The sequence below is a fragment of the Triticum urartu genome, chromosome 1 (assembly GCF_003073215.2).
Source record: "Triticum urartu cultivar G1812 chromosome 1, Tu2.1, whole genome shotgun sequence".
Classification (NCBI taxonomy): Eukaryota; Viridiplantae; Streptophyta; class Magnoliopsida; order Poales; family Poaceae; genus Triticum; species Triticum urartu.
In genome coordinates this window covers 568893643-568965731 of record NC_053022.1, presented here as the reverse complement: position 1 = coordinate 568965731, position 72089 = coordinate 568893643, and the positions used below count along the sequence as shown (strand labels likewise).

The following is a 72089-nucleotide window of genomic DNA, read 5'->3' as shown; positions in this document are numbered from 1 at the left end:
TGGCAGTTTGTTCCAAAAGTCAAAGTAAATTCACTATTTAAGAAAATGACTATTTCAGTTCAGGCATGACCGTTGTAGATTTTGCAACACAAGTATCTCCATATGCATTGACACCAATGTCAAATAGTTGAGACATTAAATCAAAGGCATACCCGAAGACAAAACAATTGTATATATTTCTTTATAATCTAACATGCTCAAACTTATTTTCATACAATTTTTATGTGAACCTAGATTCAATCGATTGGTGCATTATACTCATGTTTGATATTTTAATAAAATAAAGCTTAACCCAGTTTCTACCATGTAATTGGAAAAGCACAAGAATCTAGAAATAAGAAGAGACAGATAATAAAGAATAGTTAACTCCAGGGCTTACGGTGGTCCGTTAACGGGCAAACAACGCCGAAGCGATTTTCAAATTAAATTTCAAGAACCAGAGGAGGACAGTGCGGGCCGGCCGGCCAACGTGAATGGCGCACGTCGACGGATATTGCTAGAGGCAAGCTGAGACTAGTCATAACGGGGAGTAACTTAGAGTAGTAACATGCATATGTTACTAGTCTATATTATCATCTCCATAGTGGGTAGTAACATATGTGTTGTGTTATACATCACTTCATTTATTAGGTTGTAGACTCATCTTTTATTGATATGTGTGATGTTACAGTAACTAGCTATGTTATCGCATGCCTCTCTTTCTTCATTAATTACATGCCACATCATCCATTTTGTCTAGATAAGTGTGATGTTACTATCTATATTACTCCCACTGTCGGTAGTCTGAGTAGGGCACCTCGCGTAGTCAGGGCAACGAGCGGCGATTAGTTTGACTCCCATCTCGAGGGTTTCGATTCTTTCCAGACATCATTTTGTCTTTCTCGGATGTAGCCATGCAGGCCTAGTACGTGACATGGAACCCCTGGTGGGCTCACAGGATGGGCTTTATTTCTTATATATGGGCTGAGTGGTGCGCTGCATTATTTTGCAGGCCTAGTACAAGTGGTTTTCAAAATTGAGTGCGGGCATTTGCCATTTGCCCCCACAGTCCTTCACGTGGATTCTCCCCTGTCCCCGACTGTGCGCTGCCGTCAATAGCAGCACACGATGGGGGCGAGGGGGGAACGCGTACCATTTGGATGTCCCTTGGCATCGGCGGGGGCGAGGCGTGCCCGTCAGCGGCCTCTATGTCGTGGGCTACATCTTGCCGGGGCCAGAACCACCAACAGTACATGATCCATCCGACCACCAAGACTCCGCCGGCCACGAACACTGCTGCCTTTTGCAGTGTGGAGGCATGCCAGTTCGCAATCGCTGAAACCAGGTTCCCCGTCTTTGCAAGGAGATAAGAAAATAGAGAACCGTATCAAATGGAGAACGGGAGGGTAACTGCTGTAAAATGGAGAATACGTTGTCGGTGAGTTACCTTGTGTGTAATCGGTGGGTCATTGAATGAATGTATCTCCCATTGACGTGTCGACCCATGGATGGCATGCTGAACCGCCCTTTTCCGATATGTTCACCTTCAGACTAATGTCGTCTTTCCCCAAAGAGAGGATGGGCTTTCTCGGATGTAGCCTTGCAGGCCTAGCACGTGACCAGGAACCCCTAGTGGGCTGATAGGATGGGCTTATTTCTTATATATGGGCTTTGGAGGAAGGAGTGGGGGCAAAGGCCATGGGCTGAGTGGGAGTGCTGCATTATATTGCAGGCCTAGTACAAGTGGGCTTCAAAATCGAGTGGGGGCATTTGCCCCGACGGTCCTTCACGTGGATTCGCCCATGCATATATACATCTAAAATACCAAATACATTTCATTAGATATATCATGAGACCGAGGGAGTCCTAGTTGAACACCTACAGCGGACATATATTAATCGTTTTTTTTATATATAGTTTTTTTTATATAAATTTGGTGTTGTAGATATTATTTTTTTATAATTTTGATCAAAATTTACAAAGTTTGACTTTTTTAAAAAAGGAAAAAAATATACACACGAATCTCAACATAAGATCAATGACATAAGACTTAGATATGCAATATTTATGGCACATCTAGATGTGATTTAGCAAAACAGTTTAAAAAATATACTATATGCACTACATTATGAAATTGGAGGAGTACTAGTTGAACACCTTTTTTTTTGCGAGGGAGTACTAGTTGAACACCTTCCTACAGTGGATAGAACCAGGACGGTACCAATGTCTCACGAAAAGAAAGGAAATAGGCCATGCATGCATGCTCGTCGAAATTTAGCAACGCTGCGATATGGGAAAGCAAAAGCAGCATGGAAAATGCCCTGTTTTCTTGGTACAACGCCGCAAAGGCAAGAGAGAGTAAAAAACAAGTAGAACTGGATGTGGAAGGGAAATTGCCATGGACCTGGTTACTGAATCTATGAGGTATCCGGTGCATATACGTTGTACCACGACGAGATTCACGCAACAGAGGCGCGAGAGCAGAGCACAATCTCTCGGCTTCGGGGAGACAAGATCTCTTGTCACTGCTTTCGTTCCCGGGTGTATGTGACCGGTGACATGTGTAAAATTCTTAACATAACTTTCCCTGCAGCACAGGCCTCCGGGCGGCATTATGTGTTCGTTCATGCACCTCTGGATCCACGGAGCTGCAAGTGAAAACAAAGGGAGGACCTGTGACGAGGCTTGTGTGTCCAAGGGCGCGTGGGCGTCTCCTCTTAGAGCATCTCTAGCCGTTGGCCTTTCAGGGGACGCCTAAAATCGTCGCCTGAGGGTGAGCCGGCGTAAAAAAAGATTCTGGAGGCGAGTTGGTTTTCAGTCGCCGGCCTCAGGGCCGCCCTCAGATGTGTATAATTTATTCAAAAAAAAGTTCGGCGAAGTTTGATTAAACACGGCTAAAATTTCGGCAAATTTTGGCATATATTGACATGTTCGGCGGTACATAACAAATATATTGACATGAACGCCGAGTAGTCGCCGTCGTCCCCGCCATCCTTTGGCATATATTGACATGTTCATGTTTGTTCCTTTGGCATATACCTCGGGAAGCGCGGGTGCACTATATTTTGAAATGAAGGGAGTATGGGCGGTGTTCTATAGAATTATAGGTCGATGCACAAGGGGCTCGTGAAAGTGGCGTGCTAGAGTGTGATGATCAAAGTAATTACATCGAGATTGAGCACGTTCGTTGTTAATATTTGAACAACGTGACCACCATCTATGATAATGACGAAAAGGAGAAGTGACAACACAGATAGACCGCAAGAGACGTGTTTCTCCCATCGCAATGCATGTGCACATTTGCTAGTCATGTCCAGTGTAAACAACCAACACCATGTAGTTGCATCAGGCCAGCCAATGCAGGCCACCAAACCTTAGACAAAATTTGCTCTCCTAATGCAGGCTACCAAACAACATCCACATCATGATTTCTGGCTTGCATCTGCTTAGTCAGATCCAACTGACTCATAGATGCAAGGAGGTAAAAAATGATGCAGGTAATCAAACGCGTCCTTGTTGAATCTGCGATAATTGTGTAGTGTGCAATGCATGTACCACCACGAGGTTCATGCAACGGAGCTGCGAGAACTGAGCACACAATCTCCATTGGATTTCCTTCGCGGGGGTGCGCCTGTGTCGTGTGTCCGTGAGCGTACATAGGTGCATATAGAATTTCCTAATAGTTGGCCGAAACCCCCCCAAAAAAAGTGTAACAGACAAGTAAACTAGATGTGGAAGGGCATTGAGTTGCCATGGCTCGAGTTAATGGATCAACGAAGTATGCAGAGTACCGCCACGAGATTGACGCAACAGAAGCACAAGAGCAGAGCACGATCTCTCGGCTTCGGAGAGATTAGATCTCCCGTCACCACCTTCGTTCCAGGGCGTGCGTACGTGCGTGTCCTTGACCGATGACAGAATAATTCTACACCTACGTACGCTTACGGGCTTGTTACGTAAACCTTCCGCTAATCCCTCCGCCCCTCCTGATTTTAAGTGTGGGCCCCGCCCTTCTGATTTCCATCTAGGAACAAATCATCAGATGCCACGATGATTTCGTAAGGAGTTTACATAAAAAATTACGTAAGTGTAGCGAAGCTCCCGATGACACGTGTAAAATTCTTGACAAAACTTTCCCGGCAAAGGCCTACGGGCTTTATATGTGCTCGTTCATGCACCTCTGTGTCCCCAAAACTTGAAGTATAAAAACAAAAAAAAATGATAGAACTGAACATACTCCCACACGTGTATCCAAGCGCGTGCGTGGGCGTCTGCTCTTTGTTTCGGTAACAAGTCACCTGTTGCAGCCGCTTGTCCTCCGGCCGCTGCCAGGAATCAACGGAGCACCGGTGAGGACTGACGTCAAATGGCTCGAAACCATTGGCATTTTGGTTGACTGCCAGAGACTTTTTTTGCACGAGAAACTTCAAATTTATTCATCTCCAATCATGAAAGTATAAAAAATACTATATAACTCGATGCGAAGGCTGGTCATAGTGAAGAGGAACTTATATTAGTGTTTCGCATATGGGAAGTGAATTTGTAGCACCCGGATACTCCACACCCCTATACGAACACAAATCCAAAAAAAAATACTAAGAAATTTGATTTTTTTTTTCCTTGGGAATTTTGGGATATCAAACCTAGCTTCCCGATCTACTACCGCGTGAAATTTCGTGAAAAATACAAAGAAACGTATTTGTGGCAAAAAAAGTAAAAAAATCCTATGTATAGAAAAAATTGTTTGGATGGTTTTTGTTCGGACAATATTTTCTTCTTCATGGATACGTTTTCTGGTATTTTTTCACGAACTTCACACGGGAGTAGATTGGGAACCTAGGTTTGATATACCTGAATTTCAGATTTTTTTTGAAATTTTTTGGTATTTTTGGTTTAATATCCGTATAGGGGTGTGGAGCACCCATGAGCTCCTGCGCATTTTCCCATGCATATGACACTAGTATAAGTTACTATCTCTATAGTGTAAAGTATCATAGCACTAGTGTCATAGCTGGCTTTATTATTACTTTACAGACTTATTTTCTTTTGGGAAGCGCTATGTTATGGTAAGATATTATGTTACCACAATCATCTCTTTGTTGATTAACTACTTGCTACATAAGCAAATCTGTCTTTGCATGTGTTACGTTACTAGCTAAGTTGCTTTCACTATGACCAACCGAATACTGACTTGCCCTTGCCCTTTTTACTGGGTGGGCCCATCGCTCTTTAGGTTGAGTCCCACAGTAGTTCATCATCACTGCACGCACTCACGGGGTTGTGCAGATAAATATGGTCTTGTCACGGATAAATGGAAGAAAAAGAGTACTCACTCCATTTCCTAATATATATATTGTATATGGACCTTTTGATGTAAAAAAAAGTTCAAACTTTAATCAAGTTTATAGATAAAAGTATTTACATCAAGAAAACAAATTCATAACATTAGATACACCATGAGATATATACGTACCTTAATCCATAAATAAAGAGCAATTTCTTTTGGAGGCCGACCTCCATGCATGAAGGCCTCCAAATGCAAAATTCAAAATTCATGAAAATTCATATTTTTATATTTCAAAAGGTTCTAAAATTATAAATATAGATATAGATAAAGGCATAATACTCAAGTGTGTAAATTTCCAGGATGAAATACGTTGAATTGAGGGCTGTGCAAAAAGAACAAATCTAGGGCTTTTTAACACATGATAGTATTCATCCTCCTAGACCATGAATTTGTCTTTTTATAGGTCGCATTTCAACGTATTTCACCCTGAAACTTTACACATACACCTCACATCCTTGTTTACTTGAACAAAAAAAAATCAGATTTTTTAAAAACCAAATTTTTGAAATTTGAAATTTCCAAAAATTCGACCTCCAGGGAGGCCAAGATCCAAAACATGTTTGTTTGTTTGTGTGTATGTGTGTGTATTGTACTACTATAGTATTTTATACACTGAATTATGGTAGCAACTTTTTGTATACTGAACAACTGTATTGAAGAGTGCATTTCTTTCGCTTATCAGGTATACTGCCGTAGTTTTGCAAAGTAGGCTTTTACTGTGTGTGGTTCTGAATTATCATGGTTTTTTAAGTTGATGTTTTCTTATTTATTTACTTTATGCCCATGTGTCGGGAACTATCGAACCTTATAAAAGGCGCACTTCAGTTTTTCAGATAGAGAACCGCCGCTAGCCCGTCGTGAAGAGTGAACTTCTTATTTTATATAGTAAATTGTTGCAATGTGCACATTGAGACTTTCGTTGTTCAACTGGTGAAATGTTAGGTCTTGCAGAATGATACTCCTCTGTAAACAAATAGAAGACGTTTTAGAGTCAAGTCTCTAAAACGTCTTATAATCTTTTACAGAAGGAGTAATACATAGTGAACTTCCCATGTATTCCTCCAAAGCGGATTGATGTGGTGTTATGTAGACTGAATTGTTGCATTCCTTTTTTGGTGAACTGCTATAAAACAAATATTGAACTACTACAATACAACATAACAACCTATTTTTTCCATTTCTCACATTTTGAAGTCCTGATTTATAATTTTCACATATCAGTTAATATAGAGGACAACTTTTTGTGTGGTTTACATAATGAACTGCAAGGTCAACTAGTGAGCTGTCAATGGATGACATGGTAGGAGCCAATGGGCGTGGGCGGAGTGTACCGACGAGGGAGTATGTAATAGTAAATAGAAGGGAAGAGGCATTCCTCAATAAGGGAGGGGAGACGACATCAGGGGAAGGACCCAGGTGGTACAAATGAAGCATGGCAACGTGTGAAGAGGCGTCACACGGGGTAGTGTGGCCGAACGAAATATGGCGTGTGACTGGTCGGGAGGTACTTGGCGAACTAGAGTGTGGCACAATGGCATGGGATGGCGAGGGAGGTTCTCGGTGTCGGGAGGGGCGACATCGTGACAATGGGGGGAGGGGGTGCTCATCTGCATGGGAGAAAGGGTCAAAATGGCGGTGGAGAGGTAGTATATGGGAGGGAGTAACGCGATAGTGAAGAGTGTTTTTCTATGCATGGGTGGGGGAGGGGGTGAGGGGGTAAGGAGGTGCAGGATGACCATGCAAGAAACAACAAAATAGAAAGTGCATGATTTACTATGCAAGAACGACGTGACGGGCAATGTGGAAACCACAATCTCTATAATTTTCTATTTGCGTACCTTTTAAATGGAAAATCATAACTCTCGTAACTCATATAAGATATTTTTATATGTACATGTTGTACAACTCTCTGAAATGGTATGTAAACACGCTAAATAGACACAAACATATCTAAATATATTATCATAATGCCTTGAATACATTAATTCATTATTGAATAATTTGTTTCCCAAGGACTAAGGGGATACAATCGAGCAAATGATTTTGTAATGAGCAATGTATCAAACTATACTTAATAATAATGTAACCTTTGGCAGAATATACTTTTAGTATCTAATTAGTGCAAGCACATTTGCAAGTGTTGAAGATTGGATTATAACAGGCAAAATGCATAACTTAGTATTTTGCGAATATCTTAGTGTTAATTTTGTTAATTATCAAGGGGGGGAACTCGTTAAATTTTCTTCTTACATAACTAGGCATAAAATAAAAAATAGTATAAATAAGCTAGATGGCGTCATTGATGAACGCGGCTAGGGCGACGTAGATCCCATGTGTCATGGCCATCCATACATCCCCAACTTCGCCCACCATGGTACTGAGTATGGTCATGAAAAGTAAGTAGTTGTCTTTATAGATCTTTAATAGTAGAAATCCCAGTACAAAAACTTGCATAATGATGAGTGAGGGCTTCTTAAGAAGAGTTTATAAGTATTATTTCTGGCTAGAGCAATTTTTGACGGAATACCGGAAGAGGGAAGACCATAATGGGAAAGACTTGCGGACAACATTAGGGAGCTACAATATGTATGTTAGAATATGCTAAAAGTATTCTCAAATAATCACAGTGAAAATCAAACTCATTGTATATAAGTTTTGCACCCAAGGAAATGACATAGGCATATATGCTTATCAAAATAGATTCAATTGTTAATGAAAAGGCTTGAACAAATCCCAAACTAATGTAAGACATATTGATAGTGATTTACATAGGCAAAATAATGTACACATGAAACTAAGCTTCATTGAATCACTAAGCACGCCACTATGCCAACGTACCAAATCGACATTGAAATTTGTCTTGTGACTGTAATTTTGATCAATGTTCCAAAATATTCTTGCCATCACTTTTAGTGCATAAATGGAGCAGAATATGAACCATGTCACGAGAGGAGGCATCTTGAGAAAGTGTCTCACCACTAGTAGAAAAAGGGCCTGTTGTCCCGGTTCGTAAGGGCCTTTTGTCCCGGTTCCTGAACCGGGACTAAAGGGTCGGTACTAATGCCCTGTCCCTTTAGTCCCGGTTCAATCCAGAACCGGGACAGATGGGCCTCCACGTGGCCTATGCGCGGAGCCCAGGCAGGAGACCCTTTGGTCCCGGTTGGTGGCACCAACCGGGTCCAATAGGCATCCACGCGTCAGCATTTCTGTGGCTGGGGTTTTTGTTTTTTTTGAAGGGGGGGCGGTTGGGGGTTTTGGGGGGTTAATTTAGATGTTTCATATATTGTGTTAGCTAGTTATAATTAATAGAGAGAAGTGTCCTCTCTTATGTCCGTGCTTGGTCGACGCTACATACTATACATACATATAGAGAGGACTAGACACGTTAGCTAGCTAGTAAGCAAACGAAGGAAACAGAAGATCGTCATGAACATATATGCATACAGAGAGAAGTGATATCGACCACCTCTCCTTCTCCGAGAGATTGGTCGAACAACAAGTTCTTGTATATCTATCCGACACTACCGGCTACATATATACAATAATTATCTCTTACAAATATAATCTCCTAACATACGGACTCATGGTCCACATAGTATTCTCCGTCTTCAACGATCACGTGGTCAAGAAAGAATGTCGCCAATTCCTCTTGAATTGCTCGCATGCGAGCTGGTGCTAGGAGTTCATCCCGCTTCCGAAATATCTAATTTGAAGAAGGGGGTCAATACATATATATATATGAATGAATGAAACTCAACACAAATGATGGTAATAAAATAAAATTGTGAATGTTGTTATTTACGCACTTCATATTGTTCGTCAGAGTAGCCCCGCTCACAGGTCGTGTGGCGGATGGACTCGCAAATGTAGTATCCACAGAAATTATTCTCTTGTTCCTGCCACAACCACTTTACAAGAAATAGAGGTCAATCAAACTGATAAGCAAGAATGCCAAATGATATTGATGAAACTAGCGCTTGAATCAATAGGAGATGCACGGAACATGCTACTATAGTACTTACTTTCGGGTGTCCAAATTGCAGCTTCTTCGGGACTCCCGGAGGTTTTTTGGTGAATTTTTTCCAAACCCTGCCACACAAAGAAAACAATTACTTGATATATCAGGAAATGAACAAAGTTGTTGATGTGGTGGATAATGATCGATTTAACTTACTTCTCGAGCATTTGAGTCATGTCCGCATAGTCCTGGGGATCTTTTCGTCTTGAGTCTAAGATGGTTACTAGTCCCTGCTCAAGCTTAATCTCTAGGAGAATATAGTGGAAACTGCACACGCATGCATAACTCATCAATTACATTACTATAACCTTGACTAATATATAAGGGAAACCGAATATGCACAAGACAGTAACACTCACTTGAAGTTGTAAGGAAAGAGTATTATATCTTTGTTTTCATTTATTACCAACGATCGTAGCAAGTTGGCCTCGGTATCTGCGGATGAAATTTAACCTCAGTTTCATCTATGAGATATGTGTTAATGAACCCAATATCACTGACTTGTCTTTTCTTCAGTTCGGCGATCTTCAATCTGCATAATATAGTGAGGATAATTATAAATACATGCAATGAAAGAGTTGAGCTATATAGAGAGACTTAATGACAGAAGTACTACTACTTACAAACAGTAGCAAGTGACCGTTGCTTTATCGAGGGCCAATTGATTGAAAAACTGAAAGAACTCCTCAAATGGAATAGGCAACAGATCAATTAGAGGTCATGCTCCTTTTTAACTCTCACATACAAAGTACTCCTCCCCCCAGACTCTTTGCAGATTTTCAAGTACCAATCATGCAATCTTCGCATCATCGTTGATAGAGATCTTTCATCATTCACGAGAGGCTTCCCGTACTCGTATCTTTGTATCTGCACCTCCATGAAATCATAATGTACATCGTCGGGCAGGTAATCTCCAAGATTGCTATAACCGGGCACCATCCTCGGATCATTAGCGATGATGTCGCTAGGCACCTTGAGCGGGGGGCATGATTGCTTCGCTTGTTCGCCGAGCTATGCAATTTGTTTCCCAGCTCGTCATTCTTTCAGCCTTTGATCACTGACAGTACTTCCCGACCGCTCCGCTTCGACAAATTCCTTTCCAATAATGCGCTCATAGTTTCCTTTCGGCGGAGACTTGGGTGGTTTTGTTAGGGCAGCCAGAGTGCGCTTCGCTTTCACTGGATCTACCTTCTCCTCCGGAGGTGGATGTTTCTTTGCTTTCACCCCTTCAAAGAAGTTCCTCACTTCTTCTCGCGCGATCTCAGCATTCTCCTCCGGGGTCCTCTCGTATGGTAACTTCTCTGGAGTCTTCAGAGAAGGACCGAATCTGTATGTCCTCCCGCCTCTGGCTGTACTGCTAGACGCCGACAGAGCAGCCGGAGCGGTTGTCTTCTTTACTTGCTTACGAGGCGGAGGAGAAGGACTACGACGTGCCGGAGCAGCCGGAGCAGCCGGAGCGGCGGCAGGTCTCTTCCGCCCTTGCTGACGAGGCGGAGAAGGAGGAGGCTGGCTGCTCGGGCGCGCTGGCGCAGGCGGAGAAGGAGGCGGAGTGCCCTGACTCGCCGGAGGAGGAGGCGGTGGAGGAGGCGGAGTGCCCTGACTCACCGGAGGAGGAGGCGGTGGAGGAGGCGGAGTGCCCTGACTTCCTGGAGGAGGAGGAGGCGGAAGCGTCCAGTTTGAAAGGTTGATGAGCTCCTTCCGCCATAGGCATGGAGTCTTCAGAGCAGAACCCAGCCTAGTCCCCCCTTCACCGGTAGGGTGGTCAAGCTGGAGGTCCTCAAATCCCTCCGTTATTTCATCCACCATCACCCTAGCATATCCTTCTGGACTCGGCCGGCAGTGATAAGTTGCGCCGGGTTTAGTAGGATAAACAGAGCCAACAGCCGCCTTGACCTTCAAATTCATCCATTGCATCATAAGGTGGCAATTTTGAGACTCTGTGATAGCATCCACGGGATAGCTGGCAGGAGCCGTCAAGGCATGCTCCGGCTGAAGAAGCTCGGTGGAAGCCACGTTGCTTCTCCGCTGAGATGGCGGGGTAGCTTCGGGGGAAGCTTCGGCAGTTCGTTTGCTGCGATTTGCTTCTCGTTCCTCTATCGCTTGTACCCTTGCTTGCAGCGCCTGCATTTGGGTCTGCTGCACTTTTTTCCTCCTCTCCTGGCATTTGTAACCGCCTGCGTCTGGAAACCCAGCCTTCCACGGAATGGAGCCTGGCGTGCCTCGTGTCCGTCCAGGGTGCTCAGGATTCCCAAGGGCCATTGTGAGCTCGTCGTTCTCTCTGTCTGGAAAGAACGTCCCTTGCTGCGCTGCTTCGATATACTGCTGAAGCTTCTTGACTGGTATGTCCATTTGATCGTTCGTCCAAATGCACTTCCCTGATACAGGGTCCAAGGTTCCGCCAGCCCCGAAGAACCAAGTCCGGCAACGGTCTGACTAGTTAATTGTCTCTGGTTTGATCCCTTTATCAACCAGATCATTCTCAGTCTTGGCCCACTTAGGCCGGGCTACGAGGTAGCCACCTGACCCCGTGCGATGGTGATGCTTCTTCTTTGCAACATTTTGCTTGTTTGTCACCGACATCTTCTTACTCTTTTCCGATGTCTTGTGGGCCACAAATGCGGGCCAGTGATCACTGATCTTCTCATATCTGCCCTTGAATTCTAGTGTCTCTTTATTTTTGACAAACTTATTCAGCTCTTTCTTCCACCTCCTGAATAGTTCTGCCATCCTCTTAAGAGCAAAAGACTTGATTAATTGCTCTTTAACTGGCTTCTCCGGATCATCCTCTGGCGGTAGGGTGAAATTTGACTTCAGCTCAGTCCAAAGATCATTTTTCTGCATATCATTGACATAAGACACCTCAGGGTCTTCTGTAGCCGGCTTTAACCATTGGTGGATGCTGATCGGGATCTTGTCCCTAACCAAAACCCCGCACTGAGCAACAAATGCGCTCTTTGTCTGGAGGGGTTCAATCGGTTGGCCGTCGGGCACAATTGCTATGATCTCAAACTTTTCATCCGAGCTCAACTTTTTCTTCGGGCCTCGTCTCTTTACCGAAGTTGTGCTTGATCCGGAGGGCTAAAAAAAAGAACAAAGACTTAATTAATATGTGTACATTCCAAAACAATGAATGCATCAATTAGCTTGTCAGCAGAAGCTTAACTAATATATATACCTGGCCGGACTCGGTTCGGTCACCGGAGACGTCATCACGGTCTCCTTCTTGCACCGGCATTGGGTCACCGGAGCCGTCCTCACGGTCTCCTTCTTGCACCGGCATTAGGTCACCGGAGCCATCATAATCATAGCCAGCTGCTTCCAGACCATCGGTGTCATTGAGAAACAATGAGCAGACGGCATCACTTCCTCGTGCGATTATGTCCCCCAACAACTCTTCTTGTACTTCATCTCGGGCGGTGTCCATAGTTTCTACAAATATTGACAACATGGCAATTATTATTCAAACATGACAGATGGATATATTAGTGGCAAACGTAGAACTAATATTAATTAGTGGCCTCGATGCTGCTTCTCTAGGGTTTGGGGTGGCCTCGACGCTGCTTCTCTAGGGTTTGGGGTGGCCTCGACAACGCTTCAAGGATAAAAAAAGAAGAGGAAGAAGAAAAAAAGAGGAGAAGAAAGAATAGAGGAGTAAGAACTCCGCTATTCTTTCTTCTCCTCTTTTTTTCTTCTTCCTCTTCTTTTTTTTATCCTCTTCTTCCTCTCATGTTCGACGACCCTCGACCCCTCGGCGACCCTAGACCCCCTCTCGACCCCCTCATGTCGAAGTTATCGGGTAGGGGGTATATCGACAACGACATACCCGATACATACATACATACATACATACATACATATCACATGCATCCATACATATATGAACAAAATTAATATCTACTAATTAACAACCTAAATAAAAAAAGTAATACATATAGGAAGAAGAAGAAAAAAGAAGAGAAGAAAGAATAGAGGAGAAGACTTCCTCTTCTTCCTCTCCTCTTCTTCTCCCTCTTCTTCCCCTTCTTCCTCGCCTCTCTCATGAATGTCCGACGTTCTCGACCCTTGACCCCCTAAACTAGTTCTCAACCCTCGACCCCCTAAACTAGTTCTCGACCCCCACTCATGTCGAAGTTATCAGGGAGGGGGTATATCGACCCCCCACATGTCAAAGTTATTGGGGAGGGTTATATCGACCCCCCTCCTGTCAAAGTTAACAGGGAGGGGGTATATCGACAATGACATACATACATGGAAAAAATGCTATCCATCTATACATACATAGCCACATACATATATACATGGAAATAATGCTATGAAAAAAAATATGAACAAAAAAAATAATACACATAAACAAAAAAATACATATATGAACAAAAAATGCTCTGAACAAAAAAATATTACACATATATGAACATCTATACATATATATAGCCACATACATATATACATTATATATATGAACAAAAAATGAAAAAAATGATAAACCGGGGTGGCACGCGGCGGCTCACAGCGAGGTTGACCGGTGAAGGCGACGGCGGGGCGGCGAGGGCGTCAGCGAGGGCGGCGGCGAGGGTGGCGGATGGCGTCGGGGCGGCATGGGGTCGGGGAGGAGGGCTCGGGGACGACGGCGAGATCGGGGGCGGCACGGGCTTGGGGACGACGGCGAGCTCGAGGGGCGGCGTGAGCTCAGGGAGGAGGGCTCGGGGACGACGGCGAGCTCCGGGGCGGCACGGGCTCGAGGGCGGCGCGGGCTCGAGGGCGGCAAGGGCTCGAGGGCGGCGCGGGCTCGAGGAGCGGGCGGCGGCGGCGACGAGGAGCGGGCGGTGACGGCGACGGCGACCTCAGGGCGGCGACGGCGAGCACGGGCAGCCTGGCGGCGTCGATGAGCTCGGCGTCGTCAGGGGGCAAATGGCGATGAAATCTGAAACTGCTAAGTGGTGGGTATATATACAGGCAGCTATGGTCCCGGTTCGTGGCATGAACCGGGACGAATGCCTACCTATGGTCCCGGTTCGTGCCACCAACCGGGACCAAAGGTCTCTTTTCAGCAGTCCAAAGGGCGGGAAACAGAGGCCTTTGGTCCCGGTTGGTGGCTCAAACCGGGACCATAGGTGGGCATTCGTCCCGGTTTGTGCCACCAACCGGGACCAATGCCCCCCTATGGTCCCGGTTGGTGCTACCAACCGGGACCAAATGTCCTGTGCTGGCGCTGTGCGGTCATAAGTTTAGTCCCACCTTGCTAGTTGAGAGGGGCTCGCAGTGGTTTATAAGCGCTGTTGCACCCACCCACTCGAGCTCCTCTCAACTGCAGGCTTACGGGCCTAATCTGTGCACTGCTATGCCTGTTGGGCCTTCTGCGGGCCTGAATCCTGGCCCATGGAAGGGTTTCTCATCGTATTCAGGCCGTGGAGGCCTAGTAGGTGGCATTTTTTTGTTTTCTTTTTTGCTTTTTATTTTTTTATTTATACTAAATACTTATAGTTTTTTAGTGATTTCTTTTTTCTTTTAGGTCACAAAAATTATAAACTTTCTGTTAGTGCCATTAGTTTTAAAATTTGATTTTTTTTGTTTTCTTCTTTTGTTTTCATTTTTGCTTTTTATTTTTTATTTGTACTAAATACTTATAGTTTTAAAATGTATGTCAATCACTAGTTTATGAATAACTTTACTATGAAGTTAGACTTTTGAGTGATTCTTTTTCCTGCTACTTAATATTACAGTGTTTTATCATTATACTCTATTTGGTAATTTTAGGTTACTTTTAATATCTATTTTAATCAAAAACAAATTTTTTTATTTTTTGCTATTAAATTCTTTTTGCTATTAATGTGTTGAACAAAAAATACTTTCTGAATTTAAGTTGCATAAATTTTATATAAGTTTAGTTTCAAAAATACTAGAGGTTTATAAAAACTTTTTAGTTGATTCCTTTTACTTTTTTGAGCTATAAGACCCTGAAATTGAAAAGCATTTCAAATGAACTCCGAAAAGGTTGAAAGTTGGCATGGTATCATCATTTCACCCACATAGCATGTGCAACAAAGTTGAGATGGTTACGGCAAAAACTGGATGCACTTCGTGTACAAAACGGACAATCTCTTTCGAAGTATCAGGGTTTCGGACGAAAGATCATCTGTTACAAAGGGATTTCATTTTCTTAAACTTATTTGAACTCCATATTTTTTCTGTGTTCAAAATGCACCATTCAAAGCCACATCATCAATTTTCAACCCTTTCTGACTTCATTTGTTATTTTTCATGCATTTACTGATTTTTTTGAGCTATAAGACCCTGAAATTGACAAGCATTTCAAATGAATTCCAAATGAACTCTGAAAATTATAAACTTTCTCTTAGTGCCATTAGTTTTAGAAAAATTATAAACTTTTTATTAGTGCCATTAGTTTTCAAATTTGAATAGTTAAAATTTGAATTCTTTGAAATTTGTGTGAATCACAAGTTTGTGATTAACTTTACTAAAAAATGAACATAGATGCACCTATAGAGAAAATTCGACCTAAATTCATAGTTTTCAAATGAACTCTGAAAAAGTTGGCATAGCATACTCGTGTGTTACAAAGTTGGCATGGTATCATCATAATAGTTGCGGGAGAAAGTCTTCACTTTTTCTTCGCTTGTGTCATTTGCTTATTGCGCCGTAACCATGGATAATCTTCATCGTTTATCAGGATGCTTGGGTCAACCTTGACATTGAAGGGAGGAATTTCATGAAACTTTTCATAATCTTTAGACATGTCTGTCTTGCCGTCCACTCCTAGGATGTCCCTTTTTCCTGAAAGAGCTATGTGGCGCTTTGGCTCATCGTATGATGCATTCGCTTCCTTATCTTTTATTTTTCTCGGTTTGGTAGACATGTCCTTCACATAGATAACCTGTGCCACATCATTGGCTAGGACGAACGGTTCGTCAGTGTACCCAAGATTTTTCAGATCCACTGTTGTCATTCCGTACTATGGGTCTACCTGTACCCCGCCGCCTGACAGATTGACCCATTTGCACTTAAACAAAGGGACCTTAAAATCAGGTCCATAGTCAAGTTCCCATATGTCCACTATGTAACCATAATATGTGTCCTTTTCACTCTCTGTTGCTGCATCAAAGCGGACACCGCTGTTTTGGTTGGTGCTCTTTTGATCTTGGGCGATCGTGTAAAATGTATTCCCATTTATCTCGTATCCTTTGTAAGTCAATGTAGTCAAAGATGGTCCCCTGGACAGCAAGTACAACTCATCACAAATAGTGTTGTCACCTCTGAGACGTGTTTCCAACCAACTGCTGAAAGTCCTGATGTGTTCACATGTAATCCAGTCGTCGCACTACTCCGGGTGTTTGGAGCGCAGATTGTTCTTGTGTTCATCGACATACGGGGTCACCAAGGTAGAGTTCTGTAGAACTGCGTAGTGTGCTTGAGACCAAGAATATGCGTCCCTGCATATTATTGAGTAACTTCCAAGAGTGCCTTTTCCAGTCAGTCTCCCCTCATACCGTGATTTAGGGAGACCTATCTTCTTAAGGCCAGGAATGAAGTCAACACAAAACCCGATAACATCCTCTGTTTGATGGCCCATGGAGATGCTTCCTTCTGGCCTAGCACGGTTACGGACATATTTCTTTAGGACTCCCATGAACCTCTCAAAGGGGAACATATTGTGTAGAAATACGGACCCCAGGATGACAATCTCGTCGATTAGATGAACTAGGACGTGCGTCATGATATTGAAGAAGGATGGTGGGAACACCAGCTCGAAACTGACAAGACATTGCACCACATCACTCCTTAGCCTTGGTACGATTTCTGGATCGATCCTGTTGGAAATATGCCCTAGAGGCAATAATAAATTAGTTATTATTATATTTCCTTGTTCATGATAATCGTTTATTATCCATGCTAGAATTGTATTGATAGGAAACTCAGATACATGTGTGGATACATAGACAACACCATGTCCCTAGTAAGCCTCTAGTTGACTAGCTCGTTGATCAATAGATGGTTACGGTTTCCTGACCATGGACATTGGATGTCGTTGATAACGGGATCACATCATTAGGAGAATGATGTGATGGACAAGACCCAATCCTAAGCCTAGCACAAGATCGTGTAGTTCGTATGCTAAAGCTTTTCTAATGTCAAGTATCATTTCCTTAGACCATGAGATTGTGCAACTCCCGGATACCGTAGGAATGCTTTGGGTGTGCCAAACGTCACAACGTAACTGGGTGGCTATAAAGGTACACTACGTATCTCCGAAAGTGTCTGTTGGGTTGGCACGAATCGAGACTGGGATTTGTCACTCCGTGTGACGGAGAGGTATCTCTGGGCCCACTCGGTAGGACATCATCATATGTGCACAATGTGATCAAGGAGTTGATCACGGGATGATGTGTTACGGAACGAGTAAAGAGACTTGCCGGTAACGAGATTGAACAAGGTATCGGGATACCGACGATCGAATCTCGGGCAAGTATCGTACCGCTAGACAAAGGGAATTGTATACGGGATTGATTAAGTCCTTGACATCGTGGTTCATCCAATGAGATCATCGTGGAACATGTGGGGGAGCCAACATGGGTATCCAGATCCCGCTGTTGGTTATTGACCGGAGAACGTCTCGGTCATGTCTGCATGTCTCCCGAACCCGTAGGGTCTACACACTTAAGGTTCGATGATGCTAGGGTTATAAAGGAAGTTTGTATGTGGTTACCGAATGTTGTTCGGAGTCCCGGATGAGATCCCGGACGTCACGAGGAGTTCCGGAATGGTTCGGAGGTAAAGATTTATATATGGGAAGTCCTGTTTTGGTCACCGGACAAGTTTCGGGGTCACCGGTATTGTACCGGGACCACCGGAAGGGTCCCGGGGGTCCACCGGGTGGGGCCACATGCCCCGGGGGGGCACATGGGCTGTAAGGGGGTGCGCCTTGGCCTATATGGGCCAAGGGCACCAGCCCCAAGAGGCCCATGCGCCAAGGGATAAGGAAAGGAAGACTCCTCCCTGGCCGCACCCTTCCTTGGAGGAAGGGCCAAGGCTGCGCCCCTCCTCTCTCCCTTGACCCTATATATATGTGGGGGGTGGGAGGGCAGCCATACCAATGTTCTGGCGCAGCCCTCCCCTTCTCCCAAGTACTTCTCCTCTCCCGTGGTGCTTGGCGAAGCCCTGCAGGATTGCCACGCTCCTCCACCACCACCACGCCGTTGTGCTGCTGCTGGATGGAGTCTTCCTCAACCTCTCCCTCTCTCCTTGCTGGATCAAGGCGTGGGAGACATCGTCGGGCTGTACGTGTGTTGAACGCGGAGGTGCCGTCCGTTCGGCACTAGGATCTCCGGTGATTTGGATCACGACGAGTACGACTCCATCAACCCCGTTCTCTTGAACGCTTCCGCTTAGCGATCTACAAGGGTATGTAGATGCACTCTCCTTCCCCTCGTTGCTGGTCTCTCCATAGATAGATCTTGGTGACACGTAGGAAAATTTTGAATTTCTGCTACGTTCCCCGACAGTGGCATCATGAGCTAGGTCTATTGCGTAGATTCTATGCACGAGTAGAACACAAAGTAGTTGTGGGCGTTGATTTTGTTCAATATGCTTGCCGTTACTAGTCTTATCTTGATTCGGCGGCATCGTGGGATGAAGCGGCCCGGACCAACCTTACACGTACGCTTACGTGAGACCGGTTCCACCGACAAACATGCACTAGTTGCATAAGGTGGCTGGCGGGTGTCTGTCTCTCCCACTTTAGTCGGATCGGATTCGATGAACAGGGTCCTTATGAAGGGTAAATAGCAATTGGCATATCACGTTGTGGTCTTTGCGTAGGTAAGAAACGTTCTTGCTAGAAACCCATAGCAGCCACGTAAAACATGCAAACAACAATTAGAGGACGTCTAACTTGTTTTTGCAGGGTATGCTATGTGATGTGATATGGCCAAAAGGATGTGATGAATGATATATGTGATGTATGAGATTGATCATGTTCTTGTAATAGGAATCACGACTTGCATGTCGATGAGTATGACAACCGGCAGGAGCCATAGGAGTTGTCTTAATTTATTTATGACCTGCGTGTCAACATAAACGTCATGTAATTACTTTACTTTATTGCTAACCGTTAGCTATAGTAGTAGAAGTAATAGTTGACGAGACAACTTCATGAAGACACGATGATAGAGATCATGATGATGGAGATCATGGTGTCATGCCGGTGACAAGATGATCATGGAGCCCGAAGATGGAGATAAGAAGGAGCAAAGTGATGATGGCCATATCATGTCACTATTTGATTGCATGTGATGTTTATCATGTTTATGCATCTTGTTTACTTAGAACGACGGTAGTAAATAAGATGATCCCTCATAATAATTTCAAGAAAGTGTTCCCCCTAACTGTGCACCGTTGCGACAGTTCGTTGTTTCGAAGCACCACATGATGATCGGGTGTTAGATTCTAACGTTCACATACAACGGGTGTAAGACAGATTTACACACGCGAAACACTTAGGTTGACTTGAGGAGCCTAGCATGTGTACAGACATGGCCTCGAAACACAGAAGACCGAAAGGTCGAGCATGAGTCGTATGGTAGATACGATCAACATGAAGATGTTCACCGATGTTGACTAGTCCGTCTCATGTGATGATCGGACACGGCCTAGTTGACTCGGATCATGTAATCACTTAGATGACTAGAGGGATGTCTATCTGAGTGGGAGTTCATAAGATGAACTTAATTATCCTGAACATAGTCAAAAGATCTTTGCAAATTATGTCGTAGCTCGCGCTTCAGTTCTACTGTTTAGATATGTTCCTAGAGAAAATTTAGTTGAAAGTTGATAGTAGCAATTATGCGGACTAGGTCCGTAAACCGAGGATTGTCCTCATTGCTTCATAGAAGGCTTGTGTCCTTAATGCACCGCTCAGTGTGCTGAACCTCGAACGTCGTCTGTGGATGTTGCGAACATCTGACATACACGTTTTGATGACTACATGATAGTTCAGTGCGTAATGCTAAACGGTTTAGATTTGAGGCACCGAAGACGTTTTGAAACATCGCGAAACATATGAGATGCTTCGAGGGCTGAAATTGGGATTTCAGGCTCGTGCCCACGTCAAGAGGTATAAGACCTCGGACGATTTTCTTAGCCTGCAAACTAAGGGAGAAAAGCTCAATTGTTGAGCTTGTGCTCAGATTGTCTGATTACAACAATCATTTGAATCGAGTGGGAGTTGATCTTCCAGATAAGATAGTGATGTTTCTCCGAAGTCATTACCACCAAGCTGCTAGAGCTTCGTGATGAACTATAATATATCAGGGACATATATGATGATCCTTGAGATATTCGCGATGTTTGACACCAAAGTAGAAATCAAGAAGGAGCATCAATTGTTGATGGTTGGTGAAACCACTAGTTTCAAGAAGGGCAAGGGCAAGAAGGGATACTTCATGAAACGGCAATTCAGCTGTTGCTCTAGTGAAGAAACCCAAGGTTGAACCCAAACCCGAGACTAAGTGCTTCTGTAATAAGGGGAACAACCACTGGAGCAGAATTACCCTAGATACTTGGTAGATAAGAAGGCTGGCAAGGTCGATAGAAGTATATTGGATATACATTGTGTTGATGTGTACTTTACTAGTACTCCTAGTAGCACCAGGGTATTAGATACCGGTTTGGTTGCTAAGTGTTAGTAACTCGAAATAAAAGCTATGGAATAAACGGAGACTAGCTAAAGGTGAGCTGACGATATGTGTTGGAAGTGTTTCCAATGTTGATATGATCAAGCATCGCACGCTCCCTCTACCATCGAGACTGGTGTTAAACCTAAATAATTGTTATTTGGTGTTTGCGTTGAGCATAGACGTGATTGGATTATGTCTATCGCAATACGGTTATTCATTTAAGGAGAATAATGGTTACTCTGTTTATTTGAATAATACCTTCAATGGTCTTGCACCTAAAATGAATGGTTTATTGAATCTCGATCGTAGTGATACACATGTTCATGCCAAAAGATATAAGATAGTAATGATAGTACCACCTACTTGTGGCACTGCCACTTAAGTCATATCGGTATAGAACGTATGAAGAAGCTCCATGTTGATGGATCTTTGGGCTCACTCGTTTTGAAAAGTTTGAGACATGCGAACCATGTCTATTGGTGTATATGCATGAAGAAACTCCATGCAAATGGACCGTTTGGACTCACTTGATCTTGAATCACTTGAGACATGCAAATCATACCACATGGGCAAGATGACTGAAAGCCTCGTTTTAGTAAGACGGAACAAGATAGCAACTCGTTGGAAGTAACACATTTTGATGTGTGCAGTGCAATGAGTGCTGAGGCGTATAGTGGATATCGTTATGTTCTTCACAGATGATTTGAGTAGATGTTGAGTATATTTACTTGATGAATCACGAGTCTGAATTATTGAAAGGTTCAAGTAATTTCAGGGTGAAGTTGAAAGATCGTCGTGACAAGAGGATAAAATATCTATGATATGATCATAGAGATGAATATCTGAATTACGAGTTTGGCACAGAATTAAGACATTGTGGAAATCGTTTCACAACTAATACAGCCTGGAACACCATAGTGTGATGGTGTGTCCGTACATCATAACTGCACCCTATTGGATATGATGCATACCATGATGTCTCTTATCGAATTACCACGATAGTTCATGGGTTAGGCATTAGAGACAACCACATTCACTTTAAATAGGGCACCACGTAATTCCGATGAGATGACACCGTATGAACTATGGTTTAGAGAAACCTAAGCTGTCATTTCTTAAAAGTGTGGGGCTGCGACGCTTATGTGAAAAAGTTTCAGGATGATAAGCTCGAAACCAAAGCGGATAAATGCATCTTCATAGGACACCCAAAACAGTTGGGTATACCTCCCGTCTCAGATCCGAAAGCAATAAGGGATTGTTTCTAGAATCGGGTCCTTTCTCGAGAAAAAGTTTCTCTCGTAGGAATTGAGTGGGAGGATGGTGGAGACTTGATGAGGTTATTGAACCGTCACTTCAACTAGTGTATAGCAGGGCACAAAGAGTTGTTCCTGTGGCACCTACACCAATTGAAGTGGAAGCTTATGATATTGATCATGAGACTTCGGATCAAGTCACTCCCAAACCTCGTAGGATGACAAGGATGCGTACTACTTCAGAGTGGTACGTAATCCTGTCTTGGAAGTCATGTTGCTAGACACAATGAACCTACGAGCCATGGAGAAGCGATGGTGGGCCCGGATTCCGATAAATGGCTCGAGGCCATAAAATCCGAGAGAGGATACATGTATGAAAACAAAGTGTAGACTTTGGCGGAACAACTCGATGGTCGTAAGGCTGTTGAGTACAGATGGATTTTAAAAGGAAGACGGACAATGATGGTAAGTATCACCATTAAGAAAGCTCGACTTGTCATTAAGATGTTTTCCTACAAGTTCAAGGAGTTGACTACGGTGAGACTTTCTCACTTGTAGCGATGCTAAGAGTCTGTTGGACAGAAGACCGAAAGGTCGAGCATGAGTCGTATGGTAGATACGATCAACACGAAGATGTTCACCGATGTTGACTAGTCCGTCTCACGTGATGATCGGACACGGCCTAGTTGACTCGGATCATGTAATCACTTAGATGACTAGAGGGATGTCTATCTAAGTGGGAGATCATACTCGACTGTCCGGACGCAGAGGCCTTAGCAGCCTTAAAGCATAATATCCGTGACGAGTGGCTTGCCCGACACCTAGGACTAGAGAAGCCGAAATCTATGGCAGCACTCATGGCACTCATGACCCGCTTTTGCGCGGGAGAAGACAGCTGGCTTGCTCGTAGCAACAATATGACCAAGAACCCTGGTCGTTCGGACACCAGGGACATTAGTGGCAGGTCGCGTCGCAACCAACAGAAGCGCCGCATCAACGGCGATAATGCTAAGCATACGACAGTTAATGCCGGATTCAGAGGCTCTAAATCCGGTCAGCGGAAAAAATCATTCAAAAGGAATCCCAGGGGGCCGTCCAGCTTGGACCGAATACTCGACCGCTTGTGCCAAATACATGGCACCCCCGAAAAGCCGGCCATGTTGGAAATATGCCCTAGAGGCAATAATAAAAGCATTATTATTATATTTCCTTGTTCATGATAACTGTCTTTATTCATGCTATAATTGTGTTATCCGGAAATCTTAATACATGTGTGAATAATAGACACCAACATGTCCCTAGTAAGCCTCTAGTTGACTAGCTCGTTGATCAACAGATAGTCATGGTTTCCTGACTATGGACATTAGAGGTCATTGATAATGAGATCACATCATTAGGAGAATGATGTGATGGACAAGACCCAATCCTAAACATAGCATAAGATCGTATAGTTCGTTTGCTAGAGTTTTTCCAATGTCAAGTATCTTTTCCTTAGACCATGAGATCGTGTAACTCCCGGATACCGTAGGAGTGCTTTGGGTGTACCAAACGTCACAACGTAACTGGGTGACTATAAAGGTATACTACGGGTATCTCCGAAAGTGACTATTGGGTTGACACGGATCAAGACTGGGATTTGTCACTCCATATGACGGAGAGGTATCACTGGGCCCACTCGGTAATGCATCATCATAATGAGCTCAAAGTGACCAAGTGTCTGGTCACGGGATCATGCATTACGGTACGAATAAAGTGACTTGCCGGTAACGAGATTGAACGAGGTATTGGGATACCGACGATCGGATCTCGGGCAAGTAACATACCGATTGACGAAGGGAATTGTATACGGGGTTGCTTGAATCCTCGACATCGTGGTTCATCCGATGAGATCATCGAGGAGCATGTGGGAGCCAACATGGGTATCCAGATCCCGCTGTTGGTTATTGACCGGAGAGCGATCTCGGTCATGTCTACATGTCTCCCGAACCCGTAGGGTCTACACACTTAAGGTTCGGTGACGCTAGGGTTGTAGGGATATGTATATGCGGTAACCCGAATGTTGTTCGGAGTCCCGGATGAGATCCCGGACGTCATGAGGAGTTCCGGAATGGTCCAGAGGTAAAGAATTATATATAGGAAGTGCTATTTCGGGCATCGGGACAAGTTTCGGGGTCACCGGTATTGTACCGGGACCACCGGAAGGGTCCCGGGGGTCCACCGGATGGGGCCACCTATCCCGGGGGGCCACATGGGCTGTAGGGGTGTGCGCCTTGGCCTGCATGGGCCAAGGGCACTAGCCCCAAGAGGCCCATGCGCCTAGGGATAAGGAAGGGAAGAGTCCCAAAGGGGGAAGGCACCTCCTAGGTGCCTTGGGGAGGAGGGATTCCTCCCTTGGCCGCCGCCCCCCCTAGGAGATTGCATCTCCTAGGGCCGGCGTCCCCCCTAGGCTCCCTATATATAGTGGGGGAAGGAGGGCCTCTCAACCCACGCCTTTGGTGCCTCCCTCTCCCTCTCCAACACATCCTCCTCCTCCATAGTGCTTGGCGAAGCCCTGCCGGAGTACTGCAGCTCCACCACCACCACGCCGTCGTGCTGCTGTTGGAGCCATCTTCCTCAACCTCTCCTTCCCCCTTGCTGGATCAAGAAGAAGGAGACGTTACGCTGACCGTACGTGTGTTGAACGCGGAGGTGCCGTCCGTTCGGCGCTAGGATCTCTGGTGATTTGGATCACGTCGAGTACGACTTCCTCATCCCCGTTCTTTGAACGCTTCCGCGCGTGATCTACAAAGGTATGTAGATGCAATCCAATCACTCGTTGCTAGATGAACTCCTAGATGGATCTTGGTGAAACCGTAGGAAAATTTTTGTTTTCTGCAACGTTCCCCAACAGTGGCATCATGAGCTAGGTCTATGCGTAATTCTCTTGCACGAGTAGAACACAATTTGTTGTGGGCGTTGATGTTGTCAACTTTCTTGCCGCTACTAGTCTTATCTTGCTTCAACGGTATTGTGGGATGAAGCGGCCCGGACCAACCTTACACGTACGCTTATGTGAGACCGGTTCCACCGACTAACATGCACTAGTTGCATAAGGTGGCTGGCGGGTGTCTGTCTCTCCCACTTTAGTTGGAGCGGATTCGATGAAAAGGGTCCTTATGAAGGGTAAATAGAAGTTGACAAATCACGTTGTGGCTTTCACGTAGGTAAGAAAACGTTCTTGCTAGAACCCTATTTCAGCCACGTAAAACTTGCAACAACAATTAGAGGACGTCTAACTTGTTTTTGCAGCAAGTGCTTTGTGATATGATATGGCCAAAGTTGTGATGAATGATGAATAATATATATGTGATGTATGATATGTTCATGCTATTGTAATATGAATCACGACTTGCATGTCGATGAGTATGACAACCGGCAGGAGCCATAGGAGTTGTCTTTATTTTTTGTATGACCTGCGTGTCATTGAGAAACGCCATGTAAATTACTTTACTTTATTGCTAAACGCGTTAGCCATAGTAGTAGAAGTAATAGTTGGCGAGCAACTTCATGGAGACACAATGATGAAGATCATGATGATGGAGATCATGGTGTCATGCCGGTGACAAGATGATCATGGAGCCCCAAGATGGAGATCAAAGGAGCTATGTGATATTGGCCATATCATGTCACTATTATTATTTGATTGCATGTGATGTTTATCATGTTTCTGCATCTTGTTTACTTAGAACGACGGTAGTAAATAAGATGATCCCTCATAATAATTTCAAGAAAGTGTTCCCCCTAACTGTGCACCGTTGCGACAGTTCGTTGTTTCGAAGCACCACGTGATGATCGGGTGTGATAGATTCCAACGTTCACATACAACGGGTGTAAGACAGATTTACACATGCAAACACTTAGGTTGACTTGACGAGCCTAGCATGTACAGACATGGCCTCGGAACACAAAAGACCGAAAGGTCGAGCATGAGTCGTATAGAAGATACGATCAACATGAAGATGTTCACCGATGTTGACTAGTCCGTCTCACGTGATGATCGGACACGGCCTAGTTAACTCGGATCATGTTATACTTAGATTACAAGAGGGATGTCTATCTAAGTGGGAGTTCATTGAATAATTTGATTAGATGAACTTAATTATCATGAACTTAGTCCAAAATTTTACAATATGTCTTGTAGATCAAATGGCCAACATAGTCCTCAACTTCAACGCGTTCCTAGAGAAAACCAAGCTGAAAGACGATGGCAGCAACTACACGGACTGGGTCTGGAACCTGAGGATCATCCTCATAGCTGCCAAGAAAGATTATGTCCTACAAGCACCGCTGGGTGACGCACCTGTTCTCCCTGTAGAACAAGACGTTATGAACGCTTGGCAGGCACGTACCGATGACTACTCCCTCGTTCAGTGCGGCATGCTTTACAGCTTAGAGCCGGGGCTCCAAAAGCGTTTTGAGAGACACAGAGCATATGAGATGTTCGAAGAGCTGAAAATGGTTTTCCAAGCTCATGCCCGGGTCGAGAGATATCAAGTATCCGACAAGTTCTTTAGCTGTAAGATGGAGGAAAACAGTTCTGTCAGTGAGCACATACTCACTATGTCTGGGTTGCATAACCGCTTGACTCAGCTGGGAGTTAATCTCCCGGATGACGCGGTCATTGACAGAATCCTTCAGTCGCTTCCACCGAGCTATAAGAGCTTTGTGATGAACTTCAATATGCAGGGGATGGAAAAGACCATTCCTGAGGTATTTGCAATGCTGAAATCAGCAGAGGTAGAAGTCAAAAAGGAACATCAAGTGTTGATGGTGAATAAAACCACTAAGTTCAAGAAAGGCAAGGGTAAGAAAACCTTCAAGAAAGACGGCAAGGGAGTTGCCGCGCCCGGCAAGCAAGCTGCCGGGGAGAAGCCAAAGAATGGACCCAAGCCCGAGACTGAGTGCTTTTATTGCAAGGAAAGTGGTCACTGGAAGCGGAACTGCCCCAAATACTTAGCAGACAAGAAGGCCGGCAAAACAAAAGGTATATGTGATATACATGTAATTGATGTGTACCTTACCAGTATTCGTAGTAGCTCCTGGGTATTTGATACCGGTGCAGTTGCTCACATTTGTAACTCAAAGCAGGAGCTGCGGAATAAGCGGAGACTGGCGAAGGACGAGGTGATGATGCGAGTCGGGAATGGTTCCAAGGTCGATGTGATCGCCGTCGGCACGCTACCTCTACATTTACCTACGGGATTAGTTTTGAACCTCAATAATTGTTATTTAGTGCCAAGTTTGAGCATGAACATTGTATCAGGATCTCGTTTAATTCGAGATGGCTACTCATTTAAATCCGAGAATAATGGTTATTCTATTTATATGAGAGATATGTTTTATGGTCATGCTCCGATGGTGAATGGTTTATTCTTAATGAATCTCGAGCGTAATGCTACACATATTCATAGTTTGAATACCAAAAGATGTAAGATTGATAATGATAGTCCCACATACTTGTGGCACTGCCGCCTTGGTCACATAGGTGTCAAACGCATGAAGAAGCTCCATACTGATGGACTTTTAGAGTCTCTTGATTACGAATCATTTGACACGTCCGAACCATGCCTCATGGGTAAAATGACCAAGACTCCGTTCTCAGGAACAATGGAGCGAGCAACCAACTTATTGGAAATCATACATACTGATGTGTGCGGTCCAATGAGTGTTGAGGCTCGCGGTGGCTATCGTTATGTTCTCACCCTCACTGATGACTTGAGTAGATATGGGTATGTCTACTTCATGAAACACAAGTCTGAGACCTTTGAAAAGTTCAAGGAATTTCAGAGTGAGGTTGAAAATCAACGTGACAGGAAAATCAAGTTCCTGCGATCAGATCGTGGAGGAGAATACTTGAGTCATGAGTTTGGCACACACTTAAGAAAATGTGGAATAGTTTCACAGCTCACGCCGCCTGGAACACCTCAGCGTAATGGTGTGTCCGAACGTCGTAATCGCACTCTATTAGATATGGTGCGATCTATGATGTCTCTTGCCGATTTACCGCTATGTTTTTGGGGGTATGCTTTAGAGACTGCCGCATTCACTTTAAATAGGGCTCCGTCGAAATCCGTTGAGACGACACCGTATGAATTATGGTTTGGGAAGAAACCTAAGCTGTCGTTTCTAAAAGTTTGGGGATGCGATGCTTATGTCAAAAAACTTCAACCTGAAAAGCTCGAACCCAAGTCGGAAAAATGCGTCTTCATAGGATACCCTAAAGAAACTATTGGGTATACCTTCTACCTCAGATCCGAAGGCAAGATTTTTGTTGCCAAGAATGAATCCTTTCTAGAGAAGGAGTTTCTCTCGAAAGAAGTAAGTGGGAGGAAAGTAGAACTTGACGAAGTATTACCTCTTGAACCGGAAAATGGCGCAGCTCAAGAAAATGTTCCTGAGGTGCCTGCACCGACTAGAGAGGAAGTTAATGATGATGATCAAGATACTTCTGATCAAGCTCCTACTAAAATTCGAAGGTCCACAAGGACATGTTCCGCACCAGAGTGGTACGGCAACCCTGTCTTGGAAATTATGTTGTTAGACAACGGTGAACCTTCGAACTATAAAGAAGCGATGGCGGGCCCGGATTCCGACAAATGGCTAGAAGCCATGAAATCCGAGATAGGATCCATGTATGAAAACGAAGTATGGACTTTGACTGACTTGCCCGTTGAGCGGCGAGCCATAGAAAATAAATGGATCTTTAAGAAGAAGACAGGCGCGGATGGTAATGTGACCATCTATAAAGCTCGGCTTGTCGCTAAGGGTTATCGACAAGTTCAAGGGGTTGACTACGATGAGACTTTCTCACCGGTAGCGAAGCTAAAGTCCGTCCGAATCATGTTAGCAATTGCCGCATTCTATGATTATGAGATATGGCAAATGGACGTCAAAACGGCATTCCTTAATGGTTTCCTTAAGTAAGAATTGTATATGATGCAGCCGGAAGGTTTTGTCGATCCTAAGAATGCTGACAAGGTGTGCAAGCTCCAACGCTCGATTTATGGGTTGGTGCAAGCATCTCGGAGTTGGAACATTCGCTTTGATAAGATGATCAAAGCGTTTGGATTTACGCAGACTTATGGAGAAGCCTGCGTTTACAAGAAAGTGAGTGGGAGCTCTGTAGCATTTCTCATATTATATGTAGATGGCATACTTTTGATGGGAAATGATATAGAACTCTTGGACAGCATTAAGGCATACTTGAATAAGAGTTTTTCAATGAAGGACCTTGGAGAAGCTGCTTATATATTAGGCATCAAGATCTATAGAGACAGATCAAGACGCCTCATAGGTCTTTCACAAAGCACATACCTTGATAAGATATTGAAGAAGTTCAATATGGATCAGTCTAAGAAGGGGTTCTTGCCTGTGTTGCAAGGTGTGAAATTGAGCTCAGCTCAATGTCCGACCACGGCAGAAGATATAGAAGAGATGAGTGTCATCCCCTATGCCTCAGCCATAGGTTCTATTATGTATGCCATGCTGTGTACCAGACCTGATGTAAACCTTGCCGTAAGTTTGGTAGGTAGGTACCAAAGTAATCCCGGCAAGGAACACTGGACAGCGGTCAAGGATATCCTGAAGTACCTGAAAAGGACTAAGGAAATGTTTCTTGTCTATGGAGGTGACGAAGAGCTCGTCGTAAAGGGTTACGTCGACGCTAGCTTCGACACAGATCTGGATGACTTAAAGTCACAAACCGGATACGTGTATATTTTGAATGGTGGGGCAGTAAGCTGGTGCAGTTGCAAGCAGAGCGTCGTGGCGGGATCTACATGTGAAGCGGAGTACATGGCAGCCTCGGAGGCAGCACATGAAGCAATTTGGCTGAAGGAGTTCATCACCGACCTAGGAGTCATACCCAATGCGTCGGGGCCAATCAAACTCTTCTGTGACAACACTGGAGCTATTGCACTTGCCAAGGAGCCCAGGTTTCACAAGAAGACAAGGCACATCAAGCGTCGCTTCAACTCCATTCGTGAAAATGTTCAAGATGGAGACATAGATATTTGTAAAGTACATACGGACCTGAATGTAGCAGATCCATTGACTAAACCTCTCCATAGAGCAAAACATGATCAACACCAGGATTCCATGGGTGTTCGATTCATCACAATGTAACTAGATTATTGACTCTAGTGCAAGTGGGAGACTGTTGGAAATATGCCCTAGAGGCAATAATAAAAGCATTATTATTATATTTCCTTGTTCATGATAATTGTCTTTATTCATGCTATAATTGTGTTATCCGGAAATCTTAATACATGTGTGAATAATAGACACCAACATGTCCCTAGTAAGCCTCTAGTTGACTAACTCGTTGATCAACAAATAGTCATGGTTTCCTGACTATGGACATTAGATGTCATTGATAACGAGATCACATCATTAGGAGAATGATGTGATGGACAAGACCCAATCCTAAACATAGCATAAGATCGTATAGTTCGTTTGCTAGAGTTTTTCCAATGTCAAGTATCTTTTCCTTAGACCATGAGATCGTGTAACTCCCGGATACCGTAGGAGTGCTTTGGGTGTACCAAACGTCACAACGTAACTGGGTGACTATAAAGGTATACTACGGGTATCTCCGAAAGTGACTGTTGGGTTGACACGGATCAAGACTGGGATTTGTCACTCCATATGACGGAGAGGTATCACTGGGCCCACTCGGTAATGCATCATCATAATGAGCTCAAAGTGACCAAGTGTCTGGTCACGGGATCATGCATTACGGTACGAGTAAAGTGACTTGCCGGTAACGAGATTGAATGAGGTATTGGGATACCGACGATCGGATCTCGGGCAAGTAACATACCGATTGACGAAGGGAATTGTATACGGTTGCTTGAATCCTCGACATCGTGGTCATCCGATGAGATCATCGAGGAGCATGTGGAGCCAACATGGGTATCCAGACCCGCTGTTGGTTATTGACCGGAGAGCGATCTCGGTCATGTCTACATGTCTCCCGAACCCGTAGGGTCTACACACTTAAGGTTCGGTGACGCTAGGGTTGTAGGGATATGTATATGGCAGTAACCCGAATGTTGTTCGGAGTCCGGATGAGATCCCGGACGTCACGAGGAGTTCCGGAATGGTCCGGAGGTAAAGAATTATATATAGGAAGTGCTATTTCGGGCATCGGGACAAGTTTCGGGGTCACCGGTATTGTACCGGGACCACCGGAAGGGTCCCGGGGGTCCACCGGGTGGGGCACCTGCCCCCGGGGGCCACATGGGCTGTAGGGGTGTGCGCCTTGGCCTGCATGGGCCAAGGGCACCAGCCCCAAGAGGTCCATGCGCCTAGGGATAAGAAAGGAAGAGTCCCAAAGGGGGAAGGCACCTCCTAGGTGCCTTGGGGAGGAGGGATTCCTCCCTTGGCCGCCGCCCCCTAGAGATTGGATCTCCTAGGGCCGCGCCCCCTAGGCTCCCTATATATAGTGGGGGAAGAGGGACTCTCAATCCACGCCTTTGGTGCCTCCCTCTCCCTCTCCAACACATCCTCCTCCTCCATAGTGCTTGGCGAAGCCCTGCCGGAGTACTGCAGCTCCACCACCACGCCGTCGTGCTGCTGTTGGAGCCATCTTCCTCAATCTCTCCTTTCGCCTTGCTGGATCAAGAAGAAGGAGACGTTACGCTGACCGTACGTGTGTTGAACGCGGAGGTGCCGTCCGTTCGGCGCTAGGATCTCCGGTGATTTGGATCACGTCGAGTACGCCTTCCTCATCCCCGTTCTTTGAACGCTTCCACACGTGATCTACGAACGTATGTAGATGCAATCCGATCACTCGTTGCTAGATGAACTCCTAGATGGATCTTGGTGAAACCGTAGGAAATTTTTTGTTTTACTGCAAACCCAACAGTCATCCGACTCGGTTTTCAACATAGGAGTTAAGCGACGACAATGAAGACAAGGGGTTGCATAGCGATGACGACGACGAGCCCCGGCCACCGAATTACAATGGACAGAAGGGTTTTCCCCCACAAGTGCGGACGGTGAACATGATATACGCAACCCACGTCCCCAAGAGGGAGCGGAAGCGCATGTTAAGGGACGTATACGCGGTAGAGCCAGTCGCCCCAAAGTTCAACCCATGGTCCTCCTGCCCGATCACCTTTGATCGAAAGAGACCATCCCACTAGCATCCGTCATGGCGGATTTGCCGCATTGGTTCTAGACCCAATTATTGACGGATTTCATCTCACTAGAGTCCTTATGGACGACGGCAGCAGCCTGAACCTTGCTTTACCAGGATACAGTGCGGAAAATGGGCGTAGATCCCTCGAGGAATAAGCCCACCAAAACAACCTTTAAAGGCGTAATACCAGGTGTAGAGGCCAGCTGTACAGGCTCAGTCACACTTGAAGTGGTCTTCGGATCTCCGGATAATTTCCGAAGCGAGGAGTTAATCTTCGACATAGTCCCGTTCCGCAGTGGCTACCATGCACTGCTCGGGCGAACCGCATTCGCCAAGTTTAATGCGGTCCCGCACTACGCATACCTTAAGCTCAAGATGCCAGGCCCTCGAGGAGTAATTTCGGTCAATGGAAACACCGAACGCTCCCTCCGAACGGAGGAGCACACGGCGGCCCTTGCAGCGGAAGTACAAAGCAGCCTCTCTAGGCAGTTCTCCAGTCCGGCCATTAAACGTCCGGACACAGTCAAGCGCGCCCGGAGTAACCTACAACAAGACCGCCTGGCATGTTCCGAGCAGGCGTAGCAATGCGGCCCCAACCCCAACCCCCGCAAAAAGGCGACGCTAGTACTTCGCGTACATAACTACGCCCTAGAAATACCATGGGCATAGGGGGAGGGGCACCATCACGGGATGCCCAGAACACGGTTTAAACCGCACCAGGGGCTGCCGACTTTTTTTATACTTCTCTCTTACTTCCAGGACTCTACTCTTTGGAAGGCTTGTTCGGCAGTTCAATTGCCGCACAAACAATGCAAGGACCAGGGAAGCAGACAAGCCATGCCGCATTATGGAAATCCCAGGTGGTCTCTATCACGAGCAGTATACCTGTTTCGCGTACTATCCCGCAGCTTGCCCCTGAAGCAGACATGTTAAATAGTCCAACTTTTCGTTTATCGCATCACTTGTATCGTTCTGCTTTGATCGCAGCTATTTTAATGAACAATGCATAGCTTTTGTCTATTTTTTGCATTACCTTTTTTTTAATATATATATATATATATGTTCCTTAATGACATGTTGCACCCGTACACTTTGGTACGGCCAAAATACGCCAGGGGCTTCAGTACCCCTCAATATGGTGTGAGAAGTCTGAACACTTTAACAAGTGCGGCACCCCGAACTTATAGCATTATATGCATCGGCTCCGAATCATGTCTTGGGTCAATAGTTGGGTTTGCCCAGCTCCTATGTTTTGGTGCCTTACGTTCCGCTATATCGGCTAAGGTAGCACTAGGAGAACCACTGCGATTGTGCCCCAGTTGAGCTGGGCCGAGCACCTCAATGGAGAAAGCCAAAACTGACTGTCATGATGAAGCGAGAGCTGGTCGCTGTTCGAGAGGTTTTTTCGAGTCCCTAAAACTTATGCCGCTTAGGGCGAGGAGTCGGCTCCGTCCGGCCAAGGCGTGGATAGCGCCCCGAACTCGGTCTTCCGAATACTAGGGGCTTCGCCGAAATTTAAAATTATAGAATTCTATGGCTAAGTGAGAGTGTTCACGCGTTATAGTTCGATTGCCTTGTTCGTTGGGCTGAGCGCCTCCCTCGAAGGACCCAAACATGGGAAAAAGAGCGCTCAGGTTTATCCCCGAACACCCCAGCACTAGCGGCATGGGGGCAGAAGCCGACGACTCGCCATCTCTCAGAATTGATAAACAGCCACACAGAAGGTAATATTTTAAATTCAAACAGCATTGCTCAGCGCATATGAACAAGTTTTCAGCGCACGGGACAAAAACGAGTGAGTTTTACTCAAAAATTACATCCCTAGAACATTCATCCGCCACAAGGCGGGCACCCTTCAGAACATCCTTATAATAATTCTCGGGCTTGCGATGCTCTTTCCCCGGCGGTGGCCCGTCCTTCACAAGCTTCTCCGCATCCAGCTTGCCCCAGTGCACCTTAGCACGGGCAAGGGCCCTACGGGCACCTTCAATACAGACGGAGCGCTTGATGTCTTCAAGCCTCGAACAGGCCTCCACCAGCCGCTGCACCAGACCGAAATAGCTCCCAGGCAGAGCCTCTCCAGGCCACAGCCGAACTAGGAGGCCCTTCATGGCCTATTCGGCCATCTTGTGGAGCTCGACCAGTTGCTTCAGCTGGTCGCTCAGGGGCACGGGGTGTCCGGCCTCAGCGTACTGAGACCAGAACACCTTCTCCGTCGAGCTGCCCTCCTCGGCTCGATAGAATGCGGCGGCATCAGATACACTCCGGGGAAGATCTGCGAACGCTCCTGGAGAGCTCCGGATTCGGGTAAGTAACAGGTAACTCACGTTTATGTGTTTGCTTTGCATAAAGAATGCCTTACCCGCTGCAATCTTCTTCACCTCATCCAACTCCTGGAGGGTCTTCTGGGACTCGGCCTTGGCAGACTTGGCATTTTCTATAGCTACCGCGAGCTCGGACGCTCGCGTCCTCGAGTCAAGCTCCAAACTCTCATGTTTCTTCATGAGAACCTGGAGCTCTTGCCGCACCTTGCCAACCTTAGCCTCATACCTCTCCCGCTCGGTGCGCTCCACGGCCGCACTCTTCACGGCCTCGAGCAGCGCTTGCTTAAGGGTCGCCACCTCAGACGTGGCCCCTGCAATAGCCATGTCAATCCTGTCATTTTTTGCAACTGCAACTTTTTTATATACATATTCAAACAGGGTATTTCTTACCTGCCTTCTCCTCGAGCTGCTTCTTGGCACGGCCGAGCTCTTGCTCGGAATTCTCGAGACTCTGCTTCAGCACGTCCACTTCCGCAGTCAGTGCGGCGGACGCTAGCAGAGAAGCCTGCATACGCATATTGACTCCTTTTGTTAGACTCCTGCGAATTCTTTGATCCTCTATTCGGCTTTTCTTCCCGAACGCCCAACAGAGCATCAGGGGCTACTGTCTATGCGGTAACATTATTTGAACATTCTTTACTTACCTCAAAGCCTGCTAAAAGGCTTGTACAAGCTTCAGTCAGTCCGCTTTTGGCGGACTGAACTTTCTGTATCACCGCACTCATAATAGTGCGGTGCCCCTCGTCGATGGAGGCACCTTGGAGCGCCTCCAACATATTGTCCGGCGCCTCCGGTTGGACGGAGGTCATCGGCACGGTAGGCTTGCTCCTCTTGGAAGGAGGTCGCCCGCCGAACTCTGGAACCCTTGAAGATTCCGGAGCTGTGTCCGGCCTTAAGCCGGACTTGGAGCCCTGGGGGGTTTCATCCCCTTTACTCCTGGAGTCCGGGAGGTCGCCTTGCGGTGCCTCCATGACCACCTCCTCCCGGCTTGGAACCTGTTGGGACAACACTTCGGTGTTGTCTGCAGGGCGGGGGGATGAAGCCGTCGGAAGCGAGTTCACCTCCGACGGGTCCAGTGAGCCGCTCGATGATGCGTCGAGCCCGTCCTTGGGTGGGCTGCATAAACATATTCGACATAAGGAAAAGCTGTGCGAAAAACGAATACTATGAATTACCCCGGTATCCGGACACTTATGATTTCGCCAGGGGCTTGGCCCTGGGCTGCCACTCCTCTTCGTCGTCGTCGTCGTCGGTGGAGCAGTCCGGAGGAAGGGTTTTCCCCTTCTTGGACCCTTCGGCCTCCTCGGAGAGGGCGGCCTTCCTTCTCTTCTCTCCTCCCGCTAGAGGGGGAGAGGTCTCTTCTTCTTCCTCCTCGTCTTCATGAGAGGAAGGTGCTTCGGGACCGTCGGATGATGAATCCGACACCTCCTGGTGCCGGGCACTCTTTCGAGTCCCCGTGGCCCTTTTCGTGGCCTTCTTCTCCGGCACCTCATAGGGCGCCGGAACCAGCAGCTTCGCCAAGCGAGCGTCCGCTGGGCCTTCGGGCAGAGGAGCCGGACAGTTGATCTGTCCGGACGTCGCCACCCAATCCTATCAAAGATAAGGGAACTCAGATCCCGCATAGAGTCAAACTATGAAAAACTGATACCCTGTAAAAGGACAAAAACGGCTTACCGCATGAGCGTGATGCTGAGTACTGAATCCGGGATCCTCGGCAGCGGATGCGGGAGCCTCGGCGCCCTTGAAAAGCACCCTCCAGGCATCTTCGTACGTCGTGTCGAAGAGCCTGTTTAGAGTTTGATGCTGGGCCGGGTCGAACTCCCACAGGTTGAAGGCCCGTCGTTGACACGGGAGGATCAGGCAGATGAGCATAACCTGGACTACATTGACAAGCTTGAGCTTCTTGTCCACCAGGGTTTGGATGCATGTTTGGAGTCCGGTCAGCTCTCCTTTTTTACCCCATGACAGGCCGGTCTCCTTCCAGGAGGTGAGCCACGTTGGGGGTCCGGACCGAAACTCGGGGGCTGCGACCCATTCGGGGTCGCACGGCTCGGTGATGTAAAACCACCCCGATTGCCACCCCTTCAGGGTCTCCACAAAGGAGCCCTCGAGCCACAGGACGTTGGCCATCTTGCCAACCATGGCACCGCCGCACTCCGCCTGGCTGCCGCGCACCACCTTCGGCTTGACGTTGAAGGTCTTTAGCCATAAGCTGAAATGAGGGCGGATGCGGAGGAAAGCCTCACACATGACGATAAACGCCGAGATGTTGAAGACGAAGTTCGGGGCCAGATCGTGGAAATCCAGGCCATAGTAGAACATGAGCCCCCGGACAAATGGATGCAGAGGGAAGCCCAATCCGCGGAGGAAATGGGGGAGAAATACCACCCTCTCATGGGGCCTAGGAGTGGGGATGAGCTGCCCCTTCTCGGGGAGTCGGTGCGCGATGTCGCTGGCCAGATATCCGGCCTTCCTCAGCTTTTTTATGTGTCCCTCCGTGACAGAGGAGACCATCCACTTGCCTCCCGCTCCGGACATGACTGGAGAAGGTCGAGGTGGTAGTGCGGACTTGGGTGCTGGAGATCGAGTGTGCAAGAATGGATAAGCAAAGGAGGAAGAAGGCGTGGGTGAAAAGGTGGATCCTTATCCCCTTATATGGGTGGGTGCGACTACATGCCCCCACCAGCCTGGTAAAACTTGCTTATCTCCAAGCGCCGTAATCAAAAGCACGGTTGGGTTACCCACGTTCGTATTGATGAGAATATCGGAATAAAGGGACACGATCTCTGCTTTGACAAGACGTGCCAAGGAAACCGCCTCGCATAATGCGCTGAGGTGGGATAATGAAACGATTTGGATAAAGGCTTGGTCGTGTCGTGTCGCACCACGGAATACGTCAGCAGATTAGATTTGTGTTAATATTATTATTCTCTCTATGGCAATATGTGGAAACTTATTTTGCAGAGAAGGACACTATCTTTGTGTTCAAAATCTTCTATGAAGTGCTTGGAGGAGGAACCCGCCTTGCAATGCCGAAGACAATTTGCGCGCCGGACTCGTCGTCATTGAAGCCTGGTTCAGGGGCTACTGAGGGAGTCCTGGATTAGGGGGTGTTCGGATAGCCGAATTGTACCTTCAGCCGGACTCCTGGACTATGAAGATACAAGACTGAAGACTCCGTCCCGTGTCCGGAAGGGATTTTCCTTGGCGTGGAAGGCAAGCTTGGCGATACGGATGTTCAGATCTCCTACCATTGTAACCGACTCTATGTAACCCTAACCCTATCCGGTGTCTATATAAACCGGAGGGTTCTAGTTCGTAGGACAACATACACATCAACAATCATACCATAGGCTACCTTCTAGGGTTTAGCCTCTCTGATCTCGTGGTAGATCAACTCATGTATTACCCATATCATCAATATTAATCAAGCAGGACGTAGGGTTTTACCTCCATCGAGAGGGCCCGTACCTGGGTAAAACTTCGTGTCCCCTGCCTCATGTTACCATCCGGCCTAGACGCACAGTTCGGGACCCCCTACCCGAGATCCGCTGGTTTTGACACCGACATTGGTGCTTTCATTGAGAGTTCCTCTATGCCGTCGCCGTCGGGCCTGATGGCTCCTACGATCATCAATGGTGATGCAGTCCAGGGTGAGACCTTCCTCCCCGGACAGATCTTCATCTTTAGTGGCTTCGCACTGCGGGCCGATTCACTTGTCCATCTAGAGAAGATCGAAAGCTATGCCCCTGGCCGTCAGGTCAGATTCGGAAGTTTAAACTACACGACCGACATCCGCGGGGACTTGATCTTCGACGGATTCAAACCACTGCCGAGCGCGCCGCTCTGTCACACGAGCATGATCTAGCTCTGCCGCCGAACAGAGCCCTAGAGGCCGCACCCGCATCGGCTCCGACCCCTAGTTCGGAGCCGACCGCGTCGATCGAGGATGGGCGGTTGGATGCCACCTCGGGGGCTGCGATCCCAACGGCGGTTGAGCCGAACACCAGCCCCGTACTCTGCAAGACTCGTGACTCCATGGAGCCGGATTCTTCTCCGGACTCCGAACCCTCCGCGCCCCTGCCGAGCGAATCCGATTGGGCACCGATCATGGAGTTCACGGCCGCGGACGTCTTTCAGCACTCGCCTTTCGGCGACATCCTGAAATCACTAAAGTCTCTCTCTTTGTCAGGAGAGCCCTAGCCGGACTACGGTCAGCAAGGTTGGGATACGGACGATGAAGAAATTCAAAACCCACCCACCACCCACTTTGTAGCCACTCTCGACAACTTAACCGACATGCTCGACTTCGACTCCGAAGACATCGACGGTATGGACACCGATGAAGGAGATGATGAAGAACCAGCGCCCACTAGGCCCTGGAAAGCCACCTCGTCATATGACATATACATGGTGGACACCCCAAAAGAGGGAGAGGGCGATGGAACAGCGGAGGATGACCCCTCCAAGAAACAGCAAAAGCGCCGGCGTCAGCGGCGCCGCTCAAAATCCCGCCAACACAAAAACGGCGATTCTAGCACGGGAGATAATAATATCCCGGAAAGCGCCGAAGAACATCCGCCCGAGCAAGATTTAGCATAGGAGGATGGAGAAACCAGCCCTCATGAGAGAGCGGCCAACAGAGAGGTCGAGGATAATAATTGTATGCCTCCCTTCGAAGACGAGGCAAGCCTCGACGACGACGAATTCGCCGTGCCAGAGGATCCCGTCGAACAAGAGCGTTTTCAACACAGGCTTATGGCCACGGCAAGAAGCCTCAAGAAAAAATAGCAACAGCTTAAAGCTGATCAAGATCGGCTAGTCGATAGATGGACTGAAGTCCTTGCGGCCAAAGAGCATAAACCCGAACGCCCCTCCAAGTGCTACCTGAAGCGCAGGTTGCTACCCCGATTAGAGGAGGAAGCACTCGACGCGGCCGAAAGGCCACCTCGTGGCCGCGACAGAGAGGCCTCATGGCCCTCCACCCAAGCCGCACCCCGTACCAAGGCACGGGAATATGCGCCGGACTTACGAGACATGTTGGAGGACAAGACAAGGCAAACAAGATCGATCTACGGATCGCGTAGGCACCCCACGGCTCGAGACGACAACCGTCACGCCGGTCACAAATTCGGCAGGGCCGAACACAGTAGACAAAGCTCATTGGAGCTACGTCATGATATCGCCCAATACAGAGGCGCCGCACACCCATTGTGCTTCACAGATGAAATAATGGATCATCAAATCCCCGAGGGTTTCAAACCCGTAAACATCGAATCATATGATGGCTCAACAGATCCCGCGGTATGGATCGAGGATTATCTCCTTCATATCCACATGGCCCGCGGCGATGATTTCCACGCCATCAAATACCTCCCACTCAAGCTTAAAGGACCAGCCCGGCAGTGGCTTAGCAGCCTGCCAACAGGGTCAATCAGCTGTTGGGAGGACCTGGAAGCCGCATTCCTCGACAATTTCTAGGCACTTATGTGCGACCCCCAGACGCTGACGACCTAAGCCACGTAATTCAGCAGCCAGACGAATCGGCCAGGCAATTCTGGACACCGTTCCTAACAAAGAAAAATCAAATACTCGACTGTCCGGACGCAGAGGCCTTAGCAGCCTTCAAGCATAATATCCGTGACGAGTGGCTTGCCCGACACCTAGGACTAGAGAAGCCGAAATCTATGGCAGCACTCACGGCACTCATGACCCGCTTTTGCGTGGGAGAAGACAGCTGGCTTGCTCGTAGCAACAATATGACCAAGAACCCTGGTCGTTCGGACACCAGGGACATTAGTGGCAGGTCGCGTCGCAACCAACAGAAGCGCCGCATCAACGGCGATAATGCTAAGCATACGACAGTTAATGCCGGATTCAGAGGCTCTAAATCCGGTCAGCGGAAAAAATCATTCAAAAGGAATCCCAGGGGCCCGTCCAGCTTGGACCAAATACTCGACCGCTTGTGCCAAATACATGGCACCCCCGAAAAGCCGGCCATGTTGGAAATATGCCCTAGAGGCAATAATAAAAGCATTATTATTATATTTCCTTGTTCATGATAACTGTCTTTATTCATGCTATAATTGTGTTATCCGGAAATCTTAATACATGTGTGAATAATAGACACCAACATGTCCCTAGTAAGCCTCTAGTTGACTAGCTCGTTGATCAACAGATAGTCATGGTTTCCTGACTATGGACATTAGAGGTCATTGATAACGAGATCACATCATTAGGAGAATGATGTGATGGACAAGACCCAATCCTAAACATAGCATAAGATCGTATAGTTCGTTTGCTAGAGTTTTTCCAATGTCAAGTATCTTTTCCTTAGACCATGAGATCGTGTAACTCCCGGATACCGTAGGAGTGCTTTGGGTGTACCAAACGTCACAACGTAACTGGGTGACTATAAAGGTATACTACGGGTATCTCCGAAAGTGACTATTGGGTTGACACGGATCAAGACTGGGATTTGTCACTCCATATGACGGAGAGGTATCACTGGGCCCACTCGGTAATGCATCATCATAATGAGCTCAAAGTGACCAAGTGTCTGGTCACGGGATCATGCATTACGGTACGAATAAAGTGACTTGCCGGTAACGAGATTGAACGAGGTATTGGGATACCGACGATCGGATCTCGGGCAAGTAACATACCGATTGACGAAGGGAATTGTATACGGGGTTGCTTGAATCCTCGACATCGTGGTTCATCCGATGAGATCATCGAGGAGCATGTGGGAGCCAACATGGGTATCCGTATCCCGCTGTTGGTTATTGACCAGAGAGCGATCTCGGTCATTTCTACATGTCTCCCGAACCCGTAGGGTCTACACACTTAAGGTTCGGTGACGCTAGGGTTGTAGGGATATGTATATGCAGTAACCCGAATGTTGTTCGGAGTCCCGGATGAGATCCTGGATGTCACGAGGAGTTCCGGAATGGTCCGGAGGTAAAGAATTATATATAGGAAGTGCTATTTCGGGCATCGGGACAAGTTTCGGGGTCACCGGTATTGTACCGGGACCACCAGAAGGGTCCCGGGGGTCCACCGGATGGGGCCACCTATCCCGGGGGGCCACATCGGCTGTACGGGTGTGCGCCTTGGCCTACATGGGCCAAGGGCACCAGCCCCAAGAGGCCCATGCGCCTAGGGATAAGGAAGGGAAGAGTCCCAAAGGGGGAAGGCACCTCCTAGGTGCCTTGGGGAGGAGGGATTCCTCCCTTGGCCGCCGCCCCCCCTAGGAGATTGCATCTCCTAGGGCCGGCGTCCCCCCTAGGCTCCCTATATATAGTGGGGGAAGGAGGGCCTCTCAACCCACGCCTTTGGTGCCTCCCTCTCCCTCTCCAACACATCCTCCTCCTCCATAGTGCTTGGCGAAGCCCTGCCGGAGTACTGCAGCTCCACCACCACCACGCCGTCGTGCTGCTGTTGGAGCCATCTTCCTCAACCTCTCCTTCCCCCTTGCTGGATCAAGAAGAAGGAGACGTTACGCTGACCGTACGTGTGTTGAACGCGGAGGTGCCGTCCGTTCGGCGCTAGGATCTCTGGTGATTTGGATCACGTCGAGTACGACTTCCTCATCCCCGTTCTTTGAACGCTTCCTCGCGTGATCTACAAAGGTATGTAGATGCAATCCAATCACTCGTTGCTAGATGAACTCCTAGATGGATCTTGGTGAAACCGTAGGAAAATTTTTGTTTTCTGCAACGTTCCCCAACAGTCCAATCACACCAACAGGGACTGTTGGGTGTTCAAGCAGGTAGGCAGATTAAGCGCCGACAATGAAGACAAGGGGTTGCATAGCGATGACGACGACGAGCCCCGGCCACCGAATTACAATGGACAGAAGGGTTTTCCCCCACAAGTGCGGACGGTGAACATGATATATTCCACCCACGTCCCCAAGAGGGAGCGGAAGCGCATGTTAAGCGACGTATACGCGGTAGAGCCAGTCGCCCCAAAGTTCAACCCATGGTCCTCCTGCCCGATCACCTTTGATCAAAGAGACCATCCCACTAGCATCCGTCATGGCGGATTTGCCGCATTGGTTCTCGACCCAATTATTGACGGATTTCATCTCACTAGAATCCTTATGGACGACGGTAGTAGCCTGAACTTGCTTTACCAGGATACAGTGCGGAAAATGGGCGTAGATCCCTCGAGGAATAAGCCCACCAAAACAACCTTTAAAGGCGTAATACCAGGTGTAGAGGCCAGCTGTACAGGCTCAGTCACACTTGAAGTGGTCTTCGGATCTCCGGATAATTTCCGAAGCGAGGAGTTAATCTTCGACATAGTCCCGTTCCGCAGTGGCTACCATGCACTGCTCGGGCGAACCGCATTCGCCAAGTTTAATGCGGTCCCGCACTACGCATACCTTAAGCTCAAGATGCCAGGCCCTCGAGGAGTAATTTCGGTCAATGGAAACACCGAACGCTCCCTCCGAACGGAGGAGCACACGGCGGCCCTTGCAGCGGAAGTACAAAGCAGCCTCTCTAGGCAGTTCTCCAGTCCGGCCATTAAACGTCCGGACACAGTCAAGCGCGCCCGGAGTAACCTACAACAAGACCGCCTGGCATGTTCCGAGCAGGCGTAGCAATGCGGCCCCAACCCCAACCCCCGCAAAAAGGCGACGCTAGTACTTCGCGTACATAACTACGCCCTAGAAATACCATGGGCATAGGGGGAGGGGCACCATCACGGGATGCCCAGAACACGGTTTAAACCGCACCAGGGGCTGCCGACTTTTTTTATACTTTTCTCTTACTTCCAGGACTCTACTCTTCGGAAGGCTTGTTCGGCAGTTCAATTGCCGCACAAACAATGCAAGGACCAGGGAAGCAGACAAGCCATGCCGCATTATGGAAATCCCAGGTGGTCTCTATCACGAGCAGTATACCTGTTTCGCGTACTATCCCGCAGCTTGCCCCTGAAGCAGACATGTTAAATAGTCCAACTTTTCGTTTATCGCATCACTTGTATCGTTCTGCTTTGATCGCAGCTATTTTAATGAACAATGCATAGCTTTTGTCTATTTTTTGCATTACCTTTTTTTTAATATATATATATATATATGTTCCTTAATGACATGTTGCACCCGTACACTTTGGTACGGCCAAAATACGCCAGGGGCTTCAGTACCCCTCAATATGGTGTGAGAAGTCTGAACACTTTAACAAGTGCGGCACCCCGAACTTATAGCATTATATGCATCGGCTCCGAATCATGTCTTGGGTCAATAGTTGGGTTTGCCCAGCTCCTATGTTTTGGTGCCTTACGTTCCGCTATATCGGCTAAGGTAGCACTAGGAGAACCACTGCGATTGTGCCCCAGTTGAGCTGGGCCGAGCACCTCAATGGAGAAAGCCAAAACTGACTGTCATGATGAAGCGAGAGCTGGTCGCTGTTCGAGAGGTTTTTTCGAGTCCCTAAAACTTATGCCGCTTAGGGCGAGGAGTCGGCTCCGTCCGGCCAAGGCGTGGATAGCGCCCCGAACTCGGTCTTCCGAATACTAGGGGCTTCGCCGAAATTTAAAATTATAGAATTCTATGGCTAAGTGAGAGTGTTCACGCGTTATAGTTCGATTGCCTTGTTCGTTGGGCTGAGCGCCTCCCTCGAAGGACCCAAACATGGGAAAAAGAGCGCTCAGGTTTATCCCCGAACACCCCAGCACTAGCGGCATGGGGGCAGAAGCCGACGACTCGCCATCTCTCAGAATTGATAAACAGCCACACAGAAGGTAATATTTTAAATTCAAACAGCATTGCTCAGCGCATATGAACAAGTTTTCAGCGCACGGGACAAAAACGAGTGAGTTTTACTCAAAAATTACATCCCTAGAACATTCATCCGCCACAAGGCGGGCACCCTTCAGAACATCCTTATAATAATTCTCGGGCTTGCGATGCTCTTTCCCCGGCGGTGGCCCGTCCTTCACAAGCTTCTCCGCATCCAGCTTGCCCCAGTGCACCTTAGCACGGGCAAGGGCCCTACGGGCACCTTCAATACAGACGGAGCGCTTGATGTCTTCAAGCCTCGAACAGGCCTCCACCAGCCGCTGCACCAGACCGAAATAGCTCCCAGGCAGAGCCTCTCCAGGCCACAGCCGAACTAGGAGGCCCTTCATGGCCTATTCGGCCATCTTGTGGAGCTCGACCAGTTGCTTCAGCTGGTCGCTCAGGGGCACGGGGTGTCCGGCCTCAGCGTACTGAGACCAGAACACCTTCTCCGTCGAGCTGCCCTCCTCGGCTCGATAGAATGCGGCGGCATCAGATACACTCCGGGGAAGATCTGCGAACGCTCCTGGAGAGCTCCGGATTCGGGTAAGTAACAGGTAACTCACGTTTATGTGTTTGCTTTGCATAAAGAATGCCTTACCCGCCGCAATCTTCTTCACCTCATCCAACTCCTGGAGGGTCTTCTGGGACTCGGCCTTGGCAGACTTGGCATTTTCTATAGCTACCGCGAGCTCGGACGCTCGCGTCCTCGAGTCAAGCTCCAAACTCTCATGTTTCTTCATGAGAACCTGGAGCTCTTGCCGCACCTTGCCAACCTTAGCCTCATACCTCTCCCGCTCGGTGCGCTCCACGGCCGCACTCTTCACGGCCTCGAGCAGCGCTTGCTTAAGGGTCGCCACCTCAGACGTGGCCCCTGCAATAGCCATGTCAATCCTGTCATTTTTTGCAACTGCAACTTTTTTATATACATATTCAAACAGGGTATTTCTTACCTTCCTTCTCCTCGAGCTGCTTCTTGGCACGCCCGAGCTCTTGCTCGGACTTCTCGAGACTCTGCTTCAGCACGTCCACTTCCGCAGTCAGTGCGGCGGACGCTAGCAGAGAAGCCTGCATATGCATATTGACTCCTTTTGTTAGACTCCTGCGAATTCTTTGATCCTCTATTCGGCTTTTCTTCCCGAACGCCCAACAGAGCATCAGGGGCTACTGTCTATGCGGTAACATTATTTGAACATTCTTTACTTACCTCAAAGCCTGCTAAAAGGCTTGTACAAGCTTCAGTCAGTCCGCTTTTGGCGGACTGAACTTTCTGTATCACCGCACTCATAATAGTGCGGTGCCCCTCGTCGATGGAGGCACCTTGGAGCGCCTCCAACATATTGTCCGGCGCCTCCGGTTGGACGGAGGTCATCGGCACGGTAGGCTTGCTCCTCTTGGAAGGAGGTCGCCCGCCGAACTCTGGAACCCTTGAAGATTCCGGAGCTGTGTCCGGCCTTAAGCCGGACTTGGAGCCCTGGGGGGTTTCATCCCCTTTACTCCTGGAGTCCGGGAGGTCGCCTTGCGGTGCCTCCAGGACCACCTCCTCCCGGCTTGGAACCTGTTGGGACAACACTTCGGTGTTGTCTGCAGGGCGGGGGGATGAAGCCGTCGGAAGCGAGTTCACCTCCGACGGGTCCAGTGAGCCGCTCGATGATGCGTCGAGCCCGTCCTTGGGTGGGCTGCATAAACATATTCGACATAAGGAAAAGCTGTGCGAAAAACGAATACTATGAATTACCCCGGTATCCGGACACTTATGATTTCGCTAGGGGCTTGGCCCTGGGCTGCCACTCCTCTTCGTCGTCGTCGTCGTCGGTGGAGCAGTCCGAAGGAAGGGTTTTCCCCTTCTTGGACCTTTCGGCCTCCTCGGAGAGGGCGGCCTTCCTTCTCTTCTCTCCTCCCGCTAGAGGGGGAGAGGTCTCTTCTTCTTCCTCCTCGTCTTCATGAGAGGAAGGTGCTTCGGGACCGTCGGATGATGAATCCGACACCTCCTGGTGCCGGGCACTCTTTCGAGTCCCCGTGGCCCTTTTCGTGGCCTTCTTCTCCGGCACCTCATAGGGCGCCGGAACCAGCAGCTTCGCCAAGCGAGCGTCCGCTGGGCCTTCGGGCAGAGGAGCCGGACAGTTGATCTGTCCGGACATCGCCACCCAATCCTATCAAAGATAAGGGAACTCAGATCCCGCATAGAGTCAAACTATGAAAAACTGATACCCTGTAAAAGGACAAAAACGGCTTACCGCATGAGCGTGATGCTGAGTACTGAATCCGGGATCCTCGGCAGCGGATGCGGGAGCCTCGGCGCCCTTGAAAAGCACCCTCCAGGCATCTTCGTACGTCGTGTCGAAGAGCCTGTTTAGAGTTTGATGCTGGGCCGGGTTGAACTCCCACAGGTTGAAGGCCCGTCGTTGACACGGGAGGATCAGGCGGATGAGCATAACCTGGACTACGTTGACAAGCTTGAGCTTCTTGTCCACCAGGGTTTGGATGCATGTTTGGAGTCCGATCAGCTCTCCTTTTTTACCCCACAACAGGCCGGTCTCCTTCCAGGAGGTGAGCTGCGTAGGGGGTCCGGACCGAAACTCGGGGGCTGCGACCCATTCGGGGTCGCACGGCTCGGTGATGTAAAACCACCTCGATTGCCACCCCTTCAGGGTCTCCACAAAGGAGCCCTCGAGCACAGGACGTTGGCCATCTTGCCAACCATGGCACCGCCGCACTCCGCCTGGCTGCCGCACCACCTTCGGCTTGACGTTGAAGGTCTTTAGCCATAAGTCGAAATGAGGGAGGATGCGGAGGAAAGCCTCGCACACGACGATAAACGCGAGATGTTGAGGACGAAGTTCGGGGCCAGATCGTGGAAATCCAGGCCAAGTAGAACATGAGCCCCTAGGACAAATGGATGCAGAGGGAAGCCGTCCGCGAGGAAATGGGGGAGAAATACCACCCTCTCATGGGGCCTAGGAGTGGGATGAGCTGCCCTTCTCGGGGAAGTCGGTGCGCGATGTCGCTGGCCAGATATCGCCTTCCTCAAGCTTTTTTATGTGTCCCTCCGTGACGGAGGAGACCATCCCACTTGCCTCCCGCTCCGGACATGACTGGAGAAGGTCGAGGTGGTAGTGCGGACTTGGGCGCTGGAGCTCGAGTGTGCAAGAATGGATAGGCAAAGGAGGAAGAAGGCGTGGGTGAAAGGTGGATCCTTATCCCCTTATATGGGTGGGCGCGACTACATGCCCCCACCAGCCTGGTAAAACTTGCTTATCTCCAAGCGCCGTAATCAAAGCACGGTTGGGTTACCCACGTTCGTATTGATGAGAATCCGGAATAAAGGGACACGATCTCTGCTTTGACAAGACGTTGCCAAGGAAACCGCCTCGCATAATGCGCTGAGGTGGGATAATGAAACGATTTGGATAAAGGCTTGGTCGTGTCGTGTCGCACCACGGAATACGTCAGCAGATTAGATTTGTGTTAATATTATTATTCTCTCTATGGCAATATGTGGAAACTTATTTTGCAGAGAAGGACACTATCTTTGTGTTCAAAATCTTCTATGAAGTGCTTGGAGGAGGAACCCGCCTTGCAATGCCGAAGACAATTTGCGCGCCGGACTCGTCGTCATTGAAGCCTGGTTCAGGGGCTACTGAGGGAGTCCTGGATTAGGAGGTGTTCGGATAGCCGAATTGTACCTTCAGCCGGACTCCTGGACTATGAAGATACAAGACTGAAGACTCCGTCCCGTGTCCGGAAGGGATTTTCCTTGGCGTGGAAGGCAAGCTTGGCGATACGGATGTTCAGATCTCCTACCATTGTAACCGACTCTATGTAACCCTAACCCTATCCGGTGTCTATATAAACCGGAGGGTTCTAGTTCGTAGGACAACATACACATCAACAATCATACCATAGGCTACCTTCTAGGGTTTAGCCTCTCTGATCTCGTGGTAGATCTACTCTTGTACTACCCATATCATCAATATTAATCAAGCAGGACGTAGGGTTTTACCTCCATCGAGAGGGCCCGAACCTGGGTAAAACTTTGTGACCCCTGCCTCCTGTTACCATCCGTCCTAGACGCATAGTTCGAGACCCCCTACCCGAGATCCGCCGGTTTTGACACCGACACCCGGCCTGGACCAAAGCCCTGTTTTCTACTAGTGCACACGGAAGGATCAGTTTTGTTGGTAGTTTCCCCATAGAACATGCCTTGCCGCAATGTTTTAATTTACTCACTTGAATTGTTACTCTATGAAATCAACAAGGTAAGTATATGAGCAAGCGACTCCAGTGGAATAGGTGTTAAATGGTTTGGAAAGGCCGTAGAGGCTAGAATACATCTCTAAAGTACATGTAATATTCCATGATGAAATTCTTTGTAGCCGAAGCAACAGTTGAAGCGGTGGCATTCTGGACCAAAGGTCCGCTTCCTATAGAATTTTTGTGTGCAACGTATTCCAAAGGTTTATTGAAAAATGATGAGTAACTCATAAATAAATTGGCACACGATGATTGATTTCATTGTTTCTTTCTAAAAGAACTAGAGGTCTCTAAATCTGAACTATCACATGATTTGGTTGATTTATGGCATTTTGAGGGATTGGTCAACACTTTACTTCTTTGTTGGTTTGACATTTAAACTTAATAATCCATTTGGTAAATACTATGTTAATATGTGTGGGTGTAGTCCAAGAATATACTTTTCTATGTTGGTTCCAGGTTGCTGAGGCAAATTTATTTATTTTTTGAAATATAATCGAAGGAGGGTATTGTCTTGCAATACTGCCGAACACATGTTTATCCTAAGAGCGTCAACAGTGTGCTGGAGGCGACACTGCCTCTAAGCTGAGACCCACGCAAAACATATAAACTCACTAGAAAATGGTGGAGTTTATCCAAGTAGGGTATTGTCTTGCGATAGTACCGGACACATGTTTATCCTAAGACCATCAATTGTGTATTAGAGGTGGCACTGCCTCTAAGTTGAGACCCACGCAAGACATTTAAACTCAGTAGAAAATGGTGCATTTTATCCGAGAAGGGTATTGTCTTGCGATAGTAGCAGACACATGTTTATCCTAAGAGCATCAATAGTGTATTGGAGGTGGCACTACCTCTAAGCTAAGACCCACGCAAAAACTCTAAACTGAGTAGAAAATGGTGAAGTGTATAGCTTCTACTACAACCTCTAAGATGGACCCCACTTCAAGTTACAAGGAAGTAAGCGAGTAATATCCATCCATACCTTTAGAGATGTTTACATGCCCAAGACAACCCAACCATGCGAGCACATGAAGCTCTAGATTTTTCAAGTGATTAGGGGCAACCTCTTACCTTAGAGGTGGCAAAAGTAATTATTTTGTTAGAGGTGATGGAAGTAGTGTATAGCGTAGATCTTCGAGGCATGCTTAAAGGTAAAAACACCATACTATGGATGTTCTAAGTGGTCCATAATCCACCTCGGTTTGGCGCCCATTTTCCATGATCTTTTGTAGTGAGGGTTTTCATGGTACCCTGGTACTCCATTAGATAAGTGGGAGTACCATGTAAATCCGGCCCTCCATGTAAAGGGGAAGTTTAGCCTCTTTGTCAGTCTAATCTTATTCCCAATCAAATCATGTATTGATCACATGACAACAGTAAATAACTTCTCGGCAACACTTATGATAATACGTACGCCGCCGCCGTCCCCATTGTAGAGATCGAGTAAGATGCTGCCGAAGCCATGATTTGATTCAAGTTGTTTTGCATGATGCCCCGTGCATGCAATCTCAACTCCACAGATTCACGGCCTCGTCCTCCTTGCGTGACAGACCACATTCCTCCTCCCATTATGATTGCACTATAGCCGCCAGTTTTGGCAGACACATTGGTCCTGAAACTGAAGGAAATATGCCCTAGAGGCAATAATAATGTTATTATTTTATTTCCTTATATCATGATAAATGTTTATTATTCATGCTAGAATTGTATTATCCGGAAACATAATACTTGTGTGAATACATAGACAAACCAAACGTCACTAGTATGCCTCTACTTGACTAGCTCATTAATCAAAGATGGTTATGTTTCCTAACCATAGACATGTGTTGTCATTTGATTAACGGGATCACATTATTAGGAGAATGATGTGGTTGACATGATCCATTCCATTAGCTTAGCACCCGATCGTTTAGTATGTTGCTATTGCTTTCTTCCTGACTTATACATGTTCCTATGACTATGAGATTATGCAACTCCCGTTTGCCGGAGGAACACTTTGTGTGCTACCAAACGTCACAACGTAACTGGGTGATTATAAAGGAGCTCTACAGGTGTCTCCAAAGGTACATGTTGGGTTGGCGTATTGCGAGATTAGGATTTGTCACTCCGATTGTCGGAGAGGTATCTCTGGGCCCTCTCGGTAATGCACATCACATAAGCCTTGCAAGCATTTCAACTAATGAGTTAGTTGTGAGATGATGTATTACGAAACGAGTAAAGAGACTTGCCGGTAACGAGATTGAACTAGGTATTGAGATACCGACGATCGAATCTCGGGCAAGTAAAATACCGATGACAAAGGGAACAACGTATGTTCTTATGCGGTCTGACCGATAAAGATCTTCATAGAATATGTAGGAGCCAATATGAGCATCCAGGTTCCGCTATTGGTTATTGACCGGAGACGTGTCTCGGTCATGTCTACATTGTTCTCAAACCCGTAGGGTCCGCACGCTTAAGGTTTCGATGAAAGTTATATTATGAGTTTATGAGTTTTGATGTACCGAAGTTAGTTCGGAGTCCTGGATGTGATCACAGACATAACGAGGAGTCTCGAAATGGTCGAGACATAAAGATTGATATATTAGACGGCTATATTCGGACACCGGAAGTGTTCCGGGTGATTTCGGAGAAAACCAGAGAGCCAGAGGGTTACCAGAACCCTACCGGGAGAAGTAATGGACCATATGGGCCTTAGTGGAGAGAGAGAGGGGCAGCCAGGGTGGGCCGCGCGCCTCCTCCCCCTGGTCCGAATTGGACTAGGAGAGGGGGGGCGGCGCCCCCCTTTCCTTCTCCCTCCCCACTTCCCCGTCCCTCCTAGTAGGAGTCCTACTCCTACTAGGAGGAGGACTCCTCCTGGCGCGCCAATAGGGGCCGGCTGGCCTCCTCCCCTTGCACCTTTATATACGGGGGCAGGGGGCACCCCTAGACACACAAGTTGATCCACGTGATCATATTCTTAGCCGTGTGCGGTGCCCCCTTCCACCATAATCCTCGATAATATTGTAGCAGTGCTTAGGCGAAGACCTGCGACGGTAGTACATCAAGATCGTCACCACGCCGTCATGCTGACGGAACTCTACCCCGACACTTTGCTGGATCGGAGTCCGGGGATCGTCATCGAGCTAAACGTATGCTAAAACTCGGAGGTGCCGTAGTTTCGGTGCTTGATCGGTCGGGCCGTGAAGACGTACGACTACATCAACCGCGTTGTGCTGACGCTTCCGCTGTCGGTCTACAAGGGTACGTAGATCACACTCTCCCCTCTCGTTGCTATGCATCACCATGATCTTGCGTGTGCGTAAGAAAATTTTGAAATTACTACGTTCCCCAACAGTGGCATCCGAGCCTAGGTTTTATGTGTTGATGTTATATGCACGAGTAGAACACAAGTGAGTTGTGGGCGATATAAGTCATACTGCTTACCAGCATGTCATACTTTGGTTCGGCGGTATTGTTGGACGAAGCGGCCCGGACCGACATTACGCGTACGCTTACGCGAGACCGGTTCTCCCGACGTGCTTTGCACAAAGGTGGCTAGCGGGTGACAGTTTCTCCAACTTTAGTTGAACCGAGTGTGGCTACGCCCGGTCCTTGCGAAGGTTAAAACAGCACCAACTTGACAAACTATCGTTGTGGTTTTGATGCGTAGGTAAGATTGGTTCTTGCTTAAGCCCGTAGCAGCCACGTAAAACTTGCAACAACAAAGTAGAGGACGTCTAACTTGTTTTTGCAGGGCATGTTGTGATGTGATATGGTCAAGACATGATGCTAAATTTTATTGTATGAGATGATCATGTTTTGTAACCAAGTTATCGGCAACTGGAAGGAGCCATATGGTTGTCGCTTTATTGTATGCAATGCAATTGCGCTGTAATGCTTTACTTTATCACTAAACGGTAGCGATAGTCGTGGAAGCATAAGATTGGCGAGACGACAACGATGCTACGATGGTGATCAAGGTGTCGCGCCGGTGATGATGGTGATCACGACGGTGCTTCGAAGATGGAGATCACAAGCACAAGATGATGATGGCCATATCATATCACTTATATTGATTGCGTGTGATGTTTATCTTTTATGCATCTTATCTTGCTTTGATTGACGGTAGCATTTTAAGATGATCTCTCACTAATTATCAAGAAGTGTTCTCCCTGAGTATGCACCGTTGCCAAAGTTCGTCGTGCTGAGACACCACGTGATGATCGGGCGTGATAGGCTCTACGTTCAAATACAACGGGTGTAAAACAGTTGCACACGCAGAATACTCAGGTTATACTTGACGAGCCAAGCATATACAGATATGGCCTCGGAACACAGAGACCGAAAGGTCGAGCGTGAATCATATAGTAGATATGATCAACATAGCGATGTTCACCAATGAAACTACTCCATCTCACGTCATGATCGGACATGGTTTAGTTGATTTGGATCACGTGATCACTTAGAGGATTAGAGGGATGTCTATCTAAGTGGGAGTTCTTAAGTAATATGATTAATTGAACTTAAATTTATCATGAACTTAGTCCTGGTAGTATTTTGCAAATTATGTTGTAGATCAATAGCTCACGTTGTTGCTTCCCTGTGTTTATTTTGATATGTTCCTAGAGAAAATTGTGTTGAAAGATGTTAGTAGCAATGATGCGGATTAGATCTGTGATCTGAGGTTTATCCTCATTGCTGCACAGAAGAATTATGTCCTTGATGCACCGCTAGGTGACAGACCTATTGCAGGAGCAGATGCAGACGTTATGAACGTTTGGCTAGCTCAATATGATGACTACTTGATAGTTTAGTGCACCATGCTTAATGGCTTAGAATCGGGACTTCAAAGACATTTTGAACGTCATGGACCATATGAGATGTTCCAGGAGTTGAATTTAATGTTTCAAGTAAATACCCGAGTTGAGAGATATGAAGTCTCCAACAAGTTCTATAGCTAAAAGATGGAGGAGAATCGCTCAACTAGTGAGCATGTGCTCAGATTGTCTGGGTACTACAATCGCTTGAATCAAGTGGGAGTTAATCTTCCAGATAAGATAGTGATTGACAGAATTCTCTAGTCAGCATCACCAAGTTAGTAGAACTTCGTGATGAACTATAATATGCAAGGGATAACGGAAAGAACTCCCAAGCTCTTCGTGATGCTGAAATCAACGAAGGTAGAAATCAAGAAAAACATCAAGTGTTGATGGTTGACAAGACCACTAGTTTCAAGAAAAGGGCAAAGGGAAGAAGGGGAACTTCAAGAAGAACGGCAAGCAAGTTGCTGCTCAAGTGAAGAAGCCCAAGTCTGATCCTAAGCCTGAGACTAAGTGCTTCTACTGCAAAGGGACTGGTCACTGGAAGTGGAACTGCCCCAAGTATTTGGCGGATAAGAAGGATGGCAAAGTGAACATAAGTATATTTGATATACATGTTGTGTACTTTACTAGTGTTTATAGCAACCCCTCAGTATTTGATACTAGTTCAGTTACTATGGTTAGTAACTTGAATCGGGAGTTGCGGAATGAACAAAGACTAGTTAAGGGTGAGGTGATGATGTTTGTTGGAAGTAGTTCCAAGATTGATATGATCATCATCGCACACTCCCTATACTTTCGGGATTAGTGTTGAAACTAAATAAGTGTTATTTGGTGTTTGCGTTGAGCATGAATATGATTTGATCATGTTTATTGCAATACGGTTATTCATTAAAGTCAGAGAATAATTGTTATTCTGTTTACATGAATAAAACCTTCGATGGTCATACACCCAATGAAAATAGTTCATTGGATCTCGATCGTAGTGTTACACATATTCATAATATTGAAGCCAAAAGATGCAAAGTTAATAATGATAGTGCAACTTATTTGTGGCACTGCCGTTTAGGTCATATCGGTGTAAAGCGCATGAAGAAACTCCATACTGATGGACTTTTGGAACCACTTGATTATGAATCACTTGGTACTTGCGAACCATGCCTCATGGGCAAGATGACTAAGACTCTGTTCTCCGGAACAATGGAGCGAGCAACAAACTTGATTGAAAATAATACATACTGATGTATGCAGTCCAATGAGTGTTGAGGCTCGCGGCGGGTATCGTTATTTTCTGACCTTCACAGGTGATTTGAGCAGATATGAGTATATCTACTTTATGAAACATAAGTCTGAAACATTTGAAAAGTTCAAATAATTTCAGGGTGAAGTGGAAAACCATCGTGACAAGAAGATAAGGTTTCTACGATCTGATCGCGGAGACAAATATTTGAGTTACGAGTTTGGTCTTCAATTAAAACATTGTGGAATAGTTTCACAAACTCATGCCACCTGGAACACCACAGCATAATGGTGTGTCCGATCGTCATAACCGTACTTTATTGGATATAGTGCAATCTATGATGTCTCTTACCGATCTACCACTATCGTTTTGGGGTTATGCATTAGAGACAGCTGCATTCACATTAAAAAGGGCACCATCCAAATCCGTTGAGACGACACAATCTGAATTATGGTTTGGCAAGAAACCAAAGTTGTCGTTTCTTAAAGTTTTGGGTTGTGATGCTTATGTGAAAAAGTTTCATCCTGATAAGCTCATACCCAAATCGGAGAAATATGTCTTCATAGGATACCCAAAGGAGACTGTTGGGTACACCTTCTATCACAGATCCGAAGGCAAGACATTCGTTCCTAAGAATGGATCCTTTCTAGAGAAGGAGTTTCTCTCGAAAGAAGTGAGTGGGAGGAAAGTAAAAAACTTGATAAGGTAATTGTACCTTCTCCCTTATTGGAAAGTAGTTCATCACAGAAATCTGTTCTTGTGACTACTACACCAATTAGTGAGGAAGCTAATGATGATGATCACGTAACTTCATATCAAGTTACTACCGAATCTCGTAGGTAAACCAGAGTGAGATCCGCACCAGAGTGGTACGGTAATCCTGTTCTGGAAGTCATGTTACTAGACCATGACGAACTTGCGAACTATGAGGAAGCGATGATGAGCCCAGATTCCGCGAAATGGTTTGAGGCCATGAAATCTGAGATATGATCCATGTATGAGAACAAAGTATGGACTTTGATGGATTTGCCCAATGATCGGCAAGCCATAGAAAATAAATGGATCTTCAAGAGGAAGACGGACGCTGATAGTAGTGTTACTATCTACAAAGCTAGACTTGTCGAAAAAGGTTTTTGACAAAGTTCAAGGTGTTGACTACGATGAAATTTTCTCACTTGTAGCGATGCTTAAGTCTGTCCAAATCATGTTAGCAATTGCCGCATTTTTATGAAATCTGGCAAATGGATAAACAAAACTACATTCCTTAATGGATTTAAAGAATAGTTGTATATGATGCAACCAGAAGGTTTTGTCAATCCTAAAGGTGCTAACAAAATATGCAAGCTCCAGCGATCCATCTATGGACTGGTGCAAGCATCTCGGAGTTGGAATATACGCTTTGATAAGTTGATCAAAGCATATAGTTTTATACAGACTTGCGGTGAAGCCTGTATTTACAAGAAAGTGAGTGGGAGCACTACAGCATTTCTGATAAGTATATGTGTATGACATATTGTTGATCGGAAATAATGTAGAATTATTCTGCAAAGCATAAAGGAGTGTTTGAAAGGATTTTTTCAAAGAAAACCTCGGTGAAACTGCTTACATATTGAGCATCAAGATCTATAGAGATAGATCAAGACGCTTGATAAGTTTTTTTTTCAATGAGTACATACCTTGACAAGATTTTGAAGTAGTTCAAAATGGAACAATAAAAGAAAGAATTCTTGCCTGTGTTACAAGGTGTGAAATTGAGTAAGACCCAAAGCCCGACCACGGCAAAAAATAGAATGAGAATGAAAGTCATTCCCAATGCCTTGGCCATAGGTTCTATAAAGTATGCCATGCTGTGTACCAGACCTATTGTATACCCTACACTAATTTTGGCAAGGGAGTACAATAGTGATCTAGGAGTAGATCACTGGACAACGGTCAAAATTATCCTTAGTGGAATAAGGATATGTTTCTCGATTATGGAGGTGACAAAAGGTTCGTCGTAAAAGGGTTACGTCGATACAAGTTTTGGCACTGATTCGGATGACTCTTAGTCTTCATCTGGATACATATTGAAAGTGGGAGCAATTAGCTAAAGTAGCTCCGTGCAGAGCATTGTAGACATAGAAAATTGCAAAATACTTACGGATCTGAATATGGCAGACCCGTTGACTAAACTTCTCTCACAGGCAAAACATGATCTCACCTTAGTACTCTTTGGGTGTTAATCACATAGCAATGCGAACTAGATTACTGACTCTAGTAAACCCTTTGGGTGTTGGTCACATATCGATGTGAACTATGGGTGTTAACCACATAAAGATGTGAACTATTGATGTTAGATCACATGGCAATGTGAACTAGATTATTGACTCTAGTGCAAGTGGGAGACTGAAGGAAATATGCCCTAGAGGCAATAATAATATTATTATTTTATTTCCTTATATCATGATAAATGTTTATTATGCATGCTAGAATTGTATTATCCGGAAACATAATACTTGTGTGAATACATAGACAAACCAAACGTCACTAGTGTGCCTCTACTTGACTAGCTCATTAATCAAAGATGGTTATGTTTCCTGACCATAGACATGTGTTGTCATTTGATTAATGGGATCACATTATTAGGAGAATGATGTGGTTGACATGACCCATTCCATTAGCTTAGCACCCGATCGTTTAGTATGTTGCTATTGCTTTCTTCCTGACTTATACATGTTCCTATGACTATGAGATTATGCAACTCCCGTTTGCCAGAGGAACACTTTGTGTGCTACCAAACGTCACAACGTAACTGGGTGATTATAAAGGAGCTCTACAGGTGTCTCCAAAGGTACATGTTGGGTTGGCGTATTTAGAGATTAGGATTTGTCACTCCGATTGTAGGAGAGGTATCTCTGGGCCCTCTTGGTAATGCACATCACATAAGCCTTGCAGGCATTTCAACTAATGAGTTAGTTGCGAGATGATGTATTACGAAACGAGTAAAGAGACTTGCCGGTAACGAGATTGAACTAGGTATTGAGATACCGACGATCGAATCTCGGGCAAGTAAAATACCGATGACAAAGGGAACAACGTATGTTGTTATGCGGTCTGACCGATAAAGATCTTCGTAGAATATGTAGGAACCAATATGAGCATCCAGGTTCCGCTATTGGTTATTGACCGGAGACGTGTCTCGGTCATGTCTACATTGTTCTCGAACTCGTAGGGTCCACACGCTTAAGGTTTCGATGACAGTTATATTATGAGTTTATGAGTTTTGATGTACCGAAGTTAGTTCGGAGTCCCAAATGTGATCACGGACATAACGAGGAGTCTCGAAATGGTCGAGACATAAAGATTGATATATTAGACGGCTATATTCGGACACCAGAAGTGTTCCGGGTGATTTCGGAGAAAACCGGAGGGTTACCGGAACCCTACCGGGAGAAGTAATGGGCCATATGGGCCTTAGTGGAGAGAGAGAGAGGGGCAGCCAGGGTGGGCCGCGCGCCTCCTCCCCCTCTGGTCCGAATTGGACTAGGAGAGGGGGGGCGGCGCCCCCCTTTCCTTCTCCCTCCCCACTTCCTTCCCCCTCCTAGTAGGAGTCCTACTCCTACTAGGAGGAGGACTCCTCCTGGCGCGCCAATAGGGGCCGGCCGGCCTCCTCCCCTTGCTCCTTTATATACGGGGGCAAGGGGGCACCCCTAGACACACAAGTTGATCCACGTGATCATATTCTTAGCCGTGTGCGGTGCCCCCTTCCACCATAATCCTCGATAATATTGTAGCAGTGCTTAGGCGAAGCCCTGCGACGGTAGTACATAAAGATCGTCACCACGCCGTCATGCTGACGGAACTCTACCCCGACACTTTGCTGGATCGGAGTCCGGGGATCGTCATCAAGCTGAACGTGTGCTAAAACTCGGAGGTGCCGTAGTTTCGGTGCTTGATCGGTCGGGCCGTGAAGACGTACGACTACATCAACCGCGTTGTGCTAACGCTTCCGCTGTCGGTCTACAAGGGTACGTAGATCACACTCTCCCCTCTCGTTGCTATGCATCACCATGATCTTGCGTGTGCATAGGAAAATTTTGAAATTACTACGTTCCCCAACAGAAACTATAATAAAGATGCAATGTCAATCGATGAAGGAATTGATTTCTTTTTATTTTTGGGTTTGTAGTTGCCTACTCCCTACATCTGGAAATACCTATTGGAGAAATGGATAATCTTCGTTAGTCTTCCTCATTCATAGAGACAATCTCCATTATATAGGAGAAATCACAAAAAGTGCTCAAGCGAACAACCACCACTCCAACGGGCCCATGGCCAATGAGGTGGTGACCAACTGGCCATGCCTTGAAGGTCACTTATCTCTCTCACGCACGCTCATTGAATGAAGAATTTGGGTTTCAGACCATGCCTTGTCCCTCTCTACCTTGAACCCGACCACCCTCTGGAACTAACAAGCTGGCCAATCATGCAATTTCTTATGCTCCAATTCTTACCTTACCTCAATCAGAGCATTATCTTCTTTAGCCTTAGGTATATAGTGTCATCTTCTTCTCCTCCAAAACTTTCTCAAGTTCAGTTTGCAATTTCCTAAGCTCAACATGTGGCTTTTTTCTCTTAGTAGACAACTGAAACTTTTCTTCAACATAACCAACATTATCGGTAATTCTACCTCCTTTCTCATGTTCATACATTCTCCATAGTTTGGTCAGTGCTTTCTTGAGCGTTGGTGGACACTCTAAATCAAACCACTGGATACAATAACAAATTACTCCTTCATTCCTACAAATTCAAAAAGCAATACCTACTTAACATAATTGATTACATAAATCCCTACTATCTATACTACATTGCCTACATTGTCCTACTATCTATACATAGTATGACTTGAGAATAATCAACGGACAACAGAATTCATGATATCTTCTTTAAGTCAGTGGCCAAGAATATATATAATCAGTGGGCCACATATAAAATCGGTAACTTGCAATGCTCCCAAAACCTCCTCCATGTGTGCCATCCATCGAAGGCTACAAATTTGGCTTTTGTGGCTCAGTGATGGCAACGGGGAGGTACTTCTCCATCGGTTAGTCCTCAAAAAACTGGAGTCATACATGGTGTTGGGGCTCTAACAAGTCAAAAATACGTGTCATTTCAAAGAGAATCGAGCTTGAATCCAAAATCCACAAATCAATTAGAACCCTAACCCTAGAAACTAGAGATGTGGTACTCACGTGGTTGCCAAATGATCCATTGTCATCACACGATTCCCTCCCATTCCCCCATGAAACCATGGCAGAAATGTGGTAATGACGGCTGGCGGGTGCAACAACGACGAGATAGGGGCATTGAAATGAGAGAGAGAGAGAGAGGAGCACGGGCAAACTGTTTTGGTGGGGGTTAACAGCTAGGGCTCACGGCCATCAGCCCCATGTCATGTATTGACCCGATAGGTTAGCCCGCCCTATCGACAAACATCTTAAAACGTGATAAGCCTCAAATCAGAGTAATTTGTAACCAGCGGGCCCCCAAATTTGTAGTTTTTAAGGAAAAAAGAATAGTGGTAGTAAACTAGAACCCTAGCCCCAAATGTGGTGGTTTTTTGTTATTTACTCGGGGTATCCCACCCTAGTTTCCTCCGTCTTAGATTCACTCTAAGTTTATCTTAGTCTATTTTCCATATTCCCCAAAAAGTTCTTAAAGCGATTGATGTGATTAGATGTGCCTTCTTTTGGACATCTAAAGAGAGTTGCATGGGTGCCAAGTGCCTTATTGCCTGGATAAATGTTTGCAAGCCAAATTATTTTGGTTGTTTAGGCATTCAAAACCTGCATGTTCGGAATAATTGTCTTTAAGTTTGTCTTCAAACTATTTTCTTCACTTGATGGACCTTGGGTCCATTGGTTTACTTCACAACACCCACTACACCTTCCTAATCCAACAACCATTTTCCTTCCTCACGAAAATTACAAACGTCCACCTGCCCACACCACAAAAAATTCCCTTTGTCCTCACCGGTAATGGCCTCACTATGTTCTCCTGGACTGATACCTGGCTCACCCGCCTCCCCCTCGCCCTACAGTCCCAAAATTATTTCCCCACTCCACAAACCACCTAGTATTAGTGTCACATGTTTTGCAGAATAGTTTACTTGCTAACCTATAGAATCACCTAACCATGTTGCTATTGTCGAGTTGGATGTGTTGGTTTCATTGTTGCAGGATTTCCGCCTCGAGAACCAACAGGCCACAGAATCCTCAACCATGTGCTCAACTTCTCCTCCAAAGAAGCCCATTCCCACCTCATGGTTGAAGATGCCATTGCCCGCAATGTTGACTGCATCTGGTCCTGAAAAGTTTCCGTAAGAGTGAAGGTTTTCACTTAGCTACTCTATGATGACAAGCTCGGCACCAAGGCAAATATTCTCCAAAAGCACATGGGCCAGAAAAGCTCATGCCCGACATGCAACGCTCTAGTTGAAGACGAAATGCACTTATTCATCATTTTGCCATTGGTCCTTGGCCATTTGGCAATGAATGGGGATGCCTCCTCCTGGCTCCTTGCAGTTGCTTTGGGACGTTGCTACTCCTCCTGGACTATTTCCGGACATTTGGCCTACCATCCTACTTGCCATTCTTTGGAAGATTTGTGGCTCACCTAACAAAAAAGTTTAACGCAATGAGTCTCACCCCCCTCGCCTCACCGTTTGAAACATTGTTGACGAATTTACACTTTGGACTTGTAGAGGTTTTCAGAACCTAGTCTAAGGGTACACGTTATGCCTTGGTGTGAATACCTCTCCTCGCGCAACAGCGCTAACTTATCTTTTGTAACACTAAAAAAACTTGAACTTCGGTTCAACATCTGTGTATCCTGCGCCATTCGTCTTGGGTATTCTCTTTGGTATTTTTGAATTTATCAGTTCCCAGTGTTTAGATGGGCCATGTGTGGTGTTGGCCGTGTGCATCTTAATCATACAGAAACTGAATGCGTGCTCGCTTGATGTGACGTTATGAATCAATAAAAGTGGTCGTTATCAAAAACAAAAAATCAAATAAGGTAGGCCTCGCTACGCATGCATTGCTACTGAACCATGGAACGCGTGACTCAACCACAATGCACCAAACACAGGTCCACGCCCGCTGCCATCACGCGCAAAACACCAGGAACCGCACGGTACAAATCCCTCACTTCGCGCGCGAGACCACACACCGTCCTAGTAGTCAAAGTTGAACACAACACACACATCTGCACGCACAAATCCGTGCACGAACCAACCGATCCATGGCGCCATGCCGAGCCACCGTCGTGAAGACGAGAGCGGTGTGCGTGCTCCTCCTCCTCCTCCTCCTGTCGGCCGACGTGCGGCCACAGTCCGTGGATGGGCAGGCGCCACCGGCTCCAGAGGTGGCCGTGACAATCGAAGCAGACGCCGACGGCCGCGGCAATGGCACCCGCGCCGGCGGCGCTGGGAACACCGCGAGGAAGGTGCTGAGCACCATCGACTGTCAGATCTGCGAGTCGACGTGCCGGGTCAAGTGCCTCATCAACAACCTCTTCCAGTGGGGCACCTGCTACCAGCGCTGCAAGGCCGACAATTGCAACGACTGGTGTAGGTAGTCAGCCGGCGAGTCACGGCACAAGAATGGAGCCGCGAATGGATCCCAAGTACAGCCGGGGGCTACATTACTATAGATGTCCTTGTGTCTCTCTTTATCAGAAAAAAAGATGTCCTTGTGTCCCGCCACTGCTAATTTTTTTGGCTTCAACGCCTATATATAAAGATGACGCTGCTATTTTAATTTCATTTACATATAAACTCGAGCTCAGCGCAGACAATACAAACGTTGACGCTCACAAACACATGCACATTAGCACATACATTCAATCCTATGAATTCACACACCCTAAGTCATTGAGCACAGTTTCATTTACAAGTAGAAACATGAATGTTTCCCTGCGCCTTTGTTCTGAAAAAAAAAAGAATGTTACTACTTTTATATTGAACCGTGCGGTGCTATATCCTACATGCAAGAGAAACTATAGAACAAGAAAATTCAACAATTCAAAAGTGTTTTCCTCGGACCAACAAATGAGCTAATCTATGTTTTCCTTTTTCTTTTTACGTTCACAAAATATATACTCCAGCACAAAAATCTAATTGTATTTTTTTTGCAAAAATGGTTCAGGTCTATAATCATAGTTCACCGGAAGTACAAAGCACCTCAAACATAATAAAATTACATGAAGATATCGAGACCACCGAACGATCTAATTGTATATACTTATCTCCAAGGCTCATTAGATTTAGAGGATTCCGACGGAACTTTCACCAACTGTATTTTTCTCTATGTTTAGCATTCGTTTCATAGGAATGGAGACACTAGATTCCTAAAGATTGCATTCATATTGACCTGATTTCTAAGGGTTATTAGCATCAGCTAAGACCTCATGAAGATATCTCAATGACTTAAGTGAACATGGCATTCAATTTGTAATTTGTTTTTCTTATTCTATCATGTAAACCAAACATGCACCTATTGGGTAAGGGTGTGGTTAGGTCCTAGTCAAGTGACATAACATAAAAAAGAGAAAAAAAGAAACTAAAACATTTTTTACACGGATCTCAATGTAACATCTCGCGGACATAGCATCGACTGAGACTTAATGAAGTCTCAATCGACAGACTTAGCAAGCCCGATTGGGTAAACCCATAAAAATGCACACGTTCTCGTTGTGGTTTGAGTTGCTTTTTATTCGGGGAATGTATGTACAAATTGTATCTGGGACGTCTGATATCATTTGTTTGTTCTTCACTAGAATGACGTGTGATATCATTTTTATCAGTTAATTCAAGATTTTCATGAAGAAAAAATCTCCTTGCAAAGCATCAATGCTTCCTTCATAACCCTTGTCCCAAAGAAAGATTCTCCTTTAAACACCAATGACTACAAACCCATTTCTCTGCGTAACTGCACCATCAAAATCATCACAAAACTCCTTGCCAACGGGTTCCAAACAGTAATATTAAAGTTGGTGCATAAAAATTAGTATGGTTTTATCAAACAAAGAACTATTCAGGACTGCCTAGGATGGGCTTTTGAATATCTCCACCAATGTCATCAGTCAAAAAGACCCATTATAGTGCTCAAATTGGACTTTGAAAAGGCATTTGACTTAATTGAGCATAAAACAATAATTTCTATTCTAAAAGCAAGAGGCTTTGGTGACAAGTGGATCAACTGGATGAACATGATCTTCTCCTCTGGCAGTTCCTCTATTCTTCTAAATGGTGTGCCAGGAAAAGTTTTCTTCTGTAAGAAAGGAGTAAGACAAGGTGATCCTTTATCCCCCCCTCATATTTGTTCTGGCAGTAGACATCCTCCAATCCATCCAGAATGAAGCCATGAGAAATAACCTTATCAATCCTCCAATCCCTAGTCAAGTCTGTCCTGAATTCCCAGTAATCCAATATGCAGATGATACCATCCTTGTCTTACTTGCCCAGTTAGTGCAACTTGCTCATATTAAAAACCTTCTTCTACACTTCACTGCTTTCACTGGTCTCAAGGTGAATTATGAGAAATCGATCATGGTTCCAATCAATGTACCTGAAGATGAACTGCCCAGTCTGCTGTCACTTCTTGGTTGCAAGTGTGTAAGCTTTCCTTTCACCTATCTAGGCCTTCCAATGAGCACATCAAACCAAAAATTGAATATTTCAACCCTATATTACAGAGGATTGACATAAGGTTGTCTGGATGCTCAACACTTTTATCTTATGATGGTAGATTGCTTCTGATTAAGTCAGTGTTTGCTTCACTGCCAATTTTCTACATGAGCACAATGGCTCTTCTAGCAGGAGTTATTGAGTAGCTTAACAAATTCCTCAGGCGGTTCTTTTGGAGAAAATAGAGGAGGGGGGCACAACACTTATTTCCTGGCAGAAAGTTTGCAAGCCCAAAATGCAGGGATGACTTGGCATTCTAGATATTGCAACCCACAATAAGGCACTTCTCATGAAGAATTTACATAAGTTCCTAAATTTGGCAGATATTCCTTGGGTTAATCTGATTTGGGGGATGACTTGGCATTCTAGATATTGCAACCCACAATAAGGCACTTCTCATGAAGAATTTACATAAGTTCCTAAATTTGGCAGATATTCCTTGGGTTAATCTGATTTGGGGGATGACTTGGCATTCTAGATATTGCAACCCACAATAAGGCACTTCTCATGAAGAATTTACATAAGTTCCTAAATTTGGCAGATATTCCTTGGGTTAATCTGATTTGGGGGATGACTTGGCATTCTAGATATTGCAACCCACAATAAGGCACTTCTCATGAAGAATTTACATAAGTTCCTAAATTTGGCAGATATTCCTTGGGTTAATCTGATTTGGGAAAAGCATTATCAACATGGGCCACCAACTGATGCTAGGGTTGGGTCCTTCTGGTGGAAAGCACACATCTCTCTTCTGGGTGATTTTAAGAATATTATGGAATGTAAGGTTGTCTCAGGTGCTACTGCTCTATTGTGGCAGGACAAGTGGATGGGTGAGCCACTATACATCCAATTCCCACAGCTTCATTCCTTCTCCACAAATCATTCTATCTTTGTCCAACATTATCATGCGGCAGATGAGGTATAGACAACTTCCAACTTCCATTATCAAATCAAGCCTTCAATCAACTTTAGCAGCTGGATAATCTTTTCCCACGGTTGAAAAATTCTGCAAATGATCAATGGAGCCATGAAGGCAAGGCTAATTTGTCCTCCATCAGAGTTTACAACAGCCTGATCCCAAACTCGAAGGAGCACCCAATTTTCAAGATGATTTGGAAAAGTAAAATCAGACTGAGACACAAGATTTTCTTCTGGTTAGCTGCCCATGAGAGAATAAACACTAGAGCCTTGCTTCAAAGGAAAGGAATGCACTTAGATGACCCTCATTGCCCAAACTGTAGGCAGAGTGCTGAAGAGACAGTAATACACCTTCTGTGGGGCTGCACTTTTGCTCAGGACTGCTGGAATTCACTGATTCCTGGTAAGAAAAGAGGCACATCACTTTATGAAGAATTTCTCCTTGCATCAGAACATCTACCCAAGAAATTTTCCTCAGAAATTATAATTCTTGGATGTTGGAAAATTTGGACCCAAAGAAATGGCAAAGTATTTAGAGGTCTGCAGCAGACACTTCGAAGTTGGAGATATTTCCTTAAGCAGGATCTGAATCTGCTTCAACTCAAAATCAAGGAAAAGCATATTGGCAGTTTCAAGCTCTGGATCAGTAATAATTTGTAACATGTTTGGTTCTTTACCTAGAGAAGGTGTAGGTTGATTTATTTTTTCCCTTTGGCCTCCTGGAGGCTTGTATTTGTACTCATTATTTGGCTAAATATAACACCGTAGAACGATTGTTCTACGGTTTACAGGTCGAAAAAATCATGCCATGAAATGTGTGACTCAACCACCTTCCACCAACACAGGTCCGCGGCCGTTGCCATCACGCACAAAGCACCACGAATCACACGTACAAATCCCCCGCGCACTACACCCTCACTTCGCGCGCGCCACCACACAACGTCGTCGTAGTCAACATTACACATACCAGAAGTACGTACACACAAACCCTCACACTAGAAGACCGATCCATGGCGCCATCCCCGGCCGCCGCCGTGAAGACGACGAGAGCGACGTGCGTGCTGTTGATCCTGCTCCTGTTGGCCGACGGGCGGTCGAGGCCCGTGGCTGGGCAGGCGCCACCGGCGCCCGAGGAGGCCGTGGCAATCGAGGCGGATGCCGACGGCCGTGGAAACGGCACCCGCGGCGGCGGCAGGAGCGCCGGGACGCCGAAGGAGTTGAGCGCCATCGACTGCCAGGTCTGCGAGTCGACGTGTCGGGTCAAGTGCCTCGTCAACAACCTCTTGCAGTGGGGCAGCTGCTACCAGCACTGCAAGGCCGACAACTGCAACGAGTGGTGTAGGTAGCCGTCCGTCGAGGTAACGCGCCGACGGATGCATGACACGCGCATGGATCCTCTACAAGAGGATGTCCGTTTTCTGCGACTCATGGTGTTGCTTTGAATGCAGCAAATCAGCTGCTCTATGTTTTCCTTTTTACATTCAACGAATTTGTATACTTTCCACACAAAAATCTATTTGTATATATAGTCATCTTCCATTTTGCTGAAGCCATTGAACTGTTCTCACCGTAATTCGGGTTGTTGTCTTTTTCGGGAATATGTTCAATCTGTAAATCGGCAGTCCTGGATGTGTGATGCTTGCTCTGTAGAAGAATCGACTGTGTTGGCCAGGTTGAGCATCCTTGCTACGAAACAAGGGAACGTGTGACTCAGCTACCATGCACCGACGTGGCTCCGTGCGGCGGCCAAGCCACACTTTGAGCTGGCCCGGTAGTCAACTGACTGCATAGCCATTTTTGTTGTTGCAACAACAAGCAGAAATCGTATAAAAAGATCTTCGAAATGCATACATCTGACTACACAACGATTTAGTTGACCACACATGATAGGCTTCCTGGCACGGTTACTCGCTCCACGGCCATTGTCATCACGCAAAAACACCATGAGCCGCACATAAAAATCATCGTGCATGCCACAGCGCGCTATGATACATCGTGAACGTTGCACGGACCACACACATACATGCATGCAATCCCTCGCATCAAGCGACCAATCCATGGCGCCATGCCTGGCCGCCGCCGAGATCACTAGAGCAACGTTAGTGCTGCTGCTTATGCTCCTGTTAGCCGATCTGCGGGGTGAAATAACGGGGGCCACTCTTTTTCAGGAGAGTGAATTATTTTTTTCCAGCATCAACCGCCTCATTTTTCCTTGATAACAAAAACTAAAACTAAAATGAAAATGAAAATAGAAGCTAAGAAAGAATGCATTGACATTGGTATAATACAAAAAGAAGAAAGAACGTGGAAAAAACATAAAACAAATAATGAAGAAAATTACACAAAAACCGGTAAGTATCTCATTGTTTGCGAGTAAGATTCCTAGAGCCTTTTTTAGCTCATGCTCAAATATGATTTTGTATTGCAACCTTCGACAAATTAGTAGCAACCCATCTTAATATGCAACTTGAACAATACAACATCCGACTTTCTACTACAATAAGTTTTGCCCGGCTGCGGTGAGGGAGGCCGATGACGGCGGCACGTCTTCTGCTCGCTTCAGTACTTATAGTCGTCACTGGGTGGTTTACGGATTTGAATATAATTTTTTTTATTTCTAGTGTTCGTTATACTGTCATGATTAAAGATAAGTTGATTGGATGTTTTCCCGCACAAAAAAAAGAACAATACAACATCGATCGAGTCAAATGTGACATGCAAAATATCACTATGTTGGGACTAATTAGACACTCATTGTCTGGAGATAGGTGTTCTAATTGAACTAGAAGAACTTAATACCAAAGCTCCAAGAGAGAACAAGAAAGTGTACACCTTCAGTCATTGATAGTGTCATAGATGGCGGCAGAGAGAGCTCTCTGTTGGCGTTCGAGGCAGGCAAGCGACGACGAGTCGAACCCAGAGGCGGCAGAGGCTACTCGAAGCTGGCATAGGCCGGGGGCGACAAGTCAGTGGTTGGAAAGGAAGGCAGTGTAATCCAATTTATCGAAATATAGAGATGTGAGATTTAGTTTCCAAGTCCTAACTGATGCAAATCCAATAATAAAAATAAGTAACGAATCTGGCGAACTTTAGACCACAAAAATATCTTTTTGTTTGCGGAATCATCTTTTTTATGTTGTAATATTTTTTTTAATCTTTTTCAGCATGCATTTAGCAATTCTTCTTTTAGTATGTAAATGGACAAAAATTGTTCAATTTGTTTTAGTTGACTATTAAATAATGTATAGCTTCCCGCAAAAAAAGAAATACTGCATAGCTTCTAGCATGCATACCCATCACGCAAACCGCATGGGAGACCAAATTTAGAGTCGTTCGCGACCGAATAAGAAAAGAACAATGAGAAGCATGTATGCATGCATGGATTTGGTCGCTGATTATAATTGTGATAATTGTGAGGCATCCTACCGATGCATGTATGCATTGTACACCGTGCACGAGATGCAGGAATGCAACGGGAGCAGAGTGCAATATCTTGAATCGGGCGAAACTAGATTCTTCGGTCTCTCATTGCCATGGACCACCGTTCCCGGCGGTGGACGAATGTAATAAAATTCAATTCTTTAGGCCCCCAGGCGAGTGTCCATTCATGCATGCACCTCTGGATCTCAAAAAACTACTCCTAGTTGTGGCTAAAACGAGGAGCCTCCGACGCTGTGCAGGGGCAACAGGTTGCAGCCAGCTACCGTGTGCTCCGGCCGCTGCCTGGAATCGAAGGCGCACCGGTGATATCCCTGGCGTTTCGGTCGCTTGGCATGCCTGCCGCGGCGATAACTACTCCGACACTGCCTTGAGTACCAAGTCTGCATCACTGCAGGCACGGCAGTGTTGGGTCGATTGTCAGCTATTGTATTTCGGTACCAGGTAGGGCAGCACTCTTTGAAAAGTGGCTGAAGAGGCCGAGCTCCACTGAGCTCTATATACATTTCTCAGCCAAAATACCTTTTTCATAACTCAAAAAAATCTGAAAAAATGTTTTCATGTAAACATATACTTTAAGTATACGTGTACAAATTTTCATAAATATATGTATTCATATGTGATGTATACAAAAAAACAAATACACAGATTGAAATAGGCTTTTTCTTTGTTGTATTTGTGTCAGGTATTTGTTTTTTTTTGTGTAGTATGCAAATGATCAAATTAGTTACTAAAAATCTATACATACTTAAAGAATGTGCATATGTATTTGTACAAAAAAATTGGCATTTTTTGAAACTTTTAAATATATTTTGAATTTTATTATTTTTGCAAAACGAGCTTCATGGAGCCCGGTCTTTGTAACGCCACACTCAGCACTCTTCAAGTTCAATGCCGCATCACTGCACTGAACGGGGGCAGAGTTCATCATCACTGCACTCGCGATCTTGGCGTCAGGAAATGGGACTGAAGAAACTCGAGCAGAGTTCATCTCGGTCGCAGCTTATCATTACCTAGCCTGCCTGAATGATGATCACTGGCTGGAGCACTACTGCTGCTACCTCCGGGAGCAGAGTAGAATACACAGAAGCATCGGTCCATCCCACAATCACCGCACCGCACCGTAAAAAATCGAGGGATAACCTGCGCCAGGGACCACTGCAGAGCGTTAAACAAAAGATTTCGTTAATGACTTTGCTTAATTAGGTTGTTGCTTTTCGGCAGAGATAGCCCGATCGAGGTAAAGCCGGAGGGCCTGCGCGAGGGCAAAGTGAAACGGAACCCAGCTGACGATAGTCAGATGAAACAGAAGCTTTCAGTCGTCCTCGTCAAAGCTTTGGTCATCGCATTGCATGGCACGCACCTACGCAGCATCTTTTTTGATCTTTTTTTTTGTGGAAATCTTTTTTGATCTTTTGCCTGTGATGAGACGAGACGATAGCGAGAGGTAAACGGGACGAAAGGAACCTCACCCGCGTCTGGTCGTTCCTCGTGCAACAACAAGCCAGAAAGAAGTCAAAGGAGAGAATGCATCCATAGATATGCAACCCAGGTATGAGCATCTCCATCGGCGACCCATAAATTTCATCCCGCATCCGTCTGGCGCGGACATATGGAGACCCATAAATTTCATCCCGCATCCATCTGACGGACAGAGAACAAGTCCGCAGACACAAATACTGGAGGCTGCCATCCAACGCTATTATGTATATGTCCGTCAGCAAATGGCGATTTAAAATTCAAATCTAATCCGATCCACACGGCATGCCGAACCACACCACCGTTAGATCGCATGCCCGGCTACAGTCAAAAAGAGGCAAGTATATTTAGCTTTTACATATTGAATTCAAAAAAATATCAGTCCAGCAGTCCGTATAATTTTCTCCCCTGCCGGACTGGCACCCAGCGATCTGCTCCCTGATCAAGGTGTCGTCATCGCCGTGTAGGCACTCTCAGCGACCTCACTGTCCGCCGCCATCAACCGATCTTTCTGCCGCTGCAACATCTAGTAGCGCACTGCATGATCACTCTTGCGTCGGCATCCAAAGAGTCCAGATTCAAGGTCAACATCTTGACGTCCTCCGCATTGGCGGCGATCTTCAACTTCTTTTTCTCGAGCGGGCCATTGCCTCCATCAACAATTTGAATCTCTCCATCATGGTCCTCCTCTCTTCGAGTTTGAACTTCTTGTCCGTTGCCTCCATCAATAATTTGAACCTCTTCGTCTTTTTCTCTTCCTTGAGGTCCGAGCGCTTCACGCATGCCTCCTTCTTTGACAAGATGTCTTTGAACCTCTCCGTCAGCCTGGCCGCCGCACCTTCTCGCTTCGCCCTCTCCTCCTCTCACTTCTTCCCCTATAAATTTTTTCAAAACTTCATCAGCTGTTCTTGGGTTGGGTCGGTAGGGTCACCGATTTCTTCCTCGGTGGCTTGGGCGGCGGTCATGACAATGAAAAGGTTCCACTTCGATTGCCCATTCAACTTCAACCAACAATGCATGACGGTTAATTTTTTTTCTCCAACTTCTTGTACACCAAACAAGCACGAGAATGCTATAAAGTGAAACATGGCAACAATGCATATCTGGCTAGTGAGCAACAAAACTAAGCTTATACGCTTAGTGAGCAAAAAAAAACTAAGCATGTCCGGCTAGTGATCAACTTACTTGCTCAGTGATTTGTGCACCGCTAGGCCACTGTGCGGTGAGATGCTTCAAGTACCCGCAATACTTGGACACGGCCTCTTGGATGGTGTACTATCGATGCTTGTGGGACTTTGATTCATGGTTGTGGATGACCGCATCGGAGTAGGGGGGAAATGTTTCTATTCGTGGAACCAAATGTGAACATTGTTCCAATATGTTGTGCCCTTTTGCTCCGTGCCATGGGTTAGATCGAGGCTAATGGCAAACCATGCATCGCACAACACCTTGTCCTCCCGCATGTTGAAACTTTCTCCTTTGTCCTTCTTCTTTGGATCGCCGGCTATATCATTCGGATCAGCTTTCTCGTCGTCCTCCCCCTCCTCCTCCTGCCCCCCCCCCCTCCTCCTCCCCCTCATATTGTTGTTGTCTGCCGGCCCAATGTTGCTCTTGTCGTGTGCCCACGTCGGTCTGGGTGCAGGACTG

The 72089-nt window shown here is 46.3% G+C and overlaps 2 protein-coding genes across 2 annotated transcripts; both read left to right on the top strand.

Moving 5' to 3' along the window:
- The first annotated feature begins 62119 nt into the window (after positions 1-62119).
- Positions 62120-62614, top strand: LOC125540003. Its single transcript, XM_048703567.1, has one exon. The coding sequence runs from the start codon at positions 62162-62164 to the stop codon at positions 62495-62497; it is 336 nt and encodes a 111-aa protein (XP_048559524.1). The 5' UTR covers positions 62120-62161; the 3' UTR covers positions 62498-62614.
- Positions 62615-66468: 3854 nt separating this feature from the next.
- Positions 66469-67065, top strand: LOC125539995. Its single transcript, XM_048703558.1, has one exon. The coding sequence runs from the start codon at positions 66536-66538 to the stop codon at positions 66869-66871; it is 336 nt and encodes a 111-aa protein (XP_048559515.1). The 5' UTR covers positions 66469-66535; the 3' UTR covers positions 66872-67065.
- Positions 67066-72089: the final 5024 nt, after the last annotated feature.

Bases quoted from the DNA above. Each gene is read 5' to 3' on its own strand.
- LOC125540003 (XM_048703567.1), top strand. From the start codon at position 62,162: ATGGCGCCATGCCGAGCCACCGTCGTGAAGACGAGAGCGGTGTGCGTG.
- LOC125539995 (XM_048703558.1), top strand. From the start codon at position 66,536: ATGGCGCCATCCCCGGCCGCCGCCGTGAAGACGACGAGAGCGACGTGC.